Source organism: Amphiprion ocellaris, chromosome 19 (assembly GCF_022539595.1).
Source record: "Amphiprion ocellaris isolate individual 3 ecotype Okinawa chromosome 19, ASM2253959v1, whole genome shotgun sequence".
Classification (NCBI taxonomy): domain Eukaryota; kingdom Metazoa; phylum Chordata; class Actinopteri; family Pomacentridae; genus Amphiprion; species Amphiprion ocellaris.
Genome location: NC_072784.1, coordinates 701,263 through 773,351, shown reverse-complemented (window position 1 = coordinate 773,351; position 72,089 = coordinate 701,263). Strand labels below are relative to the sequence as shown.

General features: G+C 40.2%; 3 protein-coding genes across 5 annotated transcripts; all 3 read right to left on the bottom strand.

The window, feature by feature from the left end:
• Window positions 1-4,188: 4,188 nt before the first annotated feature.
• Window positions 4,189-14,179, bottom strand: LOC111562459 (apoptosis regulator BAX-like). 3 transcript variants are annotated; one of them, XM_023260981.3, is made up of 6 exons: window positions 13,899-14,179; window positions 13,568-13,598; window positions 9,124-9,288; window positions 8,860-8,998; window positions 8,272-8,376; window positions 4,189-7,586 (listed from the first exon to the last, which is right to left on the bottom strand). In XM_023260981.3, the coding sequence occupies exons 1-6, from the start codon at window positions 13,924-13,926 to the stop codon at window positions 7,449-7,451; spliced, it is 606 nt and encodes a 201-aa protein (XP_023116749.1). In that variant the 5' UTR covers window positions 13,927-14,179; the 3' UTR covers window positions 4,189-7,448. The 3 variants fall into 3 exon arrangements, with proteins under 3 accessions (XP_023116749.1, XP_035799738.1, XP_054861380.1); XM_035943845.2 differs by lacking the exon at window positions 13,899-14,179 and adding an exon at window positions 11,201-11,261 and having other exon boundaries at window positions 13,568-13,585; XM_055005405.1 differs by lacking the exons at window positions 13,568-13,598; window positions 13,899-14,179 and adding an exon at window positions 11,201-13,560.
• A 28,645-nt stretch (window positions 14,180-42,824) lies between these two features.
• LOC111562457 (primary amine oxidase, liver isozyme-like) lies at window positions 42,825-54,549 on the bottom strand. Its single transcript, XM_023260979.3, has 5 exons — window positions 52,940-54,549; window positions 51,132-51,250; window positions 50,217-50,383; window positions 49,126-49,258; window positions 42,825-49,028 (listed from the first exon to the last, which is right to left on the bottom strand). The coding sequence occupies exons 1-5, from the start codon at window positions 54,510-54,512 to the stop codon at window positions 48,759-48,761; spliced, it is 2,262 nt and encodes a 753-aa protein (XP_023116747.1). The 5' UTR covers window positions 54,513-54,549; the 3' UTR covers window positions 42,825-48,758.
• A 202-nt stretch (window positions 54,550-54,751) lies between these two features.
• aoc2 (amine oxidase copper containing 2) lies at window positions 54,752-62,208 on the bottom strand. The gene is made up of 5 exons (XM_035943846.2): window positions 60,568-62,208; window positions 59,276-59,394; window positions 57,791-57,957; window positions 56,277-56,409; window positions 54,752-56,179 (listed from the first exon to the last, which is right to left on the bottom strand). Exons 1-5 carry the CDS (start codon window positions 62,138-62,140, stop codon window positions 55,895-55,897), a joined length of 2,277 nt encoding a protein of 758 aa, XP_035799739.2. The 5' UTR covers window positions 62,141-62,208; the 3' UTR covers window positions 54,752-55,894.
• Window positions 62,209-72,089: the final 9,881 nt, after the last annotated feature.

Below are 72,089 nucleotides of genomic sequence, written 5' to 3'. Positions count from 1 at the left end.
CTGAAATCAAATTCATAATTAATTCAAATTTCCAAGAAATGAATAAAAATGTATGATCATGGAGTTAGCTTAAACGAATAAAATGATTAATGAATAATAATACAAGTAAAAAATCCTTAGAATTCATGGTTATAGTTTCTAAAGTTTATTTTTCAGTTTGAATTTACTAGAAATTAATCCAAAATATACTTTCATTATGTTAAGGGAAGAAGATTACTTGGTTCAACTAAAATTTACGTCCCATGTTTTACAGCGCCTCACATGAAAATACATGGCTAAAGGGGAAAAAGACTTCATAAAAAAGATAATTCCACACCAAGGGAGCTCCCTGTGGTGTGAACTGTCAGATATTCTAATAATAAAGGCAAACTACAAAGTGAAAGTTATTTCTTTCCAGAACACCCTGAGACTCGTACAGCTGAGTCTCCAGGTTTGAAAAGTGCAGCCAGATGTTTTCAAGAGCTGGAGGTTTCCAAGACGCCTGCCAGAGGCCACGTTACATCACCTGAGAGCAGCATGTAGAACAGGATGCCCTAACCAGTGTTTTTCTACTGCACAGCCATAATAAATGAGCAAAGACGCTGCTGAGGGATTAATAATGAATGAACAAGGACAGACAGATGCAGGCAGAAAGAGAGGAAGCCCTGGATTCACACACAACAAACCACAGACTGCACGCGTGACTGAAATCCTGTTAGCAGATACACAGGTATTAGTCAGATCCCTCCACTTTCTGCAAATCCTACAACACCTTGTGCTGCTGAATTCATCTAAAAGGGAACATTACAGTTTCGTAAACAGCATCGAAACATCATCTGTACAGTGAAGCATGGTTTGTGGCAGCATCATACTATGAGTTCACTTCTCTCTGGAAAACTGGTCACAACAGAGAAGAGAAACAATGCAGTCAAATACAGTATATATGTAGAATCTATTGACGTCACCTTTCAGCATCACAGTGACCCTAAACTGCCCAGATAGAGGTGGATCAGCCCCACTGATTATCCTCTAGTTACTGAGACTTTAACACCGTAGAAAACCTGTGGACAGACATGAAACTGGCAGAACTGGAGAGGGTCTGACAGGGAAAACGGGACAAATTAAACAGATCCAGATGTATAGAGGTTGTAAAGACTTACCCAAGAAAACTGGAATCTGGAATTGGTGCTGAATGGGCTTCAACAAGACCTGAATTAAAGGATCGAATTAGTTTTTTAAATGAGAAATTTCAGTTTGGATTTTTATTAAACCTGCAAAATGTTCCACTTCTACTACTTTCTACTTTAGATTTACTTTTGATTAAGAAAAATGCCAAACTTATTCTTTTAAATTTAATCTACATCACAATAAAGTCTGAATGCTTGCTGAAGAGCCTCATCTTTAAAATAAAAAGCACATTATTGTATTTTTTAGGATAGCAATTTGTTATAATTAAAGCCAGACCTTATCATCTTATTGTTAAGTGTACACAGGCCACAAAAAGCATTGGAATAACTGCTTACACATGCATTAGTTATATTTACAGCTACTGCAAAACACAGTTCAGAATATGTTGTGGAACCTTGGCTAAGATGAGTTTGACACCCTGATATAGATGGACAAAACCTTCACCTATAGGTTTGCTGAACAGAATTCACTCTTAAATCCTCGCTGATCCAAAATGAGCAAAAAAGTGATGGTTGAGTGGTTCCTGGACTGTCCTATGATGGTACCAATCTGTCAGTCAAAGCAGCCACCCTTTAACTGTGCACTATTTAAGCTTTAATACAGTTTAAACAGGTGACTTCAGCCACAGAGACAAAATCATTTTTATCCCCTTTCTATGATTCAGTTTACCGTCAGTGTCCTGTTACATCCTCAACAATGAACAACAACTCGTGAGAGCTCACCACCATCCATCAATCAATCCCTCATTTCCTCATCCCTTGCTCCTGTCTAATTAATAAAACTAGCCTTCTCTGCTAATTGTCTCCCGTTTATAGGACCACCAGAGACACGAGGGAGCGAGACAGAGCAGGAGAGAGAGACAGAGAGGACGATAAAGAGGAGCGAGGTAGCAGTTAAGGGGTATAATTATGTTAAGCCAAATCACACATGAACTTGATAGAGCTTATTCTTAGCCCTGGGAATGTAGGGAAGTGACAGGGAGGAGGAGGAGGAGGAGGACTGAGGTTTATTTCAGTTCAAAGAGTGTTTAACAGGACTGATCTAGTGCACTCAATATGGGAGAGTAGAACAGAGAGGATGAAGGGAACGATAGAAAGACTGTAAATCACTCTCCACATATTGTGCATTTACATCTGAACACGTCAGTGAGGATGAGGAAATCTAAGTTGTAACATGATCAGATTTTTATCTGGAGAATTGTAGTGTAAAAAAAGGACAGAAAATGAAGCTGGTACTCATCATTACCTGTCATCATTCATCTGCTCTGCTTCCTAATCACTCAGTAACAGATCAGATTGTCAGATTTGATCCCCAGAATCAGGCCAAACATTTCATTCATCCAGCATTTTGAAAAGTAAAACCCACGACCCTCTCATCATCCTGGACTGCTCTCTGTTCAGGGTTAGTTATCAAACCTCTGCTTGCTCTTTCCCGAGTTCCCTCAGGATGCTTTTAGCATTCAACAGGATATTAATTTGAGACATAAATTAAAATGAAAAGGCCAGTCTGTTAAAGCTAATCAGTTTACAATGCATTAGCTTCATTACACTCAGTGGCTAAAACAGCAACATGTTTTCAGAATTCAGTCCACCGCTGTAGTCTTAAAGCTTCCTCCTGGAGCCTCCAGACCAGTTTAACCAGCAGCCTCCAGACCAGTTTAACCATCAACCTCCAACCAGCCACCCAGTATCCCTGGGACGTCTAATGCCAGCATCCAACCTCTATAACCCTGGAAGAGAACAGGCCGTTAAAGCACAGGCTCTCACCCAAACGAGTCCAACAGGTTCTGACCAACCAGGCTCAGTTTGTTCTGCAACCAGCACCAGTCTGCTATAGAATAATATACAGTAATATAATAATAGCTCTGTGCTGCCATGAGGCTCTCAGCTGTTGCTCCTACACACCTGTTTGTCTTCTGGCTTCAAAACACACTTAAAAGCAACATTAATGCATCTCAATAAGGAAAGAACAGTTGGACGTGAGTAGGAACATTTACTCCAGGAACACGGTTATGGAAAGTAGTTATTAGAAGAAGATAGAGAAGCACCTTCATGGAGGTAGGAGACGGGGACAGGAAAGGAGTCCAGACGCTGGTGGTGATGGAGCAGAGTTATCAGATGGAACATGGAGACCGTCTGAGGACCCTGGACTACTGGGATGGAGCAGGAGGAGGAGGACGGCTTCAAAAGAGACATCTGAAAGGCAGAGAGACACACTGACAGCGAATCTAAAGAATATAGACTAGGGATTGTCTGGAATCTTGGTCGAAGACGACACTGCAGATTCCCAGGACAAAAGCTACAATCCAACAACATTCTAGAATGTTGGCCTATGACAATATTCTGGTATCCTACAGTATTCTAGATTATTCATGCATGGCAACATTTGAGAATCCAACAACATTATAAACTGTGGCCTAGGACAACTGTATACAATCCTACAGCCTTCTAGAATGTTGGCCTCTAGGACAACAATATAGAATCCTACATTCAAGAATATTGCAACATTGGAGAACCTTACATTTTAGATTCCAACAGCGTTCTAGAACCCAACAGCGTTCTAGAATCTTACATTCTAGAATCCAACGACATTCTAGAACCCAATGTTCTAGAATCTTACATTTAAGAATCCTGTAACATTCTAGAATCCAACAGCTTTCTAGAATCCATCCTTCTAGAACCTCAGCCCAGGGGAAGGCAGATAGATCGCTGGATGTGTGGTGACGCTGTAACTGAGAATGAAGCCGTCTTGACTGTGGAAATCAGAAGTGATGAAGAGAACAGAGGAGGAACCGCCCAGATTTACCATCCAGGAACAGTTAAGTAATTTCCTGTTGAACTTATGTATGAGCTTCATCTGAATATATGATTGGCTAAAACTGTGGCCTATTGACCGCAAAGGTACTGCAAAGTAGCAATATATTCTAAACTCCCACCATGGCTTTTAAAGGGATCCATACAGATTACAGAACAAAGTTTTAAATTCCATGGAAATATCTGGACAAAATAAATCACAAGTATATGCATAACAATGAAAAGAATGTTTATTCTTTTTATATTCAACAGCTTTAAGAAAAATTTAACAAAGATCAGAGGACCAAAGATCCATGTTTACATGCAATCAACTAAACAGTTTAAACTCCTTCATCTTGTTTGCTCCAATCAAATACAGTTTTACTACTATGTCCTGACAGTGAAAACTTAGCACAGAAAGCAACTTCTTCAATAAATATTCCCCAAAACACACAATTAACTAGCAGTGGCACATTGGTAACTCACATACTTTTCACAAGAGCAGTGCTGTTCCACAGAGAAGACCTGAGGTGGACATCTTCAGCTTCAGTCACATGCACTGCAGTGATCTCACCTCTGAAAGATCATGTAAACAATAAACTTGGTTCCTTTTAGTCGGGTCCAAAGACAGAGCTGACTCATGTTTCATTCATGTCTTTGACTCAATAGCGGCTTAATGCAGAAACTCAGAAGTACAGATTTAGTTGTTTGGACTTCATCGTCTGTGTAAAATGTCTTTGGCTCCATCCTGGTTACTGTTGGCTAAAAACTACAAGTAAAAGAAGCTGGTTTTTAAAGATCTTAGGAACTAAACACTGTCCTCCAGGAGTCCAGCTAAGCAACCTGCTGATGTTTATGAAGCTGATGGAGTTTATGCTGACAGATTTTATCATATTATGTTTATATTTTCCAACACTCCGGTGAACCTAGAAAACTTCAGACTTAAAAACCAGCCTGATATGTCTCATAAAAATATAATGGTCATAAATAAACCAATGATTTATTGCTTGTGCAAATAAGCTGTAATACCTATGACAGTAAAACAGTGCAACACATTTAGATAGCATAGTTTTAAAATTTCAAGGACATCATTATTCAAAAACTACCGTGGTTTTAAACAAAATAAAGGCAGCAAAGCAAATTACCGCGCAGCTTTAAAATCTGCAGGTTCTAGCCTCTAGTTTCATGGCAGTATGTGTTTGTAGGAGGGACAGTAAAACATGACATTTTACTGGCAGCAACGAGTTCAAAGATAGAAATCTATCCTTTGTTTATTACTTTTTCATATGAAAAATCTTTATTGACTGGAGAATTTCATTTGTAGAAAATGTTCAACTACGTACAGATATCAGAGTATAATTACGTACGTCTAATTTATGCTTGTGACTCTCTCACAGTAAATTATTCTGTTTTAAAATGTACAGTTTGGTGCATTTTCATTACAGTAGAGAAAACTAAATAAACGCTGAATTACTGCATGATTTCTTCTGATTTAATGCATGAATTAATGCAGGGTGTATCATGAATTTCTGCTGTTCTGAATGAAGTGATTTTATGTGATAAATCCACACATAACGGATCATCAGTTTAGGAATGTTAACTCAGAGTTCAGATAATCTGACATGTAGCCAAGCTGGATTTCAGCTACATAGAACCTGATTCTCAGACCACAGAGGAACAGTACCATTATTCACAGAAATAAGCAGTTTCTTTGAAATCAAACTGGCCGGCACATGCAAAATGTTACACAATAAAACATAAACACAGTTATATAAATGAACCGCAGTGGAAATCCAGCTAGCTTGGTTTCATATCAGTTCATGTAGACTATCAGTCAAAAGTCTGGACACACCTTCTCATTCAGTGCTTTTTATTTATCTGTATTATTTTCTACATTGTAGATTAATACTGAAGATTAACCTGTTTTTGTTTACAACATAATTCCAGATTTGTTCCTTTATAGTTCTGATGCCTTCAGTATTAATCAGCAATGTAGAAAATAAAAAAAAAACATTGAAACTTTTGACTGGTCGTGTATGTGACAACTGAATTAACATTACAAACTGATGAGCCACTAAGTGTGAAGTAATGGTGGCTGATCACTAATCTGATGCTAACTTCTGCCTACCTCACATCTGAGCACATGAACTTCATGTCCTGTAGCAATGAATGAATGATAAAAATGAGTGCTGCTAGTTGTCAGACTGACTAAATAAGCACCTCTTTCCTCCATGAACTAGCAGCTCTTCCAGCTTCTCTTTTAGTCTAAACAAGAAGTTCAACCCTCGTGTCGCCCTGCGGGTAAAATTGACTCGTTTTAAAGTTTGAAAATGTGAAAAAAAAAATATTTTCACAGTGAAACTTCTGATGTCCACATTTTCAACATTTCTGGGAAATTTTTGAACATTTTTTGGTGGAAAAAAAGAAATTCTAAAAATGTTTCTTAAGAACATTCACAAAAAATCAACCAAAATCCAGCGAATTTCGCTGGATTTTGGTTGATTTTTATGTGAATGTTCTTAAAGAAAATATTAGAAGTTTTACTGATATGTATGGAATCACTTCAGATATTTTTAGGTTTTTTTGGAAGATTTTTATTCATTTTTTGAAAATATTTACAAGAATTTTCTGGCCAAATTTGGGGGATTTTTTATTTTTTTTAAATAAAACTTTCAAGGGAAACTTTTCAGGAATTATAGGAATTTCTTCCTGAAGGTTTTGCAAATTTTCAGAAATTTGGGGAATTTTTTTGGATTTTTTTCAGACAAGGAAACAATATTTTTTGTGCCCGTAAATGAAGACAACAGGAGGGTTAAACAAACAAACACTTAGAGGTTCAGTATTTTTCATTCTAAAAACAAAGCTAATTCTACATCAGGTTTCAGAATGAATGCTGTCTTGCTGGTGGTACTGATCTATCGACGGTATCACATATGAGAAGACTTTTCAGTCCCTCTGGAGGTCTCCCTCAGCCACAGAGCAGAAGCACGATGACACCGGATCGACTGGTTCACGCCACGATTGAGAAACGAAAACCGATCAAATGAAGGAATCCCTGCGGTGATGCATTAAGCTGAGAGCTTTAGTGCTGCTATCTGCTCACTGCACTGAAACCAGAGGCCTTCATACAGCTCATAGGGACATTTCTGGAGGTTCTGTCTTGTGCTTCCTCCATCTGAGGGCAGCGCAGTATACAGACTGTATATTACAGTTAACATTTCTAGTTTGCATAGATGACATTATGGAAGGTAGTAAAATAGAGCATCTGAGTGGAAAACGTTCCTAAAACTCCCTGGATTCATGTAAACCATTAAAAGTCAACATGCTGCCTTTGGTAGGCACGCTGTCATCAACGATAGGATGAAAAACAAATGATTTCTAGTCAGCTACAAGTGATCCATGTCTGGAGTGTGAGTGTGTGTGTGTGTGTGTGTGTGTGTGTGTGTGTGTGTGTGTGTGTGTGTGTGTGTGTGTGTGTCAGCCTCAGGGTTATTTGGTAAACCTCCAGGTAATGAAGCTTCCTAAAGCCAAGCCGGAGATGAAGATGATGATCAGGCCATAGCTCTGAGAGCTGAAGGAGGAGACGTGCTGAACTGAAGCCACCGCCAGATCTGAGAAGCTGTTGATCTGTGGAGACACACATGAACACACATAAACACACAGTTCATTTTAACTCAACACTTCCAACAACTAAGAACCACAGGAGCTTCCATTACAAACAGGGAACTACTTCCACTGCATCTGAAGAACCACATAGATTAGAAACAATTTACCGTTACTAATGATACGTTCCGTGGTGTGTTTAGTAGATAAGTTAGGTTGTGTTTTTTTTCTCTCTTTTCCCTGTTCCCAGGTTACGCTCGGTGGGAGTGGCTAGGTGCACCTGTAGTTCCTTCCAATCAGCAGGGATGGTTGAAGGATGAGCCAACCTGATCATCGTGGCCAGTGGACCAGATCAGCTGCCAGAGTGTGGTGTTGCTGTTGGTGTCTCACGTTCTGCTTAAGGCCACATGTCTAATAAAGGACTGTGTGATAGTGTGACCAGCTTTGTACTTACGAAGCTTGCTTTGTGTTGAATTGTGTTGTGTTTTTTTTTGTAATCATTTTTGGTAAATAAGTTTTCTTTTGTGGTTGTTACACAGTCAGTTTTCCTGCCTCTTTATCGGTTTCTTCTTTATATTTGTTACTCTCCTCAACCCCTAATTCTCGGGACATAACACAAATAAATGATGAGTGTGAGTTCGTACCTCAGTGCAGATGGTAGAGAAAAGTGCCCTAAAGAAAGCAGAAACAAAAAGAAAGTCCAACGTACCCATCCTCCATGGTCCCGAATCCAGCCGAGCAGATTATTTCTGAAGAAGTCCACTGTCCACATCAGGACATCCCTCACTGACTGGGGGAGATGAGCCTCCACCATCTGATGGACCAATAGACACAGAGATGAAGTAGAAGTTCAGTAATAGTGCAGAAAGCAGCTGATGTCACTCATTAGAGACACGATTCCTCTCTCCACACCAGCACAGTAAAAAAATCTGAACAAAATGTAGAAAAAATTTTCAGAACAACAAAGGAGCTCATAGATTAAACTCCTCTGGAGGAAACAAGTGTGGTGAAAAGCAGTTAAATTACTGCTCATGCAACTAAATGAAAAAGTTAAGTGCACCGATTAACGACTATATAAAGTCACAATTTACTGCAGCTCATCTGACTAGTGAAACAAAAACAGGTGAGGAAGAGACTTACCATCTGGATTCACTTTGATGGAACTACTGAAGCTTCAGCCTCAGCTGAACTTTAACCATAGGTCCAAAAAAGACTACCAGAGTAATAATTATTAACTGTACACATTATTCTGTATCTGTTAAGCTTAATGACAATCAGAAAGAGAAAAACAACCCACCTTGAGAGCCAGTTTGCCGGCAACATAGAAGAGCACAGCAATGTTTTCCCAGGTGATCCCGTGTTCAAACACTTTGTCTGTAACTTTCTTGAATCTGTCCCACTTGGAGCCGGGGCCACAGGCCATCCCGTCTATCGCACTGCAGCGTGAAGGGAAGGTGAGAAGGCCTTGAAAAACCTGTCCTGAAAACACTTGAGAATACCCAAAAAGTCTGTCTAACTTCCAACATAAGATGTGAAATAAAGTGGCTGTTCTGAAACTCACTCTTGGAACTCCTTGTCGTCCTTGACTTTGTCTCCAACAATACGGATCATTATGCCCAGCTGGTTCACTACCTTCTCCTCCTGCTCGGTCTTCAGCTGCACAGCCAGCGGGGTGAGAGGAGGGACGTCCTCTGAGGGGACATCCTTCAGCTCTTCCTCGATAACCCTGGAAGAGAACAGTCACGTAAAGCACAGGCTCTCACCCAAATGAATCACTAAAGAGGCACAAATCTGCCGTGTGAAATTTACTCTGTGATCACTCAGGCGGCTCAATGTGGACGGATTTATACTAACATAGCTCACGAAAACACAACAACAACACAGATTTGGCTGGCTGTGTGGAGATAATCTATTCTGAACAACAAAATATGTTTATTTCCGTCTATTGTAGATGCATCATTTCAGTCTCTTGCCAGTGGACCTGCAGAAACCTGAGCATAACATGCAGCTACTAACAGCACCAACAACAATCCACGTTACTGTCTGAAAGGAATCTATCTCCATCATTATCAGTAAAATGACTGCACACTACTGAAACAGCATTTAACAGCATTTATTTACTCTGTTTGTGTGTTGTAATTGTGTTATGATCCACTCTCCCTTCTCTACATTAATGTGTGGTCACAATTAGTCAAATCCTGCAGATGAAGGAGGCCTGCTGTACCAGGAGGAGGAGAGGCTTCCAACAACCAGCAGTGTTTGAATCAATGAGCTGCAGATATTCCCCTGCATATATAAATACAAATCACTGTCACAACAGAGTCCATCACTGTAGTACATTTGCAGATTAATCAATAGCACTGCATTAAAATAACAGGACATAACTATGCTGATAAAAATGACTGAATCAATATTTATGGAGACAGGAACAGTCGATCACTTCTCATACCTTTATGGACAACAACACTAAGATGATGCTACTGACATGACTGAAGATCAACATGCATCTGCTCGGCAGTGGAGATGATGTCTTTTGCTATATTTTGGAGTCATTTTGTGTTAGACACACGGTCTTGTGCCCTAATTAGCTAAACATAACCAGAACTGTTTGGAAAAGGACGTTCGATGTTTGCTTACGGTCTACGGTCCAAACTGTTCATGTCAAAATCTATTTAAGTCTTTGTTTCAACTGGGATGTTTTCTAGCTGTTGCCATCAGCTTTAGGATGGTAGCAGGGAAGGTTTTAGAAGCTGTCAGACACTCTTCTACATTATTAAACATGTATGATCTGTTAACTCACATGGCACATTTTCTGACTTCTCTTCTTACATTGTTCAACCACATGGAGCTCACACTAAACATGACCACCAAACCCCCATACGGTTTGTCCAGTGACCATTTAAGATAATTATTTAATTATTATAACAGGAATAAAAGAAGAAATAAAAGAAGCCTTACTTTGTGCAGTAGCAGTGCTGGATTTAATGCTCTATTTACACTCATTATGAAAGTATTACACTAGTTTTAATGGGCTTTTTTCTCATCCTGTTTCCTATATTCAGCCTTTCCTATTGAAAAGTATGCAGCATCTGAGTTACTAAACTTCTACAGAAAGCATTAAAGCCAAACATCATGAGTTTAAATGTTTTCATTTTCATTTCTGCATTCCCTTTGTTTCTTCCTCTGTTCTAACATGCACTGAAAGCTGAACTGTCAATTGTAATACATCATTACACCCCAACTAAAAATGTTAGTGAAGATTAGTAAGTGTGAATGTGACAGATTTCCTTTCTCTATATCTCCCCACTCTGTCCACACACAACAAACATGGCAGCAGAAAACATTCAGCAGCACCTTCTGATTTCTAGCTGTTGCTTCCACTGGTTAAAATGCTGAATATTGGGACAGCAGGTCTAATCAGATGCCGCTAATTAACATTAATTCAGTGGATAAAAGGCAGAAGTTGTCTGTTTGCGTTCGTGTTCTGAGGTTATTTAGGTTTCTGTGTGAGCATCAAACCATAAGTATCCAGCAGGTATGTTATAGTACATCACTAATGATGACATCATTGTATATCTTGACATGACTAGACTTCATGATATTATCACATGTTGGCCAACTTACATAACTGAACTCACATGTTTGTGTCAGTTTCAACCCAACAGCTTCACTCATGACAGGTTTCATAACCTGAAAAAGCTGTAGGGACAAACAAGCAACTTCCTGTAAAAAGACAAAGATTAGCAGATGGATGGATGCACCGGTGACACTTTGATTTAGTGTCATTCCAAATAAGAAATTCAATTAGAACAAACCACACAAACCAGTCATTGGAAAATGTCCCAATAAATCTTCACAAGAGGATGGTAAGGTTCAGAATAAGATGCTCAGCGTGTCAGATCAGGTGATTACAGCACCACACATCTTTAGATGGATTATGTTCATTTTGTCGTTTCTTACTTTAGAATAGCATTACTTTTATTTCGACAACTCAATAAGGAAAGGATGGTTTTATCTTGCTGACGTGTTTCAACTGCATCTGCAGTCTTCTTCAGAGCGTCAGAGGACGTGTTGATGACGTGTGATGATGTCTCCTTTTTTTAAGGACCATAAAAATAAAGACATAATCAGCATTCCATATATCTGAGGGACAACAGAACCCATACATCCCATAATGAGAAAACACAACATCAACACAGCAGTAAAACCACATAGAAAACTCCAGCAGCTATTAGTCGATTCAAAAGACAAAAAATGCAACATCATATATGAAACTCCATGTAAATCATGCGATAAAACATACACTGGAAAAACTGCATCAACACGCCATCACACATCATCAACACGCCATCACACATCATCAACACGCCATCACACATCATCAACACGCCATCACACATCATCAACATGCCATCACACATCATCAACACGCCATCAACACGCCATCAGACTGAGGAAGAATGCAGATGCGGTCGAAACATGTCAGCAAGGTAAAACCATCTCTTCCGTACTCAGTTGTCGGTTAAAAAAGCAACATTATTCTTTACCACATCTTGGATGTGACATGCCAGACTAGGTTCCTAACTAATCACAGCTGGACCTTTTTGAAGCCTGCATGCCAGAGACCAACCTCCGGAAACAAGAATGAAAACAGACAGTACTGTTCACACCAGCGTGTAAAAAAGCTAGCATCATGCAAACCTGGCATCAGCGAAATGTTTATCCGTGCACCATGAATACCCTAAGGCTGGGTATTTCCACTGCCTCTTCCTGCAGTGTGTCCAGTAACAGCACAGCATCAGGTGGAGTTTACTCTGCATGCTAACTTATTTGACAACAACCATGTCACGGACTTCAAACCTGCTTTGAATCTGTGGGGACAAATCTACCACAAGCTACATGTTAGTAACCATTTAGACCTGGTATTACCATGCATAAACATTAACAGATGATGATTCTAGTACGTCCTGCCACTGTCTATGACGCCCAGAAACTATGAACCTTCCAGACGACACCACACCCAGTCCTGTCAAAAGAACACAAAGCTCACAGACGTTTATCATGTATCTTATATGAGTCATAGATTCAACACAAGGTTTATGAGGGGTATGGTTTACCATAAGAGGGTAGCAGCAGTTACTGTAAAATGAAACTGAAACTAGTTTTAAAGAAGGAATTTAACATCATGTAGGAGAATTACAAAATGTATAATAACTCACTTAAAATCCTCAAACACAGGAGTTACATTCAGGAACACAGGAGTCGGTGTGTTTTATGATACACTGGGCTGAGAGACCAGCCTTCTAGGTCTGAGGAACAGCTGGTAGTTATTTTAAATGCTGCTTAACATGACCTTTATTTTCTTAGTCATACACTCTAAAATGAAAGAACACAGTGTTAAAGCACATTAAAACCAAAAGTATAAGTGAACTTTGAGTCCAAAATGCTCTATTATGGACATCATACAGAAAAAAGCAAAGCATCACATTTATGAATATGAAGACAGCACTTTGAGATTAAAAAACTATTTCAATGAATACAATCTCGAAGCTGTTGCTGCTTTATTTGATATTCTATCAACTAATTAACCAGTTTAGATTCAGATATCAGCACAGGATCCTTCTATCTTTTTATAATGTTCAAATTAGGGAGAAGTTTTTCTAATATTGGTGAACACTTGTTGATTAACAGACGAGTAACAACTTAATGAATCAACAATTTTTGGAGTTTTTGTTTGAGTAATTAATTAAAAAACAATGAAATACGTGATTTAACATAAAATCGGCTGCATTTGTCTGCTGTAAGTTTATCCTTTTTTAAAATTAAATTAACTGATGAAGGAAGAAATATTCAAGAAATTAACCAACAATAAAAATCTGTTTGTTTCAGCTTTTAGTACAATAAAAACTAACTTTAATTTAAATTAAAACAGTAATAAACACTTGGTTTGGGGCTGGCAGACTTTACTGTGAGGAAAAACAGCTGGAAAGTAAAAAGGGACTCACTGTTTGATCAGGGCTGTTCCTATTCTCTCGTCTGTGGAAGAACAAAAACAACCAGTCAGACACAACAACAACAAAAACATCCTAAATCAGGGGTGTCCGTGGACCAAAAGCGGTCCTCTGGAGGAGTCCAATCCGGCCCTCAAAGTGTAAAATGTGGAACCTGGACTAAGATGATTTTTTACTGTACTGGTCTAAAAGCATCGTAACGACAAACCAAACGGGTGTTTCCCGGTAAACAGCCGCAAGGGACGTAAAATTACAACAACGAAAACACTCAAAATGTCAAGTTAGGTTTGTTTAATCAACTTTAAATATATTTTATGGAGCTTACCGGACATTCCGTTCCCCTCAGACGCCATCGGTTGGAGAAATAAAACGACTTTAGTGAGTTAGGAGGAACTTTTCTGCTGCAGATAAACTCTGGATTCCTTCTTCTATGTCACATAAAAACTGCGTTTGAAACAAAAAACGAATTTAACTCATATCAGTCGGTGTTTCTTCGTGATAAAAGCCCACAAACTGTGAGAAACTCATCGCAGGAGGAGATATTAGTGGGAAGAGGTATTTAAGTCCAGAGGGAGAAAAAAGTAGACGGAGCACTGAGGGCGGGGACAGAATCTGTACATCACTGAAATGCATCCGTGTGGAAACAGGATCCACGTTTCAAAAATAGACTGTTCCACTCATCTATTTGACCCAGAACGACTTGAAAATGATCCTTCATTACGGAAAATTAGTCCAGAATGACATGAAGTTTGTCCTAAGTGACTTGAAAATTATCCCAAAGATACAAAAATGATCCAAAATTACGAGAAAAGATCCAAGCTGACAAAACCTGTTGGAATTGACAAGAAAACTGTCCAAAATGACTCAAAAATTGTTCAGAAGGACTTTAAAGTAATCCATATTCACGGAAAATTAGTCCAGAATTACATGAAATTTGTCCTAAATGATTTGAAAGTTATCCAAAAGACACACAAATGATCCAAAATGATAAGAAAAGATCCAAGCTGACATAAAACTGTCCAAAATGACTCGTAAATTGTCCAAAATACTCAAAAATTGTTCAAAATGACCTGAAAATGAGCCATGATTACGGAAAATTAGTCCAGAATGACATGAAATTTCTTCTAAATTGCTTGGAAATTATCCCAAAGACACAAAAATGATTCAAAATGACTCAAAAATTGTCCTGGTCAATCTATAATCGAGGGACTTTTGAAGTCCATGGGATATGTCTGCATACATGTCTGCAAAAAGTTTTTTATGTTTATTGTGATCATGCCTTTACAAATTCCATAATTGTTTACTTTGGAAACAGTCACTTATTAATAAAAAATGACTGGATATCACCAAAATGTCAACTAAATAATCATCTGTCTACAGGAAATACAGACGTTATAGGAAATTAAGTAATTTAGTAATGTTTTTTTGCATTCTGTCAAGTGCAAAGGTGTTTAGTGGAGAGCTGGGTGACATGAGTTGTTTTCGGTTGGTTGAAAACCAGACGTGCTGCTACATTCTGAATCATCTGCAGAGGTTTGACCTGCATGAAGGGAGGCCTCCAGTAAGGAGCTGCAGTAATCGATGGTGATATGAGAGACCTGGACCAGGAATTGAGCTTCATGTTCAGTTAGGAAGGGCCTGATCTTCCTGATGTTGTACTGGGAGAATCGATACGATCGAGCAACAGAGGACACATGAGTTTTAGTAAACACATTCTTGGAGGATTTGAGACTTTGAGGGAATCCTCGTCAATGTGGTGAGTGCAAGGGTTAACGAAGGGCAGTAATCAAATCAAATTAATCATTATGCTGCAAGGTAAAAATAAAATGAATCTTGGCACCAGATGAAGGAGGAAAAAACAAAGACAGCTCATTTTGTTTACACTGAAAAAGGTGCAAAAATGTAATTGCTTTATTCTAAAACATCTCACTGCAAAAAGTGAGCTGCTTCAACTAACAGTGCTAACATCAGGATGCAGACATCGTAGAAACAGACCAGAGAGGAGACAACAAGGGAAACAAATATGAGCAGAAGGCCAAATAATCTGACTTGGACACTGAAATGTGACAGAAACTGACAACATAAACTTTTGGAAACTTAGTAAATATTGTTTTGAGACGATGAAGGCTGCAGGCAAAGGAAGAGGTTCATTAGTCATACTAATGTCCAAAACAGCTCTGAATTCAGCTGTGGAGTCTGTCTGGCAACTAATCACAGTGAGTGTTTCCTCTGATGTCCTCCAGTCTGGAATAACTTCAGTACAAATCGATACAACACAAGACATAAAATCAGAAGACCAGCGCAGGGGTGTGGTCCATTATCTAGCTGACAGCATTCATCTAAACCTCCTGGCGGTGGTCGAATGTGAATCATCAGCGGGGGAAGACTTTTTAAAACGGCTCGTGTGGCTCAAAGTATAGCTGCAGTTTGGATTCACTCAGACGATCTATGATGGATTCACAGCTACCACCAGCAGCTGTATTACTGCCAAGTCCAGTCGATCTCCAGAGAAAAGTTGTCATATGGGGTTTGGGCTCCAAATGGAACAAAAAGTGTCCTCTATCTGTGAGATATGATGTTGAAAACCGTCTCTCCTGCCGATGATGACAGAGCTGGAATCTTTAACCAATGCAGGACAGTGGGATTAATTAGCATAACTCTGATAAAACTGAAGAAAACTGTGGTTGTGATTTCATCATTACAGGACTTGATTCTGATTGGCTACCCTCTCCAGTGCTTCAGGTAGATGGAGAGAAGGGTGTGTCTGTGCACTGAGAGGACCTCCTGCTTCCTCCAGGACTCCATTGTTTGTGTTCCTCCTGAGCTGATGCCAAACGAAGCAGCAGCATTTATCTCCATGATGGAAGACGGCCACGGCCTGAGTACTCGCTTTATTAGTTATATTAGTGATGTTATAAAACCTTTTATCTGTTTAACCCTCCTGTCACATTTCTGAAAATTTGCAAAACCTTCAGAAAGAAAATTAAAATAATTCCTTAAGTTTCCCTTAAAAATTTTATTTAAAAAAAATCCCCTAAATCTGGCAAGAAAATTCTTGTAAATGTTTTTTAAAAATGAGTAAAAATCTTCCCCAAAAAATCCTAAAAATATCTAAAGTGATTCCATATATATCAGTAAAATTTCTGATATTTTCTTTAAGAACATTCACAAAAAAAATCAACCAAAATCCAGCAAATTTTGCTTAATGTGTGATTGTGTGTTTAGCTTTAATGTTACTGTATAAAACAAATTTATATCTGCCTCCAGAGTTGTCCTTGTGTTTCGCCTCTTTCCAACTTTTCAGACTGCCCTGTTTCAAATCTATAGACCACAAAAGCCATTACAGATTATTCCATTTTTATTTTAACTGATAATTACACAATTTGCCCAAATGCAAGTCTTAGCAGCCAAGTTATGATGTTGTAATCAGCACTATTCGGGTGAATTAAACCTTTAAAATCTTTGTGTGGAATACTCGGTGTGGTTCTGAAAGTTCAGCCTCCAACGCAACTAACTGGAGACACAATAAAGGTGGAATATTTAGAATTCAAAAGGTTTATTCTAAACCTGTTAAACTCAAAGCATATTTTGAGTAAAATCATTGATGTGCATTTAAATCGGAGACTGTGCACTTTAGTGATCATCTATTGTGGTAGCTGTCTTTAAAAAATACTGTAAATGTGCGGTGTTGAGCGGGTTCGTTTTTTGAGATAGAAGACAAACTACTTCCCTCCAATTAAGCTGTTTATTTTATAATATCAGTGTCTCAAAAGAATGCTGTCCAAGGGCCTTCTCTGTTTGAACAACCTCCCAGAAAAGGATAAAGTCTGATATGAACAGAACATTTTATTCAGTATGGCGAAATGTCATTGGTTATAAAACACAAACATCTAATTCAAATATTGAAATGTGATTGGCTAAAGGTGGGGCTAAACCATGGTTTAGACTGAGCTCTCCCCATTGGTTGGTGCACAGATATGTCCATATCTCTGGTACACTATTCATCCAATCACCAGGAGCTGCACCCTGTAAAAAGAGCCCTCCTGCAAACTTCTTCCCGCTGTCTACTCGTCAGTCTTATACCTCTGTTAACTGAGATGTGATGCAGCTGCTGGTGGTGTCTCATAGGGAGGATTATTATGGTTTCCACCCTTAAACAACCTTGAATTTAGCAGTTTCAGTACAATTAGTTGTAAGGAAATAGGAATGTGCTGTGCATCAAAGCCAGAACTCTATCTTTGTTAGTGTGTGTGCAAGTGTAGCAGAAGCTGTAGCTTTCCAGCCTGACTTGTCTGCATCCATTCAGAGCCTGGGGTTAATGCTCTCTCTCTATTTAGGTCAGCACAACTCATGCATTAATTACACAACAAATGGTTATTAATATCAATATTGTAATACTCATATGTGATACCAATTTCAGTGTTCAGTCAGTAGTACCTTAAAAAATAGATCGTAACAGCGGCCCTGGCAGAAGCGTGCAGCCCTCTGGGTCTGCAGACTCATACTGCTGGAAATGGTGCTTTCTGTTGCAGTTCCTGTATTTGCCACTGGGGAGCAGCACTGTCACACTCCACAGCAGGTAACTATGAGATGGTTTTAATTAACATATCTCAGCGCTGTCGAGGAAGGAAAATGCCCCGAAGGTTACAAGCTGTCAGTCTGTGTCCTTTCTGCCAATACAAACAGCAGATCCTAGTAGCTGTTTCTAGGAATCACAGTGAGTTATATAACTAAAGTAATGACTGGTGCTGATAGGAGACAACATTTAAATGCTCGGCACAAGATAGAAAGTTTAAACAGTTTTTTCTTAGTTGCAGTAAACAGAATTAATCAGGTGTCTGTCCCAATTAGCCTGCTAATCATGCATGATTATAAGAGGAAACACAGTGAGAGAAGCTGAGAGATTTAAACTCTGTGGGACAGTTTAATTTCAAGTTGTGTAGTTTCTCACTTTTCATCCGTTTTTACCAAACTGGTTATTCACTGGAAAATGTAGCTTGATGGATGTTGTGCAGGTTGAGTTTTTCTCTCATTAACCACACTGAAGCCTGCAGTTTGTGAGCAATGAGCTGATGTCAAAGACTATCTAAAAATGTATTTATTACACAAGTGTTTATGTTCAAACCAACTTATTTGAACGTTTCTAGATCTACTCCTATTGCACATACAATCACTGGGTTGTTTTTTTTCAAAGAGCTTTGTCATTTTCATGAAAGATCGCAGATAGATGTCAAATTCATCTGAGCGCCTCTCTGTCCATTACAGAGAAAATTCATGTTGTAGAGCAAAATTGCGATTCTGAATTATAATTTCAACTCAGGTATGTCTTCTTTTCTTTTTGGGGAAAAGCAGTACAGTTTAAAAATCTGAGACCACATCAAAAATCTGCCTAGAAATAGTCAGAAAGTTGAGAGCTTAAAAAGACTTAAAAGCTCAAAACGTTTAACATAAAATGAAGAAGAAATATTGTAGATTCTGCTCTATTTCAAGGTCAGCAATCACACCAAAACAGATTAGTGGCACTGACTCTGTTAACTCCTTTGTAGAAAATGTCAGATTTACTTGAGTTGGATCTTTTCAATGAAGCAGCGTTCAGCATTTTTAAGATCAATACATCAAGCTTTCACTTTTACTGAGAGATAGAAAATCAGCTTTATTATTCCAGATACAGAATCTTCTAAATAAACACCACCAGACTCCCATCCACAAAAGTCCTCTAAAACAAACACTGTTTAGTTGTGGTCTCAGAGGACAAGCAGCATTTCTCAGGAGGGGAAACAAGGTCAAACAACTTTGAGGAGGGCTCAGACATAGCAGCATTTCACAGTGATGATAGAAAATAGAAGGGAGCCATGGTGGAGCAGTGGTTTGCACTGCTGCCTCATAGCATAGTGTTCAAACCTGCTGGACTTTTCTGCGAAAAGAGAACTAGCAAGAGTTGAACTTTCCTCTCCAGCCTTTTAGAGATTTTTAAGATAAAGTACTTGAAGTAACCAAAACCTGCTCTGTTCTGCACAAACCTCGAGTAACTCGGCTGTAACAGAGTTGTAAAACTAAAATTCAGGGACTTTTTGGTGACTTGGGCTGAAATGCAGGAAGCGTTTAACCCTTTTAAAACCACAGAGATCACCGGTGACACCGTGGCGCAGAAAAGAGAACTAGCAAGAGTTGAACTTTCCTCTCCAGCCTTCTGTGACTTTTTCAGGACATATAATCACAGCTAGTGGATGGATGATGGGAAAAGGTCTTAATTACAGATGAGTCTCAGTTAGAAGGGTGTCTGTAAGGAAACACCACTAGGCCAAACCAGGAATCATCAAGGTATTCAATCCTGGGCATGTTTTGCTACTCTGGAGTTAGACATCTGCTGCAATCTGACTTCACCCTGAACAGTGAGGAATAGTAGACCATTCTCCAGAAACATGCTACAACCTCTTGTTTGCATCTGTAAGGAGAAAGACTGACAGATTGATGCTGCAGCAGGAAAATGAGCTGAAACACACCTTAAAGCTTTGAGCTGATCAGGACTGACTAATGATGGTTATGGGTAACGTGAATTATGAGGAGTCAAAGTTGCATAGTCCCTGCAGTTCAAGCATTTAAATGATCTGACCTGACAATTTGACATTTTACATAGATTTAAACTGATATTATATATCTGTAATGAAACATTTTGCATTTAATGAGAAACTAAACTAATAACTGTCTCATACTGAAATCCCACTGTATGTAGATGAAACTAGCTGCATCTTGACTTCAGCTGGATTAAAACAGTGACAGTGACTTCAGAGAGCAGAAGGAGACTGGAAATAAAATGTAACAGCAGAGTAAACTGGCTTGTTTGAGACTTCACTGAAACACTTCAGCTCTGACAGAGAGCAGATATGAGGCTGTATATACAGTACAGTATTTAAAATAACAAGACTGTGTTATTATAACGGTTGTTATGAACTACTGAATGACTTAGATATGTTTGAGTTTTGGAGAAAGCCATAAAAACTGTGGAATGAAGTCCTGAAGATGTTTAAGTCAAAGCTAAGCTCAGATATGACCCTAGTTGTCCCTGCACTGTTCTGCTTTTATTTGACTCTACATGCACTGATTCTGCAGATGATTGAGAAGATCAAACCTCTGAACCCCAAAACACACCAGCGGGTTTATACAGCATGCTATCTTTGTTTTAAAAAAAAAACAAAAAAAGCCAAAATGACACTATTTATTGTCAGAGTCCCTGCCTGTCTATCTCTCTGTTTCCACTTTCTTCCTCTGTATCTGCCGGTTGGTTTCAATCTGTCTATTTCTCTCTGTTTCTATCATTTACTTCTAATTAACATAATGACTTTTTGAGACCTCTGTTTAATTTAATGAGTCCCATCAAATTATTGAGTGTGCCAACTCAAGGTTTTAGGGCAGTTCAGTGAAAAGGACATTTCAATGTCAACATGTTAACTGGATCTCTCTGAAACCGATCATTACCTTGACAGTGTGATACCAATATTAATCCGCCATAAAAATAGTGCTTGATGAAATTTTGTCTTGATGTGATAAGGGACTAATAATTTTAAAAACTTGAGCAGGTGCTCCACCTGGTTGCAGCTTCCTTTTAACAGAAGAAGAGCTACAATGGCTGGGAAAAGGGTGAAAAGAGAAATGGCGGATGACAACCGTTTGTTAGCGAGGTCGTGATCAGGTCAGTGCGCTAGGAACAGGTGGGAAGCAGAGAGGAAGATAAGATAAGGTAAGCGGTTGTAAAGGGACATATTATGATTTTGTCCTTGAGTTGTAATGAAAATAAAACACGCAACAAAATAACACACACACACACACACACACACACACACACACACACACACATATAGTTTGAGAAAACTGTCTTCCTACTACCTTTCAAAGTCACTTTAAATCACTCAAATTTGCTTTAAATCACCGTGCCTTGAAATGTGTAAATACTACATATTGAATTTAAATCACATTTAGTATTCTATAGATTTTAAAATTAGAAACGTTTTTTTATACTGTAGTATTGTACAGTAAGATTTTCAGAGTATATACTAACCTTTAACGTTAATGTTACTAACCTGCCTGTTTGTTATTTTATGTTGTTGTATGTAAGTGGCTGAACACTTGAATTTTCCTCGGGATTAATAAAGTATCTATCTATCTATCTATCTATCTATCTATCTATCTATATATATATATATATATATATATATATATATATATATATATATATATATATATATATATATATATATATATATATATATATATATATATATATATATATATATATATATATATAAAATATAAATTTTTTTAAAAAAATTTTTGTTTCTTATTTTTTGGTCCACTAGAAGAAGACTGGGCCTGAAGAGAGTAATAGCCAACGAGGGTCAGATGCGTGCCAAAGTTCACACCTCACTTCCAGGCTCCTAAATCCAACCTGTTGGCTTGTACACTGAATCTGGCTACTGGTGTATAGCCTGCTGGACAGATACAGCAACATGACAATATTTAATGTAAAATGCTATTTTAACACTTCGTCTTAGTCAAACACTGCGTCTGCTGTAATTATAATAATGCAGTAGGTCATATTACACTACTGACAGATATATCTGTTTGTATATCGTTCTCTCCTCTCTCTCTGTCCCACTCTCCATCCCATCCTTTCTCCCGCTCTCATTACCACCTGTCTGTCTCTCGCTCTCCCTCACCACCTGTCTGTTATTTGCTCTCTACCTCGGTACCTCCCCTAGTCCTGGCCACCGATAATTAGGTCGTATTGGAAGCAGCTGCCGGAACGCCTCACCTGTTCCTCATCACTGCTCCTAATAAAGCCCAGCTCGTCCCTGGATCGCTGTCAGCTCCACCAGTTGTGAGTAGGTCTCTGGCTTTTTGGTCACTTGTTTTCAGCTGCAAACTACTGATGTTCTCCTCTACCATAGTTTACTGCTAGGCTTCTGGATTCAGGCTGCCCAGACGAGCTGCTGTCTCTGGCTCCTACCTGGACCTCAGACCATGCTTCTAGATCCTGCTTGAAGATCCTGCCTGCTGGACCTCTGCCCACACATCGGCTTCACCTCAGCGGCCATCCTCAGTGTCTGACCCAGATGTTGACTCCCTGTGGATCAGCATAGACTTGGGGGGAAAAGCACACGACTTGAGGGGCGCAAAGGTGACATATTCTGCATATTATTTCACACTAATCGTTGTTTAAAGACAACCTGTAGGTGTTATTTTCTGAAATATCATCTTTTAACCTGACTAAATTCTTAATGATTCTTAATGTTGTTCAAGCTTGGTTGAGGACTAAATAATGTCTCAGGACTAAAACTTCTCACCTGTTTAAATACTGGTGTGACTCTTCCATGCTGATGTATATTTAAATTGTTCTCCACAGGTGTTTCAGAGTAAGGCTTCTCACCTGTGTGAAGTCCCATGTGATGCAACAACTAGCCACACTGAGCAAAATTTGTCCAACCGTTTTCAGAAGAATACGGCTTCTCACCTGTGAGTTTTCGTGTGGCCCAGTAAATTACATGTTTGACTGTAACGTTTACCACATACGTCACAGAAATCTGGCCTCTCACCTGTGTAGCATTCTCATATAGCCTAATAAATTACCTTTGACCAAGACTTTTACCACATGATTCACAGGAATACAGCTTCTCACCTGTGAGTTCTCATGTAGCCTGATAAATTACATGTTTGAAACTTTTACGACATGCTTCACAAGAAAACTTCCTCTCACCTGTGTAGAGTTCTCATGTTGCCCAATAAATGACACCTTTCTGTTTTTGTAAATGATTTTTGTAAATAAACTTTTAAAAAAAAAAAAAATCCGTTTCCGCCTGTACTAACCTGGGTTCTAACCTGAGCTGTGACCTGAGCTGTGACCTTTATAAACTACAAACTGTAAAGAGAAGAAATCTTGAGATTGACTTTCTGAGGGTCCCTCAACTACTCCTCTGTGTGTGTGTGGGGGGGGGGGGGGGGGAACAAATTAAAACTTAAAATCAAGATCCTTATCAAAATTCCATTCTGTTACATTTAGAGATTTTTAAGATAAAGTACTTGGAGTAACCAAAACCTGCTCTGTTCTGCACAAACCTCGAGTAACTCGGCTGTAACAGCGTTGTAAAACTAAAATTCAGGGACTTTTTGGTGACTTGGGCTGAAATGCAGGAAGCGTTTAACCCTTTTAAAACCACAGGGATCACCGGTGACACCGTGGCGCATGTGTGTTTCAAATTACTGTAACTCCTCGCTACTTCGTGCAATTTTAATCCTTCAAACTGCCCCTGAAAGCTGTGAAACGGGCCTTTCTGGTCTATTGCATGCATTACGGTAATGACTGAGTGCGGTGTGGGGAGAGGGAGGAAATGAGTATTATAGTGCTAAAAGGGTTAAAGAGAGGGGACATTCAAAATGTAGTGTAACATCAGTTGTATGTAGAGTCCCCTTTAAGTATTAAGATAAGATAAAGTTCTTTATTTCTCCCCACTCCAGGGGAAATTTACATTGTTACAGCAGCTTTATTTACAATATATACAAGGGTGAGTGATGAGGGTAAAGTGGCTTAACAGAAAAAATAAAGTTTAAAAGTAGGGGTTAAAAGTATTGGTGGCACTTGGAAAAATGTTGCTTGATTCCTTTCTAGATTTTATTTCATAAGTAAAGAATTCTAGGTGTTTCTGATTTATGGACTAAATCAAGTCCCCCCCCCCCCCCCCCCCCCCCCCCCATTTGATTGGCCAACCCGTGTGCCCCCACCAAATTTTTCGTTGGAAATGTACATGACTGAAACTCCGATTTCCGACGCTCCTGAACGCAACTTCGTTGTCCGACTGCAACTGAATGCACCAATGACGTTAGTTTGACTTTTCATTGTATTAGGTTTGGATTTGAAGACGCTTTGAAGACGTTTCCTGATGCCGGAGGAGGAGACGAGCAGCTTTGGACCTTTGCGGTAAGAAGACTATGGCCGTTTCTCAGCACGTAACTGTCCGGACTTGCGTTCTGACGTACTCGTGAAACGTCATCATGGAGACTGCATCGGACCAGACGAATGAGCATAGATATGAATGAGTAGATAGGCCACGCCCATAGATATGAATGAGTAGATAGGCCACGCCCCCTTCAGCTGCGTGCTACAGCGAGGCTAAGCTAGCGGGGACAGAGTCTCAGTGCATTCCGTTGATGTAAACGGCGTGAAAACGGAAACAAGAAGTATGCCGTCTCACTGTGCTGCATACAGTTACACACTACGTCGTACAATTGAGACAAGGAAACTTGGAATGACTTTTCATAGGTAAGAATAGTTTTTGGCTCTTTTTTCATTATGAAATCTTGTTGAGAGCTTCCAGTCTATGAGAGCTAACTAGTTAGCCACTAGCAAAACGCTAAGGCGAGCTAGCAGCTTGACAACCAAATACCAGACGATTAATAGTAGCTGTAGTATAGTTGTACAAGCAGTAGTAGTAATACTAAAAGTACAAGCAGCAGTAGTAGTATAAACAGCTGTTAGAGTCGTAGAAGTAGTATCAGCATTTGTAATAGTATTCCAAGTTGTAGTAGCAGTGCCAGTATCAGCAGCAGGAGTTAGTGTAATGCGACTTACTATTACTACCACCAATACTACCAATAGTAGTTATAAAGCCTAACTCATGTATGTCCAGATTACCATCTATGTTCTTCCTCCAGACCCATTTTATGATTGGGATTACAGGCAATTCTTTAGGACTGCTCTCAGATACTTGAAATGTTAGTAAACAACGTTATACTTATCACATTAAATAACTTTGGTCTCCAGTATATTGGCTAATTCAGTTCCTTGGACCCACAGCGTACTTTAGGGCAGTCGGGTCGGACTTGATGTTTGAAATACTGACCCACAGCTCAGATTTAACTGTCTGTAGTTCCGTTTTGATGGATGTTAAACTTTCACTCAAAGCCGCCAGGAGCTGAGTCTTTAAAATAACCGCCATCTCGTTACAGAGTGAAAGTAGCAGTTCCTCCTGAAGGTCAGAGATTGCAGCATCTGAGGGCCTCTTCAAAAGAAGACGTAGTTGATGAAGGTGTTCTGGAGCAGGACCAGAAAGACCACGACCAAGCAGCCTTGAGATCTTAGGCAGCGTCTCCCTCAGGTGGGTGTCAACGGTGTTCATGGTCAGGTCTGTGGTAATCCCGTCAAAAAACAAAACAGAAAAAAATCTAGATTATAACTCAACATGTAACCAAAGCACTCTGTGTATAACGCATAGTATAGGATGTAGTTCAGAAAATGTCAAAGTATAGTATACTTTTCAAGAATAACGTAGTATGGCCTGTAGTTCATAATATAGCATGTCGGCAAAAAACCCCCATAGATTATTATGTGGTTCAAAAAGCGCAAAATGATAGGATGTTGCCTAAAATTGTCATGTATGATATGTGGTTCAAAAAATGTCATAGTGCAGTATATTGTCAAAATAGTATGTTATTCAAGAAAACATCAGAGTATAATATGTCGTCTAAAAAATGCCATAGAATAATAATTTCATTGCACAAGTAAAAGTAAAGTAATTTTTAAAACTGTTCAAATTCTTATAATATGTTGCTAAAAAACAAAAAAAAAACTAAAACCAAAAAAAAGTCATAGAAATATGTCAATTAAAAAAGCCTATAGTATAGCGTGTCGTCCAACAAACGTCATCGTATAGCATGTGGCTGTAAGAACGTCACAGTATAGCCTTTAGTCCACAAAACGTTGTTTTGTCCCGGCTGTCTGAAGTAGGTGAGGAGCAACAGAAAAACAGTCCAAACGCTGGTTTCCAGAGGGTTAGACGATAATTTATTTGAAAGAGTAAGTTTACAACAACACAACATGTGAGGGGGTTAAAAGCAAATGGGTGTTAGTAAAATAAAAAATAAATAAACAGAACTAAAAGTGAACTTCACGTTGACATTGATGGGCATTCCAACCAGGAACCAAGTAGAAGATAATCAATAGGAAAAAAACTCTTCCTGTTCACCTCTTAAAACCCAAAAACACACCGCAGTAGCACCCTAAACTAAAACTACCAATGGGTTCCCTGTTTTCCTTTGTGAACAATTCAAAGGTCCCTCTCTATCTCCCCAAACATCCACCAACCACTGGAACACATCTCCAAAGTTCTGCCGGGCCAGCTCAGCTTCCCCTCAGAAGAAGTGCTGCCACCTGCCAGATGAAGGAGCCTTTTGAGAGGCAGCTGGCATCGTGATTGGACTGTACTTTGGTCTGTTCCAATCCAGCTTCAGCTCCAGAGACGGCAGGCGGGACGAGTCAATGGAGGCCGGATGGACGAAGGCATGCAGCTGAGTACAATCCAGAAAACAACAGAGGAGGAGTGCAGCAGCCCAGAGCCAGAACAACCAGAGTAGCATCGTATGTCTCTTAGAAAACATCATAGTATAGCCTTTGGTATGAAAAAACACCATCATATACATCGTATATTGTACAAATAACAAGTCTAAGGAAAGAGACATACATTGTAGAATTGTAGTAATTGTGGGCTGACTGATTTACTGATTATCAGTATTTTATTTTTTTTACTGATTTACGGTAATAAATACATTTAAAAATGGTGCTACTTTGGCTCTGAACCTTTATCTACCTGTGGTCGCTCTGTCTTCTGGAGTGATTTGATTGGTTATACGTCACGAATAAAACTCCTTTAACTTAACATCTGTAAGCAAAACAAAAACGTATCAACAAAGTTTTCTGTTAGAGTTTGTGTTCTTCTAAGTATAACTCCAAGATTTTAAATACTTTCATTTACTGCAAATGAATATCTACTCCAAATGTCTCTCTAATAATCATTATCAGCCTTAAAAACCCACAAAACACCCCTCTATACTCGACCACACTTAGTACAGTCCGGTTCCCCCTTCTATAAATCTGCTTGGAATCTTCCACTTCCTGTTTGTCAAAATGGCCTTCTACCTGGACAGGTTTTGTTGGAGCTCATGCAACAAACATTTTGGGTAACTGCACTTTAATATGGATGGATGACACTGAATTAGAGTCTGTTTTAATGAGACTGAGTTCAGATGTGTAGCTCTGTCATTAAATAGGAAATTATTTCCCAGAATTCACAGAGAAAAGTCTGAAATGTTTGCTAGGTGAGCATCCCACATGTTCTTTGGCTCAGCTAAAGCTAACTCTCTCCAACTTGTGAATCTCTTGAGTTGCTTGTTGTTAAAAGATCTTGCTAGAGGTGCTGAAGCTCAGAAATTCTGAGATGTTTGTTCAAAATAAGCTCATTCTCAAGTCTGATCTGAACTGTCCTCTTTTGTTTGAACTTTCCTTAAACTTAGGAGTTAATGACAGAGCAGCACATTCAGACTCAGTCTCATTTATGTAGAGATTAAACTTCAGTGTCATTCATTGATGTTAAAGTGCAGTGTTTTTCAAATGTTTGTTGCACGTGCTCCCGACCAAACCAGTCCAGGTGGAAGACGATGTGAAGAGAAAGCTCTAGAGGATGAATATCACACATTTACGTTGGAAATAAATGTCCTTTAATTAGACATTGTCATGCAAAAGTTGGATTTCCCTTTAATGATGTTCAAATCTTTGTTGAGTGTTTTGTTGATGTTGGTTTCTAAATGTTTTCTGACACTCAGCCCCAAAGATTAAAACATTCTACGGCTCACAAGCTGCAACAATTCACACATTGTCAACTATGTTTCTGACTAAACTAAGATAAAAAGTGAAAACCTGTCTGATTTCTGCATCATGAATGTAAATCTTTTTGGTTTTTATGACAGTAAACTGAATATATTTGGGTTTGACATTTTATAAATCAAAACAAATTAATTAGTGGAGAAAATAATCAACAGATTAATAGACAAAGAAAATGTGTTTTCCAACATATATGGCTGAATTACTCCATTACAAGATACATACAATTTTAATTCAATTTTATTTATATAATGCCAAATACAGGTCAAATTGTCTCAAGATGCTTTATTTTTATATTTTTTGTCATATTTAAAATATGACAAAGTAAGAAACTTAAACCTCTTGACTAATCCAATTTATTATTTGGTTTTTAAGAGACTAATCGACAATTAAAATAAGTTTCTCCACTAAAACTAATAAACATGAGGTCAAATAGAAGGAACGGTTTTAAATACTGCAGTCCCACGACGACAAGAATGAAGTTTGTCAACAAAAACTAAATCTGGTGTTGGATTCCAGTAAAGTCCTAATAAATGATTATAAAGTGTGATACTAAAGGTTTGTGGTGCTAAAAATCTCAAAGATATCAAGTTGAACATGTGGATGAAGGTTGATAAAAGTTGACCTTCCTTCATTTCTCTGGAGCGACTCCATGGATTTTATGGATGGTGGTTAAAGACCTGCTCTTCTAGTGGTCTTCCTTCTAGTCGCTGTAAAAAGTCAGTCCATCCTGGCCGACTTCGACACCTCTTCATGACAGCTTGTTCTGCCTCCGACCTCGTGGAAACTCCAGAAACTCGGGAAAACCCGTGGAGACTCGAAGAACTCATGGAGACTCGAAGAACTCGTCAGGCGGGGGAAGGTGTGGTGGGCGGTGGGGGGAGGTGGGGGAGTAGAGGGGGGAGGCCGCCACCCACCTCCCCACCTACTCTCCGCCCTGACTCCACCCAGACTCCGCCTTGGCTCCACCCATGTGGTCACTTCACCAACTACGATGTCAAAGGGACGACGAATTTATTTCTTTTTATCTGATCTGTAGCTCAGTGAGTTAAGGATTTGCCTATGGAGCTGCAGGTCGCTGGTTCAAGACCAGACCCTTCTTAAAGTTTTCTCAAAATCCTGACAAAGACAAAGAAAGAAAATTGCCGGTGGTGGGTCTTGAACCTGCGACCTTCCACTTGGTAGTCTGTCTTCTTATCCCCTGAGCTATTTGCTCAGATACTAATTCTTCTTTTTTTTGCGCATTTATCCTCTATATTTTGTCGTTTTCGAGGTTTTTTTTAACTCGAGTCTCGACTCGACCGTTTTTCTCAGGAGGCTGGACTTCAGCCTTTGTGCTGGAGGGTGGAACCCTCAGTTCCAAGACTTTCCAAAGCCTGCACACCTCCCAAGTCCTCAGGACCTGAGCTTTCACACAGTCTGAGGGCTGAAATTTTCTAAGTCCCACAGTAGTTCTCTGTTAGATTGAACCTTTAGACAGTCCAAGGACTGAAATCCTCTAAGTTCCTGAGTAGTTCTCTGTTAGTTTGAACCTTCAGACAGTCTCAGGGCTGAAGTTTTAAAAGTTTCTCAGTACTTCTCTGTTAGTTTGAACCTTTAGACAGTCTGAGGGCTGAAATTTTCTAAGTCCCACAGTAGTTCTCTGTTAGTTTGAACCTTCAGACAGTCTCAGGGCTGAAGTTTTAAAAGTTTCTCAGTACTTCTCCGTTAGTTTGAACTTTCTGGTTAACAGAAGCCTTAAAACTTGTGATCATGAGTCTTGATTTCACATTTAGATCATCCATCTGAGTTCTTCTCAGACCTTCACCTGTGGGTTTTTTAGAAATCCTCAACAAACTTTGATTCTCTTCATTGAACAGTAAAGTTTGTGGAGATCAGAAGGTAACATTAGTTTGATTGATGCCTTCAACTACTAGTAGACTTTATCTGGAAAGCAGTTTTCTGAAATGAGTTCTTAGTAAATCTGTCCACAATCAAACCAAGAACATAGAAAGAGGAAATGTTTGAACAAACAACTTGATGTTTTCATTTCAGACTAGAAAATGCTTTAAGACTTTTATCTGTTTTTGCTCTTTTTGATCGTTTTATTGTCTCTTCTGTTTAATTTGATCTTCTAAAGTCTAACTGGTGTCTTTTCAAATGTTTTGTCTTTAGTTTGATTCTTCTTAAATGTTTAGTTTTGCTCTTTTCTCACCTTTTATTCTTTTCTAATGTCGGATTTGATTTTGAAATGTTTTGTCTTTTTAATGTTTAATTGTTGTCTTTTCAAATGTTTTATCGGCTTGTTTGAAAAATTTCCTTTTCTTTCCCAATGTTTAATTTAAATCTTTGTTAAATGTTTTACCACTTTTTAATGTTTTTCTTTTTAAATGCTTCATTGTATTTTCTGTTTAATTCCTATTTAAAGTTTTATTGTCTTTAAGATTTAATTTTCTAATTAAACATTTAATTTTTTAATTGAATGTTTTGTCTTTTTAAAGGTTTAATAATCTAATTAAATATTTTGTATTTTTTTAAATGTTTAATATTCTTCTTGTTTAAATGTATTTTTTTAAATCTTTAATTATCTAAAATGTTTAATCATTAATGTTTAAAAAATTTGGTTAATTTCATAATTACATGTTTTGTATCCTCCATTTAATTATTTAATTAAATATTTTGTCTGTTTATTATAATTTAGTTGTATTTAATGTTTAATTTTCTTTTTAAAAATTTTATTGTATTTAATGCTTTTTTCCTTGATTTAATTGCTTTTTTTAAATGTAGTTTATTTCTTTAATCTTTTTTTCTGTCAAGATTTTAACCCCAACCTTAAAAATGAAATAAACCTTTAAATCACAATGAAAATACTTCTGTTGTCACAATCATGAGTTAGTCAGTTATTCAGTTTATCAATTCAACTTTATTTGTTTAGCACCTTTCACACAGATGACAAAACTAAACAAGCAAAGAGAAAAAACTATGCTAAAACTATGATTAAAACTCAAAAACATTTAAAAAAAAAAAAAAAAAAGATTTAACATGGTATTAAAAAGCCTTGTGTCCAGGGGATGGAGGGAGTTTATTTAAGTCTTCTTGGGCTCACATGGGAAGTCATTTAAAATATAAACTTGATATTCAGTCTTAGGAAACTGGAAACTGCAGAGCGACAGAAGAACCAACAATATCTCCTGTTTTCTCCTTTAATGAGTCGACTCTTCTTGTGCTTTCAGACCAAAGAACTACAGACTCTAAACAACCTGCTCAAACTCTTGGTACAGGACCTCACCACACGGGTCAAGAAGGTTTCCGTCTCATTTCTACTCTGAAGATCACCTTCTCCTGCTCAAACTGCTGACAAATGTTTCTGCTGCTCTAAAGTCTGGTCTCCAGAACTTCCTAAAAACTCTCAAAGGCTCTTCTGCTGCAGGTTGCTTTGTAGAACTGTTCCAGAAAACCTCACTAAACCACATGGAGGGGCCTCAAGATAGTTATCCAAATGAAACTGTACAAAAACCAAACTAACACAATCCAAACGCTAAAGTCTCCTGCAGCCTACCAGAGAACCTCTGAGAACAGAGAATCAGGACAGGAACTCTTACCTTCTGAACAACCAACGCTGGTTCTCAAACAAGAATACAGAATGTGTCTGACCAAAAACCTCTAAAGACTCACTACAGCCAAGATAAAGACACAACTCAGCTGCACCAAATCCACTAATCACTGCACACATTAGAACCATGTGCTAACTGTGGCTAAAGAACCTCATTTACCAAGACAACTATCCAGTACAAAGCCCTAAAACACACCAAGAAACACATTAAAGACGATTTTACTGCTGGAAGCTGCAAGCCAACGCCTAAAGAACACACTAAAGCAACGGAAACAAACCCGGTTCACTGGTGAAGAGAAACAGAGGAAATGTTTGTCTGTAGCTAAATAAAGCAGGAAGACACTGAGCTGCTCAGGTGTTCCTGATAACACCAAGCAGCCACCTGGACAGCCAATAGGAACACAGCTTCCTGGAAGTCCAGAGGGCTGGGTTAGTGAAGGAAATTTAGTTTAAAGTTGAAGCAGAAAGTTTTTTTTTTTGAAGTTATTTTTTTTGGCCTTTTTGTCAGCTTTATTAGATAGGCATAGTGAGAGAGAGACAGGAAACGGGAGAAGAGTCGGGGGAAGACATGCAGGAAAGGGCCGCGAGCGGGAATTGAACCCGGGCCAGCTGCGTCGGGGACTAGCTCCTGTACATGGGTCGCCCGCTCAACGCGTTGAGCTATACGGGCGCCCAAGTTAAAGCAGAAAGTTAACAAAGAAAGTTGAAAACCACCTTCTGATACCTGAAATCTCAGAGTTTTCACACAAAGAACACCTGAACATGTCAAACTGGTTCCATAGTAGAACCATCATTGTAAAAACGTCATAGTATGGTGTGTTGCTCAAAAAACATTAGGACCCGGCTGTCTAGGGTCGCCAAGGAGCAACACAAAAACAGGACAAACGCTGGTTTCCAGGGGGTTAGGAGGATATTTATTTGAAAGTGGAAGTTTACAACAACACAACATGTGAGCAGAAAAATCACAAAGTCTGTCTTTAGTTCAGCTGAAAATATTAGTTTTTGTCTTTTTTATTGACCAGACTTTTCAGGAAGTAGATGAAGAATAATTAAGGCTCTCATGTAGAAGTCCAACTTATTTTGGATCCTTGTGGAGAGTTTAATCTTAGAGTTTGTAAAGCTGTTGAGTTTTTAGAGTCACATCGATTGTTTTGACATTTAATAACCGAGTCCTGAAATAAAATTACAGTTGTGGATTTCTGTCATTTAGTCTGGACTAAACAAATAACAGCAGCATAAATCTCAAACATCATTATGAGGAGTCTGGATTTAGGTTTCTCACTTGATAATGATCAAAACATAAAATTTAGGTTGGTTTAAAGGAATATTCCACCTTAAATCTTTGAATGTTGACCTAAAAGGTTGGTTTCAGGAAGTATTCCACCATAAGGTCCTCACACATCCACCTTAAAGGAACATTCCACCAGAAATCCTTGGACATGCACCTAAAATGTTGCTTTAACCGAGTATTCCATCCAAAATCCTCAGAGACCTCAGGGGCTGGTTAAAAGGAATATTCCACCTAAAACCTCAAATATAGACCCCAAAGGGTGGTTTAGAGAAAATCCTTCAATGTAGACCAAAAAAGTTAGTATGGAGGAATATTCCACCTGAAATGTAGACCTGAGAAGTTGGTTTGGAAGAATATACCATCCTAAACATCCTTAAATGTAGACTAAAAGACGGTTTGGAAGAAAATTCCACCTAAAATCCTCCAATGTAGACCAAAAAATCTTGGTGTAAAGGAGTATTCCACCTTAAATGTAGACCTAAAGGATGGTTTGGAGTAATATTCTACTCTAAAATCTTCCAATGTAGACCTAAAAGGTTGATCTGATGGTATATTCTACCCAACATCCTGGAACATTTACCTAAAAGGTTGGTTTAATAGTATATTCCCAGAAGAACCCTTGAACATTGGGCTTATTGGTATATTCCACCCAAAATACTTGTACATATACCAAGAAGTCAGTGTAAAGGAAATGTAGACCTAAAAGGATTGTTTAAAGGAATATTTAAACCATTATTTTCATTATTTAATAATCTGTTATCAGTCAGAATCCTGGTAAACTTATTTTCATCACTTTTTTAGTGGAAGTCACAAATAAAGGAGCTCTTGGTTTTTCCCAGCGTTACTGAGTCCAAAGCTGCTGTTTCAACACAGAACGTTCACATGCATCCACAAACCTCTCAGCACGCAAACACCCACAGACAGGAGGCCGGCTGGGCCGAGGCTCGGCGGCGTCCTCAGACCCACGAGTCCGGGAGTCTCTGAACTTGTTGGTCCGGTTTGAAGGCCTCCATGTGGTCCAGTAGAAGTCCACGTAGTCTGTGTTGGCTTTGAACCGCAGCGACTGGCCACCATCAGCTGGACCGGCTCGTCCTCGTAGGACTCCTCCTGTAGCCTTGAGGGGACCACAGGAACATTCAGTCGCTGTTGGAGTTCTTCCTGTCAGGCTCGTGGTAGAACGGCTCTGAAGAATCTTGTACTTGCCTTATCTGGAACAATCTAACAGCCTAAACTGTTAACAGCGGTATAAAGAAGCAAACACACAGGCAGAGATTAGGACTCAAACTAGATTTATTTTAGAAAACAAATCAGCTTGGAGGCATTTGTTCACACGTGGCTGAATAGGAGGCCGTCCAATCAGATTCGAGGTCTTCACTCTGTAGGTTGTTTGTTTGGTGAGACTCTTGGACCTCCATCAGCTGACGGGGATGTTTGATGGTCTTCCTCTCTAGTGCCAGATGATTCATCCATGAATTCAGCAGCTACAGACTGAAATGAAGCTCATGCTGCCGTTATTGAATTCCTGTTCCAGATCAAATGTTCAGAGCTCACCTTGAATGCAGCCGTCTGCTGTCTGATAGTTTTTCTCATTGTAGTCTTCAATAAAGTCTTTTTCCTCATGTCAGGATGTGGTGAGACTCTTTCTCAGTCTCTGCAGACGTCCCTCATTGTGCATCTCCAGAGAAGAAACAGAAAAGCTGCTCACTGCTTCAGCATCACAAACGCTCTCCAGCATTGAGAGTGTTTTAGGAATTCATTCATTGTGTTGTGAACTTTGAAGGAGCAGAAACTTTACAGCTGCCAAAGATATGAGCTCCAATTCTGGATGTTTTAAGAAATGAAGTTCATCAAATGAACACTTGATTTTTGTTGATAACTCTCATTAAATTACTGAAGAAATCTAACATAAAAACCTGTAAACTCTCAGGCAGCTTTTGTTAAAGTTTGTCTATAATTCTATCATCATGTTCTGGAACCAGGACTCTGCAGAAGTTCCTTCAATCAGATACTTGTGTGTTTCTATTTAAGGCCTCAGGTTTGAATGTACAGCAGAGGATTAGAAAGGAGTGATTTTAATGTTTAAATCAGTCCAGTAAATGTTTGGAGTAAAAATGATTAAAATTTTGATTTAGATAGATTTGTTTAATAAATAATATTGTAGAGTCTCACTTAAATATCTCCAAATGAGTTCAGTGTATTTACATTTTATAGAATATTTGATTTCTTAATCTCAATACTGTAGAGTCTGACCCTAAATATTATAATGATGATGTAAATTTAAATAATAAATAATATTGTAGTGCAGAGTCATAAACTTTAATCAGCTAAACTTACATAATAAATATCACTGCACAATCTTAACCTGAACATTCATATTATTGAGGTAAATTTACATAAATCCTGATATTCTAGAGTCTTAACTGGAATATTTCTAACATGAATCTTTTTGTATTGTGCTGATAAACAACAATAACGCGACTTTCAGATAATATTTATTCACTGTGTAGTGGGTAGTACTCATTGTGATTTAGACTGATTAGCATACAGAACCCTGTGATGTTTATGGTTTACAGCTGAGAACTGGTTGCTAAAAGTACAGAATATTATTTCTTGTTTTATGTGTGATAATTGGCAGTAAACATTCTAAGAAGTGGAAATTGTCAGGGTTGTAATCGTTCTGTTCTTGCACAGTATTTGTCACTTATTTGCCCTCAGGATGCTGTCGTTGAGCTACCAGTTTTACAGAACAGGCAGATGTTGCAGCTAATGATGCTGTAATTCACATAAACAAGGAAACAAGTCCATCATAATTTCAATGTTAACAGTCCAAAATGAAAAGGTCATATACAGCTTTCCTATTGGGTTAAAGAGCCAAAAAAAGCATGAAAAATACTTTCTAAAAGCGAGAGGTTGGTAGCAGCTTTCATTTTTTCTTACAACTTTTTGGTGCCCCCCCCCCAAAAAAAAAAATCTGTTGTACCCCCCACTAAAATTAATTTGGATCCGCCACTGTCTGACATGAAAGCTGGGATCGTTCTCCAGCTACTGTCCTCAACAAGCAGCAGGTGGCGCTGTGAGCTCCTCCCTGTCCCAAAGTACAGGCTTTCAGTGACCCCACAGCGTCCCACTGTCTGATTAGAGGAGACCCACATCACTCCGTGTCCAGACATGAATCAAAGTCTCTGCAGATCCCGTCCTGCTGACAGAGTGGGATGGAAATGAAAATGTTTCTTCACTGTCACAAAAATAAATCACTGCATTTAGCCTCTAGTTCAGAAACATATTTTCTGACTTTTTGTCTCTCCTACGTTGATTAGTTACATGCAAACGGGGGAATTATGCAAATTAGGCGATGACGTTATTTAGCGACTTCTAGAGACTTTTAGGACAGCCAATAGCTACTTTCCTTACTGAGGAGTTGGCAACACTGTTTCCTGCTCAGTCTCTCTGACAGACTCTCAGGTGTTGTTGTGCATGTTTATGAGTGTTGATGAGTGCGGTAACCAAGAAACGGGGGAGTGTGCAAACTAACATGCTTGGCTTTATTGTGGAGAACTGGGAGAGAATCAGGACGGGTTCATCCAGGCAGCAAAGCAAACCCAAATAAGGGACTACAGTTTAGAAAACGAGTCCAAAAACCTGCAACCCGCAACTGATGAGATGTGAAGCGACTTTACAGAAACACAAGCCCAAAGTCGCTTATGATAAGCGGACTTGGCACCTATGATCTTAAGCTGTAGAGCTGCAATATTTTTTGCCTCGTGACACATGAAGATGCTGCCTCTTCTTCAGGAAGAATCTCCGTCCTGCCAGGAGGCAACAGGAGGCAGGAGAGTCGAACAACAATGTGTGGAACTGGAACACTGAAAGACATCATGATGGTACTCAGGCCCTTTAAACACATCCCCACAGTGCTGTCTCTGACCCCCAGTTTAGCTCTGCTTGACTTTTACTACATCCATATAAATCTCATTAAAATGACAAGTTTTCGTGCAACAATGTCCTTCCACAGCAGACTTGTCAGCTTGTTAAGTAACTACCTCCTTCGTATTAAAATGTCCAAAGCAGGAACCCTTCTATTGCTGGGAATGTGAAGAAGAAACTATTTACAGTCATTTCAGGGAATAAATTCACACTTCTTCATGTTGTACACACTTTGCAAAGCGAGTGTTTTTGTAGATTTCAGTTTAGATGATAAAACTGACCCCTATCAAGCCACACTTAATGACACATTCTGAAAAAGTGAGACATTTTTGTTAGAATTTTACACAAATTTATGAAAACCTGAAATCTCCCATTTCTGAAAACATTCGGACCCTTAATTCAGTATTTCATAGAAGCTCTTGTAGCAGCACTTGCAGTCTTCTTGGTTTAATCTCTACAAACTTTGCACACCTGAAAATTAGAAAGTTTAGCCCATTTTTCCAGACGGATTCTTTCAAACTCTGTCAGATCTGATGAGAAGTGTCTATGAACGGTCCTCGTACGGTCTCACAGCACACGTGTTGCGTTAAAGTCTGGATTTTGACAAAGACAGTCAGGCCTTGTCCTGAAGTCACTCAAGCATTGTTCATGTTCCAGTGTAGAGATGGTATTATCCAGGTGAAGAGCTGTGCATGATGTTCAACAAACACAGGGTTTGAAGTTCTGCCAAAAGTCTTAGCTGAGTTTCATCCAGACAAGTTTTTCCCCTCACACTCCCAGAGTCCTTAAAAGCCATCTGGCAAACGAATATATGGTCGGTTCATTCCTCAAGAAAGCCATGTTTTGATCTGGTTTGTAATCATTGTGACAGCGTGGCTACAAAACTCTGTTTTCCTTGTACAATCTACAACACCCAGACACGATGAGATAAAACTCTGCTGGTCTGGATGGAGGCCCAAAGCAGAGAGAAACAGCGGCGCTGAGCTTTTACAGCGACACCGGGGTGGCCGTTAGAGTTTAGACAGGAACAACCTCAATAAATGTGTTTTTTGGACAAGATCATCAGTCTTCACAAGATTTATTGCGACGGATAAAGAAGATTGACTCATGTTTTCATAAAGTCTTGTATTTGGAAAAATTGTGCAACTTAACAGTTGTATGGAAAATGACAACCTTTAATTACAGTTGTTTTATTTTAAAGTATTTGCTTTGAACAAGCTAAAAGATTTTAGGTTTTCATTTACGGCCTGTCATTTATAACCTGCCTTCATTCAACATTCATTTGTCAGAGGAACACAGTGAGATGTTCAAACAGTGAATCGACCTGGCTTTGTTTGCTTTGTGCAGTTTCTTCTTTTTCCTCGTTTTTATCACTTTAAACAGAACTCATTTATGAGTTAGTTAAAATGTGTAGCTTTGTAGTTGTGTACATTCTTCTTGGTATGAGTTCACAACAGTCCTGCTGCCCAGTGTGAGTGATAAGTTAACCTTACAAGGCTGTTGCATTCTGGTCAGCAGAGACAGCCCTCCTAAGCAGCAAACACAGCAGATAGCCTTTAAACACTGATATGATTATAGTGCACGCTTCCACAATGATACTGTTAAACCTGACACCACAGGTCAAGCATTAAACAAATTGAACAACAGGGAATGTAGGTGATTAATGTCAATATTTATTGCTGACAATACAAAGATCATAAAATCCCAATCCCATGTATCTGAACGGGGTCTAATCTTATACCACTGAGACCAGTCGCACATGAGCCTGATGAACCAAAGGTGAAAACCACTGCACTCCAAAACGCCACTGCATATCAAACAGCACTGCATTCAGTTCACTCATGCCTACAAAAATCACACTGAAGTCTCAAAGCTACCGGGATCAAGGCCAAGTGGACTAACTAAAACGAACAAAACCTAAAAACAAAAACCAAAAAGTACAGCAGGAGACAGTGCAACCACGATGGACCGTGACTGCAAAGCACAAGCAATAAAACACAATTTACTGATAAAATGAATGATTAAACATGCCCAAAGCAGAATAAAACACCCTTTAATAAACATTCTTTAAAAGAGCAGACCTGCTACGCCAGCATCTCGCATTCAGCAGGAAATCCCTCGCCCCATAAAACACTGTGTGGTTCAAAACAACTATTAAAAAGGCACACCTTTAGTTCTGTAGATAAACTGCTCCTGAAAGATAAATTAACAGGCATCCTACCACAAATCACAGACACAAACACAATTTAGAGTCATGTGAGGTTTCAGCAGTTCTAAAACTAAACTGGTATCTGCTACAGATTGTGTGTTTGTGTTCCTCTATAGCAGTGCACAAAGAAACCCTGTCTGCAGAACATAAGAACAAACTCCACCTAACACATTTAAATATAATTCTGCTCCAATTAAAACCTCCTGTTCTACTCCTGCTTGTTGGTTTCTGGATCATTATTATTTCCACAGCTTTTATTTAGACCCAGCTTAGTCGTCTTTTTCGTTTCTTTCTGGAGATGTAGTTCAAAAACAAATCTTGTCATAAAATTTGATTATTTTACTAATGCTGTTCAGATGTTGTCATTGCATAACAGAGAGCAGCTCCAGACAAAATCAGGCAACAGCTTCAAACCCACTGGAATCTGAATACATACATTTTTTGTGAGATGAACAGAAATAACTTTGTCTTCGTAGACATTAATGTTAATCACACTGATTACTGAACAGCTCAGACTACACATGAACCAGGTCAGGTCTTAAGTTACTTGCACCAATTAATCTTGACTGTTAATAAACCAAACATCCAAAACCAGCATGAACTTGGCAGGAAGATCATTTTCCTGGGAAGGTTTCCCAAACCTTAACATTGTGGGAATGGGGGAAACACTCGCTGTGCCTGTGGCATGTTGGAGAGTATCTGTATGACATTCTGTTGTCAAAGGGAACACGTGTGGACATTAAAGTGCACCTTAAAGCAGCAGGTCATTTCTGGCAGGTGGCCAGATGTCTGCAAGGCTTCAGACCTGCACAACAGTAGCAGCGCCTTTTAGCAGCCTGTTTATTAAACTCTGGATAGCGTGAAGCATGTAAACCCCCTATCACTTTCTTTCTTTATTCACATTTACATGAAGTCATTTCTTTGAGGTGATATTCTGTAATTCTTACCATTTTGCCACTTGTTAACTTTGACCCCTTTCTTCTGGAGAATAATCATGTTACATAAAAAAAAAAAAAAAAAAAAAAAGTTTTTTTTTGGGCGGGGGGGGGACCTTTTTTTTTTTTTTTACCTTGTGGCCTTATATATAATGTTACAATCCAGATTTCTAGGGGGAGCAAGAAAGATAACAAAAACCAGGTGTTCATGGTATGAAACTCAATTTATTGTTTAGCGACATAATTAACAAAATAAAAGGTGATGATGCTACAAAGATGTTAACAAATCCATCCATCCATTATTTATATACCACTTAATCCTCATCAGGGTAATGGGGGGCTGGAGTCTATCCCAGCTAACTGAGGGTGAAGGTTCACCTGGACAGGTAACATTCTATCACAGGTTCACGTGGATAGGTAACAGTCTATCACAGGTTCACCTGGACAGGTAACAGTCTATCACAGGTTCACTTGGACAGGTAACAGTCTATCACAGGTTCACCTGGACAGGTAACAGTCTATCACAGGTTCACTTGGACAGCTAACAGTCTATCACAGGTTCACCTGGACAGGTAACAGTCTATCACAGGGCTACACGTAGAGACAATCACACTCACATTCACACCTACAGACAATTCCGAGGTTGTTACCAAATCAAAGAACCAAATAAAACCAAACAAGGGCTAACAGAGTTAGAAAACTTGCTAAGACAAAATAACAATGAAAATACTAAACTCCTTAACCAACCTTAAAGACACAATAGCAACAAACAGAAGTAACTAACAGACAAGTGCAAATGGAAAAACTAAGCCAACGAGTGTCTCAGAGTGAGTTTGTTCAGGCCCGCTTCAGTTGTTGCCGACTACGCAGAAGATGATCAGCTAGGTTTTATAGGGCTGATCTTCTAGCCAGGACGTTTAAAGCAACTGGGGTTGTCCTCGTACTTGTCAAGTGCTTCTCTCACCTGCAGTACATCTTAATCAGAGGAGAGGCATGGCCAATACGTCTGCGATTTGGGCTAGCATTAAGTTGGAATGTCAACTTTACGCCTAACATATACATAGGGCCCCACTCCATGTCTGATGGTTGGCCAGTGACTGTTGAGTCCTGGGTAAACCAGCTACCCATTTTCAATGCGGCAGGTTGTGCTGGGTTACATCGTACCAGTAGCAGGTAACACCACCTGACCTGACATTGTGTCTCAGAGTGAGTAATCATTTCTTAAAGTGTACAGTAAAAGAAAACGCAGGAGGGAAATACACTATAGGTCAGAAGAGAACACTGGTGATGGTCTGCCTAACTGGACCTCACCAAAACAGAAAAGTATTCCACAGTATCATCATCCACACAGGAGACATTGTCAGTGTTGACAGTTTAGCACCCCCTGCTGCTCAGGATAAATCATACAAGTTGACATTTAGTTACTGAGGTTAGAAGATATTTCACAAAACACACCATAATTGTTTTTAGTACTTTCCCTTCTGATAATAATAATAAATTTCATTTATAAAGCGCTTTTCCAAAAACTCAAAGACGCTCAAATAAGCTTCCCTTCGTCTGACCATTGTGCTCTGTTTCCTTCCTCACTATTTTCAGAGCCAAAAATGACAGGCTGTCAAGTTGGAGCTGAAGACCAGTAGAGCTGAAGATCATCTTAGAGCAGCATAAGTGGTGAAGGCCTTGTTTGCCGCCTGTGCTTTCCATTGTTCTCCAGATCCTTTTCAGCAGGTCCAACATGGTTTCATGGAGTCCTTATATCTCTCCTTTGGTAACCTTGGATGTGATGGTCTTGACCTGTCGAAGCTGTAGATCCTGATGGCCAATGCAGTTCTTGAAATTCTTGCCTTGAAGCTCTCCAGGCCTGTTCTGTCCAGGATCTCCAGGTTTGTCTTTCTTTCCTGTTACTTGGTGCATGTAGAAATGCTCAAATACCTCAATGTGCCTCCTCCACAGGGTTTAGGTCTTCTGGCAGGACAGAACGTTGAAGACCATTACGGCCTGATGTATCTTCACCTTGCTGGTCATCTGGACACTTCTGTGGCTCAGGAAGTGTGAGTGTAGCCAGCAAACTGACTGGCTGACCATGCTGATGTTGTCACAGAATCAGCAGAGGTGATGCTTTGCAGGTATTAAAATGGTTGACTGCATTGAATATCAATAATGGAGATGCTGAAGGCGAAAACAAGCCCTTGGTCTTGCTTAGAGTCAACAGAGCAAACAACCAAAAGGAGCTGTCAGTGACATTACTGCAGTCCATTCCAATCTTCTTCATACATTTCACTTTTAAAGTCAGGGCTGGTGGAATTCAGGAGAAGGATAAATGTTCTGAGATCTACTTGAAGCATTTGACTCCAGATGGGATGTAAATTACAGGAAGAGCAGCAAGGAGGTAATTTTGACTGTAATTATTACTAAGTAGGCAGTGGAAATGGCTCACATACAGTTTGGATTAAAATCACGGACCAGGACAAGTTATATTCCTAGTCTTCATTTCTTCACATGTTCCATTTTAATGTAATCTTCAGTGCTTGAAACTTATGCATTTCACCAGACCACAATTTATGTTGGTTATTATAATGGGTTATTGACTCACTGGTGAATTCAAAAACAAGGTTTTTATTTCATCCCAAAAAAAGACAAACAAAAGATCAGAACTAAGACTATGAGCAACAAAAAATACAGCAAATTAATTGCACTGGTCAAATAAACTCACAACAGGCCGTTGTTTCATAGGAACTCGACTCTGACTTGGATTTGTCTCCTCAGCTTTGAGTGAACTTGAGTGAATATGAACACGATCTTTTACAAAAGATTCCTCATCCCAAGCCAAGCTGTGAAATCACCTGTAGTTTTGTAGTTTCAGGTGTAGGTATATTTAATTGTAAGAAATGAAGCAGCTTCATGTGGGGCTATCCTTCACAGACTGAAGCTAAGTTGTGTGTTTGTTGTTGCTCTTGTTTAGCTCCCTTTGCACATGGTTGGCTTCTAAATGCTCTGTTTCCTATCTGGCAGGAAGCTGTCGAGTAAAGGAAGTCTTAGCACCGCTGTGTGCTCATACTGTTTGTTTTCCTACTAAATGCTATCAGCAGCTTGGAAAAGTGTCTGCAGCCAATCACACACACAAATAAATTTTGTCACAGGTTGCAGAAACTCAAATTCTTCCAGGAACACATGGCAAAATGTCATCCCCACACCCAGGAGAGACTGTAACCTCACTGAAACTGTTGCTGGAAACAAAAGGAATTGTTTTCTAATTAGTAAATTGGCGCTCCTGCAGAATTCTTGGCTGAATGCAATCTGTCTCCCCCTGTATGCTTTGGCTTGTTACGTCTCTGCAGCTTGGTCTGAAAAAAATAAGTGTTTTGTTAAAAGTAGCCAAATGAAAGCTTGATTTTGGGCCTTTAAGGTGATGATATCTCACATCTGCGGCTGAAACAATGATTAGGTTTTGCATTTGGTTTCCAGTCCCCTGTGCTTTTACATAATGATTCAGATTGCCAAAAAGCCTGTTCATCGATTGTCATGAACCATCTGCAGCTCTGTGTTCCTGAAGAATTGTTCTGCGACTCATCTTGAGAACTCGCCATGTGAATGTGGATTTTACGAAACAACCCTCCTGGCTCGGCTCAGGCCTCGTTGACGAGTTCCAGATGTTCTGAAGCTGCAACAGGAATGTCTCCTCTAGACTTGGCTGTGTAAATCTGTTTTTGCTGATGCTGGTGTGGGGGTCATTTTACTGCCATTTTACAGTCTACCGCTTTTAAGTGAGCTTAAGCGCTGCTCTGTGCAAAACATGCACGCCATCCTCAGGGTGTTCAGGTCACTGAAGGCACCTTTAAAGAGGAGTTTGGGTAATTGTTGGCATTTTATGGAAAGGTTTTGTTTTTTGTCTGTGAATCTGAAGTTTACAGGAGTTTAAAAAGCTCTACTTTAGTAAAATTATCCAGTAGTTTTTGGGCAGCTGTTTTCAAGATCATGTAAGATTTACAGTAGCGATACTACTGAGCCTGTCAGGTGCCAAACAGCCAAAAACTGCTCAAAAGCTGCTCAAATCAAAGTTTTTCAAGGGACCCAATGCACTAAGGGTCCATGCATCCTAATCAGTCAATATTTCCCTTTATTAATTTTACACAAGCCAATATACTGTAAGCATACACTATACTATACCACCCTTAGTGTACCTTCTTGAGGAGGACATATTCACTCAATTTGGCAAATAGTGTGTTGGATTAGAATCACTCACTCTACATTTAACCAATAATCTTGAAATAGAGTTTCCACTTGCAGTTCCACCTAAGCCATACGATGGCACTGAGTTTCACTGCTCAGAAGATGATACTTTTTCACAATCACCTGTATAGACATGGTGGTTTTGGCTGTTGGGTGTCAGAGAGAGTAGAGAGGGCGCTCATCAGAGAAAATCCAGTTCTCCAGTCTTTTGGAGTCAGAGTTATGGACTTCTTTACAAAAGTCAGTCTCTTCTCCTTCTGCAGTTTGGTGAGTCGTGGGGTACGTTGCCTCTTGTAAGCTTTCAGTCTCAATGTTTCTGTTAAATAACAATGCACAGAGCTCTTAGAAACATCTTCTCCAAGATTTTTCAGCCTCTGACTGAGTCACCAGCATGACTGGTGTCTTTTACCCTCGGCCTTTCTCATCAGATCCTTGGCTCAGTCTTTGAAGGATCCTCCTTGGTTGACCCTTTGCCACCACTTCTGAACCCAGCGGACACCTGTCAAGGGCTTCAGCGTCCTGCTGAGTTTTTCCTGCATTTCGATGAGCAATGGCCTGAGCATGAATCTCAGACTCTGAGACTCTTCCCACCCTTTCTCTTGGCCTTGGTAACAAAATTTGGTTTTGATGTAATGCATTTTGGTCAAGTAAGAAATTTATCTCCTGGGACCTGACTATTAAAGGGGCTAAGCTGATGCTTTAAGCCACTGAGAGCATCCAACCGGGAATCATAAAAACTTAATTGACGGGCTTAATAACTACCAATGAATGAAAGTCCAACTTGTTTTAACTTGCCTTGCACACAGTGTCTTTATTGGTTTCCCAGAAATCTCCAAACGGCACAAATTCACATCCACAAGTTGCCATTCAGCGTTCGGCGTACAGCGTTTAGTGGTCAAAAACTGGCTGATCTCCTTCCGGCTGGAAACCCTACCTAGACACAAAGGTTCCTACCTTATATAGGTAAAATCGACAATTAACCAATAAGGAGTGAAACCAGCTGACACCAAAATAATTAAAGAGCATTTTCAAATCTGCTCCTCCACTTACAGTTTGACCAGACAAACAACCAAACAGGACCTGATTGACCAGGTGGAACCCATTTTGGTAACAATCAAACATGTTGTCCAGTGGGGAGAACCAACTTTTGGAACATGGTGTAAACTTTCAGACATGTTCTAACAAGACTGATTTAGTTGGACCACTTTCAGCAGTTCAAACAGATTTATGGCGAGTATCTGGGAACTTTCCAGATACTGAGTGTGGAGGAGAGAAAAGGCATGTAAAAGTCCTTTAGTATTTTGAATAAAGCAGCAGTCTGCTTATAAATACATTTCAGTTGTAATTAAAGCATCAGTGTATTGTTTTTTCCCAAATGAAAGATGACGCTTCTTGTCTTTTTCCTTTTCCCTAAAATCTATAGCCAGGATTGACTGAAAAGTCATTTAAGGTTTGAGTCTCATAAAAACAGTTCTCTTTTCTATTGGTGGGATTCAGTTCACTCACACAACTGCGGAACCTTACACGCATGTTTGCAAAATGTGTTTTGTTATAGTGATAATAAGAAGCTGAAGTTGCTCTAAAAGCTGCTGAGTCTGACTTCCTGTAACCAGGAGGTCAGGAGGTGATCATGCTCTGAGCAGGACGGAGCAGGAAAGGAGAGCAGTCACGACAAAGTTCCCAACTGTTGGATAACTTGTATAAAAATGTGCAAAGAAATTCTACCATTTTGTAAACAATGTAATATCACTGATAGCCCAGAATAGAGCTGAAGAATCGCTGTGCTCACCAACAGTCTCAGGGTTAGAGAAACGCAATGGCATCCTGAAAAAACAAACTAAGGAAAACCACGGATGAGACAGGAGAGAACTGGATATACTGCCTGCTCTTAGTGGTCCTCAACATGCCAAAAACACCATCATGGAGTAGAAACGAGGAGTAGAACGTAGCATAAAACAGAAAGTCTTTTGTCTGGTAACCACCATCCGTTAAAATGTCTTGGTTCCTTCAGTACTGCAGTACATTGAGCAGGTCGTAGGTGATGGCGTATCTGATCACCTCTGCAGTGCAGCAGGCGTCTCCTTCATACTTCTCCGTCTCCGGCTGGACCAGGTAATTTCTAGAAGGATTCATCTTGACGCTCTACTGAGGCAGGAATCCGTCCGCTCGCTGCTCACAAACGCTGTGCAGGATGCAGCAGGCAGCCACCACTCTGGGCATCATGGAGACGTCGATGTCGCTCTTCTTCAGCAGACACCTCCAGCATCACTAACACCTTAGGGTTCGAGCACAGACGGTGCGAAGACCCTATTGAAACCCATGGGTTTCTTCTTCTTCTTCACTCTTTTCCTGTCTTTTGAAACTCCAATTTGACGGCCTAAACATACCCCAAAATGCTCTGCAAAAGTCTGAGGGTGTGAAAATGGCGGCCTCTGGATTTTGACAATTCGTCATGACCCAGGAAATGCTGTGTATCTGTCCTCTACATGCTCCAATCTGCCCCAAACTTGACATGTATGATCAGACTTCTGCCCTGATGACATCCATAGACCAATATACACTCTCGGTCACAGCGCCACCTGGTGGATGGAAAGGTAATGCTCTAGACTAGCCTGTACATGCTCCAATCTGCCTGAAATTTGTGTGATCAGAGTCCAACCCTCATCCTATCCATTGGCTGACATACGCTCTCAGTCGCAGCGCCACCTGGTGGACATGCTTGGATTCGCCGACCAGCAAGGATGCGAGGACCCGTCCAACGCTGCTTGCAGCTTTAATTATTATTACTATTACTATGTTTATCGATACATAAGCTGCTGTAACGATGTGAATTTTCCCCTGGCGTGGGGAGAAATTCAGGATTATCTTATCATCTACTCATGACCTGCGGATGTTGTTGCATCCCTGCTTTTGAGGAATGATAGAAAGACTTCTAGACGCTGCCCTGACTAAGACTTTGCACCAAGAGACCCAGAGTGATGATAATGAAGATACACTGCGAATCATGTGACTGAGTGAATTCTGAAATGACTCTTAATAAAAATCTTTTGAACTGTTAAATGACGATTTTTCAGAAAACAGAAGTGTGGGTCAAGTGAACAGCAAATTACACATACATTTGTCCTTGATTTTCCCTCGGGATTAATACAGAATCTATCTATCTTTTTTATCCAGAGCTAATTTTGATTTAAAACATTTGCTTTTCCAAATTACTGAGATGATTGACTAATATTTTGACTAAGTTCCTACACCCATGGGAATTTACTTGTGTGACTATATTGTTTTAAAAAGAGCTTATCAGTATAAACAGGAGGGAAGTGTGAGAAAAATGTGGAAGGAGGAGCTGAATTTGCTGAAAAAGCTGCTGAGTCTGACTTCCTGTTATCAGGCAGTCAGGAGGTGATCACACTCTGAGCAGGACGGAGCAGAAGTAGAGAGCAGTCATGGCAAAGTTTCCAACTGTAACTTGTATAAAAATATGTTCTTTAGAATCTAATATGCAGACAACCCTGTACCTCTGTGAGAGGCTTGTCTCGTCGCTGCAAGAATTAAAGAAACTCTGCTTTGATTTCAGTGACTGTGTGTCTTTTAAAAAATTCTCCTTACATGCACCCGTATCCATTCTCTGAGTCTGTTTCTAAGAAGGATGTAGATGGGAGTGGTTTACCCTACCCCTGCAGGCCTGGTTTCAGTTCTGCTATTGGGATAACCGTACGAAGAGAGAAAATAGCAACAGAAACATTTCTCACAATGTTGCACTGCAGAAAAATTATAGAAAAAGAATCAAACATCAGTGGGATGTTCAGTAGTCTCGGCCTGGAACCACATCAACAACTTTGGACTGAATGTTCATGTTTGTCAGTGCACTCATTTCCAAACAGCTGAGTGTACAGTGTCTGGTTGTACTGGTTCCATCACAGCGCTTCATCAACAAGAAAACCAGAGACAAAGTAAACATCTGAATACATTCTGACTTCATGCTAAAGAAAAAGCTATTGGTGGCATCAAAGCAAATCACTTTCAGGCTGCATAAACTTGATTGTTTCATTTCAAACCATTGTGGTGGTGTACAGAGCCAGAATACTGAAGATTCTATCAATGTCCAGATATTTACAGACCTGACTGTAAAGCAAATTGTCTCCTAGTGCAGATTTCAACTCATGTGCCATCCCAACCTGCCTCTAGAACACAGTGACACAAGCATCTTCATAGATTGGTAAATAAGCCTAAGCACACCTCTGAGTTCTTCACGGCTCCACAAGCTGTTTCCAGCAGTGGAGAATAAATCAGAGGCGGTCTTCTAGACTCTCTCGAAGCCATGGAAGGTGAAGGGCTCCAGGACGGGGCTGCAGGTCTCTTGAGCAAGGCAGGCCATCCTGTTGTTGTCGCAGCTGTTCTCAGCACCCGGGCTGAAGAACACGCTGTCAGCAGAGTGGATGGAGGGGTCCTCATTGAAGTAGTTGTGGGGCCGCAGCAGGACCCCGCCCCCGTTGCCAACGGTTACCGTGTTGGGGATGTCCTCGGCGTGAGGGATGTGGAGGAAACCGGCGGTCACCCAGGCAACCAGGTCCTGCACACACATCATGCACTTTCTTTTTAGCTATCCACTTTAAAATGGACACACTGGATGATTGTTTATTCTCTACTATTCTAACAGTCACATTTACCTCGTTTTCAATGTTTTCGTTGTCTTCAACGTACTTGCTGAAGTCCACAGCTGGAGTCCACATGCCGTTCTGATTGTACAGACTGCTGCTGGTCCGCTCTAAGTCCTTCTGCTTGGTGATGGCAACCTTATACCTGGAGACAGACACAAGAGGAGATTTCAGCTTTAGACCTCAGGCTGTGTTGTGGCTCCAAATTAATTTATGGACCATGACATGAACTTTAGTTCTTTAAATCCTGGAAGATGTGAGTTTGCATCGCTGCAGATCAGATTTGTAGCAGCAAATCCCTCCAGCGGCCTCAGACCTCCGTCAGTAGATACTCACAGCTAACCTGGACCCACCTACAAGCCTGCAGTTTCAGAGATGCTCAGACTCTGAACATCTGTGGCTCAGGACTTTATACCTGCCCCCCCCTTTATTTGAAATGGAGACTCATCAGACCAGGCAACGCTTGTACAATCTTCTATTGTCCAGTGTTGGTTAGTCTGTGTGAATTGTAGCCTCAGTTTCCTGTTCTTAGCTGACAGGAACCCGGTGTGGTCTTCTGCTGCAGTAGAACATCTTATTAAGGTTGTTGCGGTTCAGAGATGGTATTCTGCATTCATGGTTGGAACCAGTGGTTCTTTGAGTTCCTGTTGTCTTTCTATCATCTCCAACCAGTCTGTCCATTCTCCTCTGACCTTCACATCAACAAGTTGCTCTCTGGATATCTTCTTGTTTTCTGACCATTCTCTGTAAACCCTAGAGATAGTTGTGTGTGAAAATCCCAATAGATCAGCAGTTTCTGCCATGAACAACCATGCCACGTAAAGTCACTTAAATCCCTTTTCTTCCTCATTCTGATGCTCATACTGAACTTCAGTGAGTTCTGTTGACCACGTCTACATGAATAAGTGCATTGAGTTGCAGCCATGTGATTGGCTGATTAGCTATTTGTGTTGATAAGCAATTAAACAGAACAGGTGTGTCTAATAAGGTGGCTGGTGAGTGTGTTTCTTAGTCCTGAGAGTATCTGTAGACAATTTCTTGTCACACAACCTGTCTTTAAGGTAAAAGACATGCTTGCAGTCATGAAGATGTGTGAGTCCTACCTGGCCCAGGACATGGACCTCTCCTCAGGCTCACTCTCTGGGAGGTGATCTCCTGCGAAGCTGTAAACCTGCAGCCTGTAGGAGCGATTGTGTCCCCAGCGGTTGTTTGTGTTGCTGGCGATGTGGAGGTAGCGAGGCGTCTTGGTGCCGTGACGCAGGGCGGCTTCCTGTGGAGGTGTCACAGCAGATATTAGTGGCTCCCAGTGATCTGAGTCAGGATTCTTCCTCCTCACAGCTCAGCTCTGTAACTCTTAGGGGTCAGTTCTGGTGCGTATGGAAATAAATACTCACTAATAACTTTAGTTATTTATATAGCACCTTCACAGAACAGTTCCACAATGCCTTATAAAGACATAAGCTCTGTCTCTGTGGAGGATCTCCAGCTGCATTCAGGCTTTGAAGGGAGCAGCACGATACAAACTGGCATTAGACATTTAAAATCTACTCTAAAAGGTACAGGTAGCAGTGTAGGGATGCTAAAATCAGCTTTATAGGGATTCTTTAGTGAACGGTTCTGCTGCAGCATTCAGAACCAGAAGAAGTTTGGATCTTTAGTTTAACTAACAGAGAAACAGAGATTTACAGTAATCTAACCAGGAGATAATGAAAGCGTGGGTGACAGTTTCAAGTTCTTTGCATCAGATAATAAATGGGTTTTGGCAAGTTGTACATTTTGAATGACAGCCTCTCGAGTTGTTTGATATTCTGCAATACTGGTACAGATGAACTGGTTTTTAATTCACTACATATTTGGTAAACTAATGTCCTTGTGACTGCCTCATGCGTAGTTCCTGCACTAAACTGTTTAAAGTAATGCTACAAGACCCAGTGGGGCCCTAACATAGAACATGTCATGCTTTCTCTACACTCATTGTTTATATAACTAAATACAAGCATGTGAAGACCAAGTCAGACCTTTTCTGTTTTGACCTGCTTCTCCACCAGCTGAGGCACCATAGCGAAGCGATCAGGCATCCATGGCAACGACACATTAACGTACTCCATGTCTTTGGTCAGGAACATGTTCTTCACACCTGCACAGGGAATGACGCAGTCAGATAGAGATGAGAATTTGCATCAACTGCAACTCTGTGGATGTAATTTTACACATTGTTTTGGTTTCACAGCTTTAACATTCCTGCATCGGTTTTAAATCAAACCACAATGAAAATACCACCAAGCTCTGTGACTGAATGGTTAATGCCTCTTTCTTTATAATATCAGGACACAGAAGGCATCATTTTCCCTTTTCTACACACATTTGGAGTCTATGTTATCACATCAGTCACTGACAGCAAGCCAACAATCATCTGGCTTTCACTCCTTAGCAACCAGAAGCCTGACCTGTTGCATATCAGCAGGGCTGGCAGTAAATCAATTCAATAAAAACAACTAAAAGAATGATGCATTTAGAAGTGGTGCATGGAAATATTCTGGATTCTACCCAACATAAACATGTTACCTTCCTGACTGTAGAGATGTACAGTGTGCTGGTTGAGTTCAAATTAGTTTGAAAACATTATTATGTGTCACTTCAAAGCTGTTGGAGTTTGACTTTTTGTAAAAGTGACATACTGGGAAATCACACAATCAGCTGTTTGGTTGACAATCTGAGAAAAAAAGTTGAATCAACCACATTCTCCAAAGATTGTTAGGATTTTTATCTCACAAGGGCACTACACTGAAACTGATATTACATATGAGTTTTATACTACTGATAATAATAACCATTTGATGTGCAATGAATCCATGAGTTATGCTTGACCTTTAAAAAGAAAGATGGATAAGCTCTAACTCCAAGCTCTGATGGACACAGACAGGTCAGGCGGGAAAGTTTTAGCAGCCGACAAAAAATGCTTCTCCTTCTACACATGCACACACACACTAACAAAGATAGAGCTTTGGAGTTGATACACAGCACATTCCTGCTTTCTTATAATGTAACAATTAATCTTACTGAAACTGCTAGCCCGAGGTTGTTTGAGGGAGAAACCATAATAATCCTCCCTGAGGAACACTTGCATCCCCCCTACAAGATACCACTAATGGCTGCATCACATCTCAGCTAACAATGGAATAATACAAACTGGTAGAAAGCGGGAAAAAGTTTGCAGGAGGGCTCTTTTTACAGGGTGCAGCTCCTGGTGATTGGATAAATCATGTGCCAAGAGATATGGACGTATCTGTGCACCAACTAATAGGAGAACTAAGTCTAAACCACGGTTTATCCCCACCTTTAGCCAATCACATGTCAATATTTGAATTAGATGTTTATGCCTATGACCTGTCACACAATACTAGACTGGATAAAATGTTGTGTTCACTTTTGATTTTATCCTTTTCTGGGATTCTGTTCCAAACAGAAAAGGCCCTTGTACAAGATTCTTTTGAGACACTGAGATTTACAAAATAAACAGCTTAACTGGAGAGAAGCAGTTTGGAAGCGAAAATCTAAATTTACACCTTTATATACAGATAACATAAATGGTGATGCAAATGGAATTAAATAGATAAAAAATAAATGAAGGGGGCAGGAGTGATCTCCTGAAGTGAACATTTTTAACATTCTACCTACAGTCCTGCCCTGGTCATGACATCCAATGACCATAGATGCATCACATCCTTTTCTTCACCTTGGTTATTTTTTTTTTTTTAACTTTTTTTTAAAAAATTTATCTCAATTTTGCACAGATACACAATTCTAAATGGATCCTGCCACTCACCAGCCACATCCAGGTCCACCTTGAAGTTCATGAAGTGAGTGTGGATGTTTCCCAGGACATTCTCTGCTACCTGGTGTCCGTGTTTCATGCTACCATCCACCAGGTAGGAAGAGGCGATGTAGCCTGTGGCGTGCACTTTGGCCTCCACTGATCCGGTCTGGTAGAAGATGAAATCCCAAATATAGTCATAATTCAGAATAGCTGTGGCCGTCCTGAACACCAACGCGCTGTTCGCCATCCCTCCGTAGCTGTGCTGGATAACGTCCGCGAAGTGTCTCCTCAGGGGCTGACCCATGTTGTGCTCAAAGATACAGATTGAATTCCTGAACCTGACGGGGGCTGGGGCATCATTGTAGCGGTACGTGTCCACGTATGTGGCCTCGTAGGGGCAATCCACGCCACGAGTAAGTTCGTGCGCGACGCTCCCAATCCCGAAGCTGGAGTCCAGAAACTTGGTGAGAATCATCCCCGGTGTCACTGAACCGTACACGGACATGGCCTCCTGCACGCTCAGCTCGTAGACGATCCTCTCCCCCCTGAAGCGCACATCAAACACCCTCATGCCCGTGACGGAGCTCAGCCCGAAGGCGAAGCTCCAGTCCAGGTAGAGGACGTGGTTGTTCTGGATGCTCCAGCGCTTCCCCTCTGCGTAAAACTGCTGCGGGCCGATCTGCAGAGGCTTGTTCCTGGGTCTCAGAGAGCCATAATCAGGTGTCTCCTTGTAAACTATTTTCTTTACAGTCCCCTTATCATATGCGTCCTTCAGTTCTTCTACAGTGTTGAAGTATTTGCCGTTATACATCAGTTTTTCCACTCTCCACTGGGACGCGTTGAGACCCTTGTGGTTCAGCAGCACCTCGAAGCCCACCGGGTGGGTGTACATGCCATGCAAATCCCTGAAGAAAGAGATCCAACCTTTTCTGTCTCCGGCTTCGAATCCCCGGGGCATCTGCTCGTAGGCGTGCAGTATTTCTTCTTGATCCACATCGAAGCTCTCTTTCATGATTTTCTTCAGTTTGGAGAAAACCTCGGCCTCCAGAAACCTATCCACCACGTCATATTCCGCGACGGTGATCAAACGCGAACTGATGGGCAGATCCATGTTGTACCTCTCTTTGGTGACATCTCTGTAGTATGTCGGGTTGGGAAGAGGCCCCACTACATACTCGTTGATGTAACCTTTGGCACCGTGGAGGACCACCACCGTCGCTTCTCTCACTGGTTTGGCACCTTTCGCGTCCAGGAAAGCCAAAACGTCAGCTTTCTTTGGCAGAGACCGGTCTATTAACAGTAAGTAGTTTTCAGATGGCTTGATGAGCTGCTTGGTGGAGATGTCCAGGTCTTTCTGCTTGAGCATGTACTGCTGGACCTGCGAGTACTCTTCCAGGGTGAGGTCAGCGAACACGAGGCTGCGCTCGTCGTGTTTGCCCCGCAGCGGGTGAACACGCTGAGCGGAACATTTGGGCGACCTGCTGGAGTGGAGGCCGATCAGGACGATGTTCAGAATGATGGAGATGAGGACGAAAAGGATGAGCGCCCATTTCACTAAAGAGTTCATCTTCCGCTCTACCATTACGCACAGGCTTGGAGAAAGGAGAGGAGAAGAATGAGCTCTGGGTAGGAGGGACTGGCCAGATCATTTCTGGAAAGGAGAGACGCGCCTCTCAAAGGCGCCAATTTTCCCACCCATCTCGGCATGGATCCTATAAACTCCTGCCCCTCCCACACCCTTGGAATGAGCACTTCAGGAGCTGCAGTTTCATTCAGCCTCAGTTTAACTTGTCAGCCAACAAGACTGTTTTACGCACGATGTCTGGGTGTTTTACGCACAACGTTTATTGATTTAATAATCAGCTTCATTACATATTTTACAGAGAAAAGACAAAAGAGATCATATAAACATTCCTTCTCAGGGGGTTAAAGCTGATCTGGGCATAAGTTGCATGTATATAAATGTTAGAATAGTCCACCATGGACCTGCAGTGTACTGATGAAAGTCTCAGAAACATGGCTTTAGACTTCAGGGTTTCATTACTCTCATCCTGTCACTGCCTTTCTTAAACAAAGTGAAAGCTTTAAACATTTTGCTCGGTGTCTGAGGCAGAGAACCATATGTTCGAGTTCACTGAAGGAAACACTCACACAATGGCTGAACCTTACATGCACCCGTATCCATCCTCTGAGTCTGGTCCCAAGAAGGATGTAGATGGGAGTGGTTTATCCTCACCCTGCTGGCCTGGTTTCAATCCTCCTCTTTGGAAAACTGTATGAAACCCCCACACATCTGTATAAACTCAGACTTCTATTCTGCAGCAATGCTTTTAGTGATATCAAAATCCCTCGAAGCAATCCATTACATAAAATATTTCTTCTTTAATTTGGGGAGAAAATAGCAACAAAAACATTTCTCACAATGTTGCACTGCAGAAAAATTATAGAAAAAGAATCAAACATCAGTGGGATGTTCAGTAGTCTCGGCCTGGAACCACATCAACAACTTTGGACTGAATGTTCATGTTTGTCAGTGCACTCATTTCCAAACAGCTGAGTGTACAGTGTCTGGTTGTACTGGTTCCATCACAGCGCTTCATCAGCAAGAAAACCAGAGACAAAGTAAACATCTGAATACATTCTGACTTCATGCTAAAGAAAAAGCTATTGGTGGCATCAAAGCAAATCACTTTCAGGCTGCATAAACTTGATTGTCTCATTTCAAACCATTGTGGTGGTGTACAGAGCCAGAATACTGAAGATTCTATCAATGTCCAGATATTTACAGACCTGACTGTAAAGCAAATTGTCTCCTAGTGCAGATTTCAACTCATGTGCCATCCCAACCTGCCTCTAGAACACAGTGACACAAGCATCTTCATAGATTGGTAAATAAGCCTAAGCACACCTCTGAGTTCTTCACGGCTCCACAAGCTGTTTCCAGCAGTGGAGAATAAATCAGACTCAGTCTTCAAACTTCATGACTCCCTCGAAGCCGTGGAAGGTGAAGGGCTCCAGGACGGGGCTGCAGGTCTCTTGAGCAAGGCAGGCCATCCTGTTGTTGTCGCAGCTGTTCTCAGCACCCGGGCTGAAGAACACGCTGTCAGCAGAGTGGATGGAGGGGTCCTCATTGAAGTAGTTGTGGGGCCGCAGCAGGACCCCGCCCCCGTTGCCAACGGTTACCGTGTTGGGGATGTCCTCGGCGTGAGGGATGTGGAGGAAACCGGCGGTCACCCAGGCAACCAGGTCCTGCACACACATCATGCACTTTCTTTTTAGCTATCCACTTTAAAATGGACACACTGGATGATTGTTTATTCTCTACTACTCTAACAGTCACATTTACCTCGTTTTCAATGTTTTCGTTGTCTTCAACGTACTTGCTGAAGTCCACAGCTGGAGTCCACATGCCGTTCTGATTGTACAGACTGCTGCTGGTCCGCTCTAAGTCCTTCTGCTTGGTGATGGCAACTTTATACCTGGAGACAGACACAAGAGGAGATTTCAGCTTTAGACCTCAGGCTGTGTTGTGGCTCCAAAGGAATTTCAGCCCCTGAAACAGAAAAGAACATTGCTATTGACGAGTCTGCAAAATCCCAGATGTTTCTAAAATATACACTTCCCTCCTCCTCTGGTTCATATAAAGTCTAATGTTAAATGCAGGTTTGTGATTATACGTGAATCCTAGTCTCCTACATTATGTCTGATGTGCTACACACCTGTCCATCACCCCGTCCACCACAACCTCACGCCATGTTGCTACATAAAGGAAACCCACTGAGGCCTGAACTCTACAGATCCTCGAAACGTATCCTTCAGTATCTGGACCAAGACATGAACTTTAATTCTTTAAATCCTGGAAGATGTGAGTTTGCATCGCTGCAGATCAGATTTGTAGCAGCAAATCCCTCCAGCGGCCTCAGACCTCCGTCAGTAGATACTCACAGCTAACCTGGACCCACCTACAAGCCTGCAGTTTCAGAGATGCTCAGACTCAACATCTGTGGCTCAGGACTTTACACCTGCCTTTAAAAAAAAAAAATCACATCCAGCATGCTTACTAGGAGAACTAACTGTGAATTTATCCTCTAACACATCCCAGACTCTGACATGTGATGTTGTCCTGAGGTCATCAGCATTGGTGAGATGTCATATTTATATAACATGCAGCCCAATGAGAACATAAATAGAAAGCTGACTGGAGAAAAGTCCTCCACACAGAGAGACAAACATACAGTGTTTCTGCAGGACTTCCCGTCCCCAGGAGGCCTCGTCCTCTGATTGTTGCTCACCAGCCATGCTGCACAAGTACTCACTAGGATTTTCACTAAAATATTTTATAATAAACTTAACCTGAAGTTTAAGTTTAGCCTGTTGCAGATCATATCTCTTAGTTCTGAGAGTATCTGTAGAGCACTTACTGTCAACTCAACTTATCATGAATTCTAAAGACATTGTGAAGGTCTCACTATCTGGCAATGCTCACTATCAACCAGTTAAACAGTTCCAGAAACTCCACGTAGACATTTTAGATTTCATGAAGTTTACTGGCAAACACTAACTGATGTACCATGACACAACATGTCGCCAAATTACACTTATGGGCAAACACACTTACAGACATGGCTTTAGTTCAGATCATAAGGAGATCAGGAGTTGCAGACTGCTGAACATGCTGCTGGCAGTGCAGCTCAATTATATTTCTAGACACATGATGTGTGGCTCACAAAGCAGAAGAAGTTGCTTGCACAGAATTCACCACCAGATGGCACTGGTACTGACACAACACACTGTAAACATAGGAAACTCTGTAGGGGTAGAACAGACATGCTTGCAGTCATGAAGATGTGTGAGTCCTACCTGGCCCAGGACATGGACCTCTCCTCAGGCTCACTCTCTGGGAGGTGATCTCCTGCGAAGCTGTAAACCTGCAGCCTGTAGGAGCGATTGTGTCCCCAGCGGTTGTTTGTGTTGCTGGCGATGTGGAGGTAGCGAGGCGTCTTGGTGCCGTGACGCAGGGCGGCTTCCTGTGGAGGTGTCACAGCAGATATTAGTGGCTCCCAGTGATCTGAGTCAGGATTCTTCCTCCTCACAGCTCAGCTCTGTAGCTCATCCACGCCTTTGTCTCCTCCAGGCTGGACTATTGCAACACTTCTCATCAGGATCCCCAGCAAGAGCCTACAAAAGCACCAGTATATTCAAAACAGCTGCCAGGATCCTGATGAGAAGCAACACCAACACCCATCCTCCCTTCACTCCTCTGCCTCCCCATATCCTCCAGAATTCACTACAAATCTCTCATCTCACTCATCAGTGCATTCATGGCAACACCCTGGAATACCTTAAAGAACTCATCTGTCACCGATCATCCAAAAGAAACCTCCACTAATAACTGTCACCTCCTCCTCCTGCCCAGAACCAAACTCCAGACCATGGGGACAGAACCTTCAGAACTCCCTCCCTGACCACCTGAGAGCTCCACAGACAGTGGATGTTTTTTAAAAAACACCTAAAGACTTTTCTTCTTAACAAAGCTTTTAATTAAACATTCCCTTGAAGTTGATATTTTTATCATTTTATCTGATTGTTTTGTTTTTTGTTTTTATCTTTTTATATCTTCAGTGAAGCACTTTGAGATTTTGCCTAAATGAAAAGTGCATTACAAATTAAATGTATTATTATTAGGGGTCAGTTCTGGTGCGTATGGAAATAAATACTCACTAATAACTTTAGTTATTTATATAGCACCTTCACAGAACAGTTCCACAATGCCTTATAAAGACATAAGCTCTGTCTCTGTGGAGGATCTCCAGCTGCATTCAGGCTTTGAAGGGAGCAGCACGATACAAACTGGCATTAGACATTTAAAATCTACTCTAAAAGGTACAGGTAGCAGTGTAGGGATGCTAAAATCAGCTTTATAGGGATTCTTTAGTGAACGGTTCTGCTGCAGCATTCAGAACCAGCAGAAGTTTGGATCTTTAGTTTAACTAACAGAGAAACAGAGATTTACAGTAATCTAACCAGGAGATAATGAAAGCGTGGGTGACAGTTTCAAGTTCTTTGCATCAGATAATAAATGGGTTTTGGCAAGTTGTACATTTTGAATGACAGCCTCTCGAGTTGTTTGATTTTCTGCAATACTGGTACAGATGAACTGGTTTTTAATTCACTACATATTTGGTAAACTAATGTCCTTGTGACTGCCTCATGCGTAGTTCCTGCACTAAACTGTTTAAAGTAATGCTACAAGACCCAGTGGGGCCCTAACATAGAACATGTCATGCTTTCTCTACACTCATTGTTTATATAACTAAATACAAGCATGTGAAGACCAAGTCAGACCTTTTCTGTTTTGACCTGCTTCTCCACCAGCTGAGGCACCATAGCGAAGCGATCAGGCATCCATGGCAACGACACATTAACGTACTCCATGTCTTTGGTCAGGAACATGTTCTTCACACCTGCACAGGGAATGACGCAACAATGTAAGTGATGTTTTCTCTGTTTTATCTGGATTTTGGTACTTGACAGGAGTTTTTTTTTTTTAACTTTTCAATTATAAATACATTGAACATGCAGTTACCAGTATTTTTATGTCAACAGTGATTGTGTTTAGTGATGAACCCACAGAGATTTTGCATTAAATGCACATTGTTTTGGTTTTACATGGTTTTGCATTTCTGTATCAGTTTTATATCAAACCACAATAAAAATACCACCAAGCTCTGTGACTGAATATTTAATGCCTCTTCCGTCTAAAAGCCAGGACATAGAAGGCATTATTTGCCCTTTTTTACAACTTTTTAGAGTCTTTGTTATCACATCAGATACTGACAGCAGGCCAGGAGGATAGTGATTCTTTACTCCCCACGCTAAGTGCATTGTTGTGTGCCCTGCTCCATCCAAGTTCCTAATAAGTACATACAGGCAGTGACAAATTAAAGGGAAAACTTGAACCATTCACCCCTACAGTGAGAGGCTTGGGGGCATTTTGCTGTGATGGTTTGGGTTCACTTGTCCCCTTAGAGGAGATAGTCACTGTAAATTAATGCAACTTCCATCTGAGTGATCATACATATCCACTGATGAAACATCTCTCTCCTGATGGGAGTCTCTTCTAAGATGACAGCGTCCCCATCCATAGGGCAGGCAGGTCACTGAATGGTTGGATGAGTATAAAAAGATGTGAATCACATAATGTAGTCTTTACAGTCACCAGATCTCAACCCAAATGAGCACCTGGAGGAGATTTTGTCTTAGACAGACTAACACCGTCACTGAAACACCAGATAGAGTAATATCTGTTGGATTTGTTTTTGTATCACTACAGTCGGGTTCTACAGACTTAGAGAGTCTTTGCCGAGGTGCATTGAAGCTGTTCTGGTGGTTTTGGTTTCCTGGAATCTTACTGAGGTTCTTAAGGTTGTTTTGTGCTTCAATTTGTCTGTATATAAACATAAGGAATCGAGAATATACGTAGATTTTATCAGTTATAATGAATAAACATGATTTCTTTATTTCAAAATTGTGGATTCCTCTCCTGTTTCTTTGATATTTTTACTTTTAGTTGGCTGTAAAATCATTTGCAGTGGGATTGTTTTTTCTATCACTACAGCAGTGATCCTGCCACTCACCAGCCACATCCAGGTCCACCTTGAAGTTAATGAAGTGAGTGTGGATGTTTCCCAGGACATTCTCTGCTACCTGGTGTCCGTGTTTCATGCTACCATCCACCAGGTAGGAAGAGGAGATGTAGCCTGTGGCGTGCACTTTGGCCTCCACTGCTCCGGTCTGGTAGAAGATGAAATCCCACATGTAGTCATAGTTCCCAATAGCTGTGATGGTCCTGAACACCAACGCGCTGTTCGCCATCCCTCCGTAGCTGTTGTGAAAAAAGTCCGCGAAGTGTCTCCTCAGGGGCTGACCCATGTTGTGCTCAAAGATACAGATTGAATTCCTGAACCTCATGGGGATTGGAACATCGATGTAGCGGTACGTTTCCACATATGTGGCCTCGTAGGGGCAATCCACGCCACGAGTAAGTTCGTGCGCGAAGCGTCCTATCCCGATGCTGGAGTCCAGAAACTTGGTGAGAATCATCCCCGGTGTCACTGAACCGTACACGGACATGGCCTCCTGCACGCTCAGCTCGTAGACGATCCTCTCCCCCTTGAAGCGCACATCAAACACCCTCATGCCCGTGACGGAGCTCAGCCCGAAGGCGAAGCTCCAGTCCAGGTAGAGGACGTGGTTGTTCTGGATGCTCCAGCGCTTCCCCTCTGCGTAAAACTGCTGCGGGCCGATCTGCAGAGGCTTGTTCCTGGGTCTCAGAGAGCCATAATCAGGTGTCTCCTTGTAAACTATTTTCTTTACAGTCCCCTTATCATATGCGTCCTTCAGTTCTTCTACAGTGTTGAAGTATTTGCCGTTATACATCAGTTTTTCCACTCTCCACTGGGACGCGTTTAGGCTCTTCTGGTTCAGCAGCACCTCGAAGCCCACCGGGTGGATGTACATTCCATCCATATTCCTAAAGAAAGAGATCCAAGTCTTTCTGTCCCCGGCTCGGACTCCTCGGGGCATCTGCTCGAAGGCGTTAAGTGTCTTTTTCTCATCCGTATCGAAGCTCTCTTTCATGATTTTCTTCAGTTTGGAGAAAACCTCGGCCTCAATAAACTGAAACATCAGCGCGTATTCCCCAATGGTGACCAGTCGCGAACTGATGGGCAGATCCATGTTGTACCTCTGTTTGGTGACATCTCTGTAGTATGTCGGGTTGGGAAGAGGCCCCACTACATACTCCTTGATGTAACCTTTGGCACCGTGGAGGACCACCACCGTCGCTTCTCTCACTGGTTTGGCACCTTTCGCGTCCAGGAAAGCCAAAACGTCAGCTTTCTTTGGCAGAGACCGGTCTATTAACAGTAAGTAGTTTTCAGATGGCTTGGTGAGCTGCTTGGTGGAGATGTCCAGGTCTTTCTGCTTGAGCATGTACTGCTGGACCTGCGAGTACTCTTCCAGGGTGAGGTCAGCGAACACGAGGCTGCGCTCGTCGTGTTTGCCCCGCAGCGGGTGAACACGCTGAGCGGAACATTTGGGCGACCTGCTGGAGTGGAGGCCGATCAGGACGATGTTCAGAATGATGGAGATGAGGAAGAAAAGTATGAGCGCCCATTTCACTAAAGAGTTCATCTTCCGCTCTACCATTACGCACAGGCTTGGAGAAAGGAGAGGAGAAGAATGAAAGCTCTGCGAAGCGAACGGCCAGACAATTTTCGGAAGGGAAAGACGCCCACCTCAAAGTCTTCCTTTCTCCCACCCATCTCAGCATGAATCCTATAAACTCCTGCCCCTCCCACACCCTTGGAATGAGCACTTCAGGAGCTGCAGTTTCATTCAGCCTCAGTTTAACTTGTCAGCCAACAAGACTGTTTTACGCACGATGTCTGGGTATTTTACTCACGATGTCTGGGTGTTTTACGCACGACATTTATTGATTTAATAATCATCTTCATTACATGCTGGACAGAGAAAAGACAAAAGAGATCATATAAACATTCCTTCTCAGGGGGTTAAAGCTGAACTGGGCATAAATTGCATGTATTTAAATGTTAGAATTGTCCACCATGGACCTGCAGTGTCCCGATGAAAGTCTCAGAAACATGGCTTTAAACTTCAGGGTTTCATTGCTCTCATCCTGTCACTGCCTTTCTTAAACAAAGTGAAAGCTTTGTGCATGTTTATAGATCCAGTATCCATTTGTTCAAGACCAAAGTTATAGATTCCTCTCCTATTTCTTAGATTTTTTTTAACTTTTGGTTGGCTATAAAGGCATTTGCAGTCAATATATTTGTTACAAAAGCATATAAATAAAGACTTCGATCCTTTATGACATAGATTTTGGCTTGAAAGTGTCAAATATTTGAATATTTAATTTTTTAAAGCCAAATATGCATGTCTCTATGCATATACCTTGGTATCTTTCAAAGGTTTTACTCAGGTAAAAGCCACATATCCAAATGACCTGACCTCTGTGTGTTTCGTGGTATTTATGGTCCACATTAAAGGCTGTCTTCAGTGTGACTGCTTTTCTTTCAGTATATGGCATAGTCAGAAAGCCTGGAAGAACTTTTACAAAGCTTTAATTTTGCAGTGATTTAAATCATTTACCTTCTTTGGAAACACTCAGAGGTTTGTTGATCATAGCAGGGTTTTGACTCCCAAAAAATCCCAAACATTGTTTTTTCAGCTTAATGCTTTTTAGTGTCACTCCCTTGAAAGAGAGTTGCTGATGCATGATTCAAAACTGATAACAAGGCTTTAAAAGAAAAGAAAAAACAATATGTGAAAAAAATGATACATTAGAAGGGGTTGTAGGACTCAGAAATCAGAAGTCATTTTAAATGGATATAACTGGTTAGCTTTTATCCATCCACTGCTGCTGAGAAGCACCTCCACATGATGATGCTGCCACCACCGTGCTCCTCCATCTGGATGGTATTACCCAGATGATACCTGCTGTTTAGCAGCAGCGCTTGAAGTTATGCTGAAGTTTTTTGCTTCATTACATCAGATAATCTTTTCCCTCACACTCTTAGAGTATTTTTCTGCTGAACAACCATCTGTCTGAAGAGTCCTGCTAGTGCCAACCTTTTTCATTTCAGTTTGAGGCCACAGCACCCTTTGGTTTAATATCCTTGTGTTGGTCTGTGGCAGTTTCCTTGTATCGCATGTTTTGGTTTTTATCCTGATATGCAGCATAAATGAAGGTAACTATGGAATGTACACAGGTGTGGGGGAAGCAATGTTTCTGTATGTGGAGGAGTCATATAGTTCTTCTGTTCCCAATCATAAGTCATGTCCGTCAAGTTCCAAATAAAACCGTTTCATTCTTCTCAACTCCAATAACTTGAACTTTCTCTTCGAGGGTGTGATGTTTTTCTTTCTACTGGTTCCATGTTGGTAGAAACAATACTGCAAACTGGAACTTTTAAAAAGAGATTGTTGACCATAAATAGTTGATTGGGAGTGTCACATTCAGCCTTATGAAAAACAAGTGTGGACACTGTACACATGTACATGTGATTAACAGCAGTTTTCCTGTGCATTTTCACTGTTCTTGGCTGGAAGTAGAACTCTTTCTGTGCATGCTTTGGTCAGCCACAGGATATAATCAGGGTCTGACACTGGGTTTACTGATGTTACAAGGGATGATAAAGTGGATCTGTGATATTGAGGCCTGAATGTATCTTCCTCACTTGGAGATACACATAATCAGTCAGTTGAATATTATATATAGCTGCATGTTTTTGTGTATTTCTTCCTTCCTCCTCTGAATCGGCCCTTTTCTATCAGTGAAGCTGGACATGCAGGACCAACAACAGATGTGACCCTTGTTGTTGTTCCATCCAGGTCCCGTCAGGTCACACAGCAAAGAATGGTGCTCCTAATTGGCCTGCTTTCCAACCACCGTGCTTCCTGCCAGTCCGGTGGGAAATGCTTTTTTTTCCAGAGCAGGCTCACGGCCAGCATTCTTTAAGCATTCTACTGCGTTTGATAGCTGCAGAAAGCTCAAACTTCCCTCCAACATATAGATATAAGATGACACCCAGGTTTAGATGGATTAAAATGGATTAAAGTGTGCATGATTGGAGACGGCGTTGCAGTACAATGTTTTCATGTGCAACAAGAAAGTGTTTACTGGGATTATGCACATTCAGCCACACATTTCTTTATTGTGTAGCATTTTTGCACTATAATGGGCACTGTGCAGTAACATAACTGATATAATATGATACCATGAGCCTTTATTAATCCCACAGTGTGGAAATTTGCATTATTACAGCAGCAAAAGGCACTGTGCAAACATTTAGGAAATATCAGCAGAAATATTGAAATGAACCAGAAAAAAGTAGTAGTTTTTCCACATGTGGTTTATTCTGATTCCTCAGGATGTGGAGAAAACAATATTTCACATATCAAGGGCAGATTCATGCATGAGTAGAAATACTGATGAGAGAAATACTGCACAGATTTTGGGTAATCATAGTCATATTAATGTGCAATAACCAATTCATGCTGAGCATTTTACTGGCATCAGACACCTTAAAGCAGATGTTGCACCTCATTGCACTATCACACTTTTACACTTTTTTAAAAAATGTGCTCTCCATGTGTTCTCCATGTGTTCTACATGTGTTCTCCAATAGGACTGACAGCTGTTTTTACTCAGTTTCGACTAGTTGCAAGTAAATAAAAGTCAAATATTGCTTGAGATTTTGAAATCTCACTCTGGACTGGTGATAAGGATAAAGAAACTAATAGAAGATGCAGCCTTTGTTGTCACAAAAACATTACATTTTAAGCCTAACCCTTTAGTATTGTTTTGTTATATATGTACATTTGATTTTATTATTTAATGTTGATATTTTATTTCTTATTGCTAGTAGTTATGCACCATCCAGCGGAAGCTATTTATATTTTTGTCATGCCGTCTATGATGACAATAAATCCATTCTATTCTATTCTATTCTATTCTATTCTATTCTATTCTATTCTATTCTATTCTATTCTATTCTATTCTATTCTATTCTATTCTATTCTATTCTATTCTATTCTATTCTATTCTATTCTATTCTATTCTATTCTATTCTATTCTATTCTATTCTATTCTATTCTATTCTATTCTATTCTATTCTATTCTATTCTATTCTATTCTATTCTATTCTATTCTATTCTATTCTATTCTATTCTATTCTATTCTATTCTACTTTAATAAATCACTGGGTAATTTTCTCTTCACACATCCCAGCTGGGGTTAGAACACAGGCTAGCCTGGTAAGGAGCACCTGGAGAGGAGGGAGAGGTTAAGGGTCCGTTTGAGCTGGGCATTGCTGGGGCTTGAACCTCCGACCTTCTGATCAGCAAACCAGAGCCTTAAAAGTTGATCCATGACTGTTCATGCATGACACAGACTGATTGTATTTCTAAACTCTTATCCAAACAGTCTAATGTGGTTCATTTTTTGACCTGTTTATTACAAGCCCCATATAAAACACACAAGTGATGCACGGTTGTTCAGAAGCTTTCTTCTAGTTGACCTGATTAGTTTCAGTCTCTGTTTCTGTTCATGGCATTTTATTACACAGTCGCTGCTTTTGTCCCTGCCAGGCCGTCGACAGGTTTGGATCTGTTGTGAAGCTAATCCTCCCCGGAGCAGCTTAACTGTGCAGAAAGGTCACCATCCTAGTTAAAAGTAAGCCAGCTTTGTGAAACCAGAAAACCAGATTTAAACCTGAAGACGGGCCCCAGCATGAGGAAAAATGCACCTTTTCATGTCACCATCCGGTCCCTCTGGCTTTTTGTTTAAATTAAACGGTGTCCGGTGTCTTCCTTTTGTAAATGTTCTTGGTGTTTCCTGCCAGTAGCATTCAATGCCATTTTTTCAGTCAAAACTGATAAAACAGTGTTATGTGTCCTGCTTTTGTGCAGGTCTTTGCTGTTTCCTGCTCCTTTGTTGTCTCAGTATCACCGTCCAGCCCTCCTAACGCCGGGATACATGACATGCTTTGTGTCTGTCTTTGTTGTTCCCTGTTTTCTTGATTTTACACATCAGAAGTTAGTTTTTTTGACTGAACATGCCCTCTCATGCACAACGTGCCTTCATTCAATCAGTTATCACAGAAACCAGTATTTCCTGCAGCATTTAGCCCATCTGCTTCTTTTGGAATCTTTTTTCTCTAATTTTTGATCTGAATGAGAACATTATGGGATTGTATCAGAGTTTCTTTCCCACCAGAATCCTCCTGGTTGTGTAACTCCTCTTGGCAGGACTCCGCCTCTCTCACAGCAAATGACCTGAGAACAAGCCTCTCTGCTGGACTGTAGTAAATATTTAAATGACATATATAATTCTTTTCCATATATTCTGTCACATTTATGATCTTGTTCATTTTAAACACGGCCAAAGTTTCAAATAATGAGGCATGTATATATGTGAATAGGCATCACACTGCTCTGACTTCGAGGGTTTTTTCTAGTTTAGTGGGATTTCTTTATACGGTCATGCGCTACAGGCTCAGCTCTGCAGCTCTGGGTGGGCCTCTGGAAGCTTAAAGATCTCCACATGCACCAAACCCACAGGAAGTGTGTTTGTATTTACAAAGAAATGAACCAGATACACATGAAAGGTATTTTAAAATAAATTCTGGTGCTACTACCAGGCACATTTATATTTCAGAATGATTTTGTTACACATAATAAATTTTTGGTTCACATGTTTAAGTTCTTCTCTGCATAATTAATGAGGGTCAGAACCAGCAGCAACCATCAACCTCAGCTTATAACAGAACACCAGCAGCAGTTTAAACTTCTGAACCATAAAACCTACTGAAGGCTTTAAAAAGACATGCTAACTTTAGAGAAATCTTCCAAATATCATCATTTATCAGAAGGCCATATTTCAGTGGCATGCAATTCTGACAAAAACAAAACAGAAAAAGTAATCTGAGGTTGAGATTGTGATATTTCATTAAAATTACCTGCCTCATTTTAAAAAAAAAGTCATCCAGACTAAACATTTTGTTCTAACGAGATTCTTTAAAAAAAAAAAAAAAAAAAGTTTACATTTTCTGAAAGGCTTACTAACTGAGCTGCAATCAACAGTCATGTAAAACAAAGAGAGAGAATTTTGGATTGAAGTACAGGCTGTGTAAGCACTAAATATCTACAGAATGTTGTTTTGTTTTTTTTCCCACAGTTGGCAGCACCTGAGGTTTTCATATTTAATTTTTTTGCACAACCTTTAATCAAATAAATTCAACTTTCATGTCTTGTTTTGTCTTATGCCATGATAACCTTGTTATGCTGCACAAATAACACTTTCTGAGTTCTCTCTCCTTCTAACTATAGCTGAACTGTTTCCATAGAGGTACAGGACTTTATATTGAGGTGAAACAGGAACCCACAGTGAGTATAGATGTGACAGAAGTGTAGAGCATTAAGATAGTCTTTGGATTTGGGTTTTGACTGTACAGAACTTAAGCAGTAGCAGCTGAACGTTCTTCATGTTGAATGAAGAAATCACTATTCAAACTGAGAAATGAACTACCTCTTTATGTCCATAGAATCACGCTTTGATTGAGCTCCAGTTCAGGAACTGCTCTGCTGCTGTTTCAGAGTTGACAGGAAAGGCTTCAGTATTTAGATGGTTGGTGTCTGTTTTTGAACATGATAAACCCGTTTGTGCCTCGACTTTTATCAGTACAGAAGATCTCAGTGCTGCTGTCATGAACCTGCGTTCTGTTCTTTTAGTCTGATGGTTACGGATGTGATATTCTAGTAAAACAATGACTTTGTTTGCAGGACGCCACCTTCATAATGACTGCTGAGTGTAGCCTGTTTATGAGCTGTAGTCATATTTCACACTGGTTCCATGATCTGCAAAAAAATTGATGATGATTGGTGATTGTCACTTGGAGCAGAGCTGACACAGAACTCTCCTGGTAGCTATGAACAATGCAAGAGAGACAAACTTTACTCTGAAATGGAAGTTACTAAGAACTATCAATAATATATTCAACGGTTTACACAACAGACCATTCAAGTGAAGTTGTTTTCCAAGTTTATGCAACTAACTACGCAGTTACAAATCTAAATCATCCATTCTAGGAAGAGGGTTTACATAACAGCTAAGATTTATTTTCCTTTTTTAACATTTGATGGTGTTAGGAAAATATGTAGTATGTTGGACGTAACTAAAACTTATACAGTAGAAGCTTCATTCATAGCAAAAAATTAAAGAGAAGCGTTATATTTGTCAGTGTAAAGATCACCCTGAGGCCTGTTCTCCTACACATCTGCTATCACTTAAGGTTTAAAAATGACTGTTTAGATTGATCCTGTGGTGGACGTACATTCCAGACTAACAGCTCCAGACAGTTAACTGCTGAGGAATCCAACTACTCACTGCATGGTTTAGTTTAGCTTGAGCTGTTGGACTTCCCTCCAAAATACTTAAAGTCCCACCAGTCTCATTGTTTGAGCCGGCTGCTGAGGCTCCCAGGTGGGGTTTTCTGCACATCTGTGAACTAAATGGTTTCCCCAAAGCTCCTGGGATTTCTGATGAATATCACAACTTACGTAAGACCTCAGGGCCGAGGGATTTCTTTCTGCTTTTACTCGGCTGAATTCTTCACATTTTGGAAAGCGTGCAGCCTGTAATCCAGCGTTAATGTCTGGAAGTTTGGATCTGACAGACTTCAGCCCCAATATTAGACTGTTAATCAACACTCTAACAGCTGGATTATGTTAAAGCTGATGCTAACACAATATTTCTCGCTACTGCAGTCAGAAAAATTCTACGAGAGATCAGTTCAGATTAATAAGATCAATATTTTATGAGAACAGAGTGAGCATTATGGCTCATCCTCACAGCTACAAAGGCTAATGAAGAGCAAAACACATTCAAATCTATAACAGACAAGATCACAACTAAGAGATCCGTGTCTACACAACATTTGGTGAGTTGTGTTTTTCCATCACCTTTAACCCTTAAATGCTCAGTCATTCCAGAAAGAACCCAGACCGCTTCACTTTCTGCTCCATCTGAATGGAAAATATTTCATTTTCTCATCAAGCTACACCCAATAGCTCATAAAGAGAAAGTGAAAGCATGTGTTTCTTAAAAATCAAACCCTGGAAAGTGCAATTTTCAGTCTTCTATTCAGGTAAAAGCTCTGCAGACGGCGGTCACAGCCACCCAATCCAAATGTTATCAGCCCATTAAATGTCTATATACCCTGTAGATCATTCCCAAACATACCGGCCAGTCCTGACCTCCTTTAACCTCTTTATCCTATAATCTATTCTGATCACTGATAAACAGAAAGTCAACCCAATAATGTCAGTGACCTCTCGCAGTTGTGCTTCTAAATCTTTGGTGGAGTCATCCTGCTGGACCATTAACCCAAACCATGATCCTTTTCTAAAGCTAACCAAGTAAATGTGGTACCTAAACCCAACTAATTACCAACTGGAACACAATAAACACCAAGTAATAAACAGTCAGTGAGCAAAATCCCACAGCAGACAATGAAAACAATGAAACTGTAACTGTGATGTGAGATGGGAGTCGAATTCAAAGTCTGCTGACTTACACGACCAACAACAGCTCCAACCTCAAAATGTGGACTCCTGGTCCTTGTTTTAAGTTCTGTGTTTAATGTGGGGATAATAGATCTCCATTTCTTGGGTTTTAAAAGCTCTTCTTAGCCTACTAGAAGATGGAAGAAGACCCTACTGGTCTACATGTAAGAAAACAATCCACAGTGATTATGGTTATTTAATAAGCTGAACATCTAAATCAGGTGTGTTCGCTTCCATCACTGGACTTCTGCAGTTTATTTACAGCACATGTCGACTGATGTACTGTGCAGGAAAAGCTTTTGACTGAGCCCAGATTTTAAGCATTCTCATGTCAAAATGACAAATGCAACCTTTACTGTTAACTGACAAATGTTCAGTTATGTGAGGAGGTCTCAGGGGCAGCATGAAAGTAATTATGGAATCAGCATCAGTCAAGTCAAGTTGAGTCAAGTCAGTCTAAACAGGTCTGTAAATCCACAGTAGATGGTATTTTCCCTCCGTACATATACTCAATCTGGACATTCTAATCTATCAAATATTTCATGTTTAGGAGCAGTGGATGTTCAAGGCAATAGTGTAACACACAGTAACTTGCGCTGCAAAAAGGTAAACATAACATAATCCTAATGTCTTATTTCAGGGTGATTAAATCTTATTTGTTCTCACAAAGATAAATGATGTTGTCAAGCATGAAATGCACTCAGTTAATCCGTTGGTTTCAAGATAACTTAGAGCACCTTAAAGAGCTGCTTTGGAAGAGTTAATTTTAATGTTGTTTGTGCCTAATTTTTACAAAATATAATTAAAACTGAAGCTGAACGTTTTAACAGTTTGTATCTTATTCTGAAGTATCTTGCATAGACTGTCATGTTTTAAGATTTTCTGTTTTGTTTTAAGACTGAAGAACTTTCTTCTCTGTCTCTTGGTGGCCAGTTTGAAGTCTTCTTTGTTTGATCCACTGGGAGATAAATTAAAGTGAAAACACAGTTTGTGAAAACTTGTATGCATGTTGTTAAAGGAGTGGAAGTAAGAAATAAAAAAGCATGCAGCCCTATGCCCTAAAAGTTGTCAAACTAATGTCCAAATGGGTTAAGAAGCCCTGAGTCTGCTGTCACTCTGCTGCTCTCTGGGAAAAAAAAGAATCATTTTAAGGAAAATTTGAGATTTTTTTTGAGAAAAATTTTCTAATCCTAAAAGAAAAGTGATAATATTTTGAGAAGCACCACAATAATTAGGGGAAAATGTTAAAATTATTCTGAAGACTCTCAAAAAAGCATAATATTTGGAGAAAATGTAATAGTTTAGGAAAAATGTCAAAAAATAATAATAAAAGTTAAAATAATAGTTCAAGTGAAAGTTTAAGAAACATCACACTCGTTCAATAAAAGTTGAATATATTTTGAAAGAATGGTGCGTTTGTCTAATCCGGTTAGAATATAAAACCAGATAAGGAAGGAACTCTGCAGAGATGATGTGAAACTTTACAGGATGCACTTAGAGCTCATGGCTCATTTTAACCAGCTGGTCTGAGACAGAATCCAGCTGCTGGTTGTGGATAAACCTCCAGTCTGTGGTTGCACAAACTGGAATACTTTACCTCCAGCTGTCAGAGGAAGCTGCACCTCTGTCTGCTTACAGAGACAGGATAAGACACAGCTGATTAATAATCAAACTGGTGAACATTGATAAAAATCAGGCACTTTAAAAACGGACACTTTAACTATCAGCACTTTATGAGAGGCTCTGCCTAGAAAGCACTTTAGGGTCGGTTTAATGCAATCAGGATTCATTTATCATCATTGTCTTTGTTTTACTAGACTGTTTTTATCCATCTGTATGTTTTTCTAAAAACCAAATCAACACTGACTGCATTTAACTTAATGTTTATGTTAAATCTAACGTTTAAACAGAACATTTGCACCTCTGGTTCTCATTCCCAGCTGGTTCAGTATGAAGAAACCAGTGACCACTAAATGAACTCTGATCTTTCTCCTGTAATGGAAAAAGAGAT

Bases quoted from the DNA above. Each gene is read 5' to 3' on its own strand.
- LOC111562459 (XM_023260981.3), bottom strand. From the start codon at position 13,926: ATGGCGTCTGAGGGGAACGGAATGTCCG. The intron at 13,599-13,898 runs GTAAGCTCCATA...GTTCTTCCACAG, and splicing joins TGAGGGGAACGGAATGTCCG to ACGAGAGAATAGGAACAGCC. The intron at 7,587-8,271 runs GTACGTTGGACT...GTGTCTCCACAG, and splicing joins TTCGGGACCATGGAGGATGG to ATCAACAGCTTCTCAGATCT.
- LOC111562457 (XM_023260979.3), bottom strand. From the start codon at position 54,512: ATGGTAGAGCGGAAGATGAACTCTTTAGTGAAATGGGCGCTCATCCTT. The intron at 51,251-52,939 runs GTGAGTGGCAGG...TTCCCTGTGCAG, and splicing joins GGTGGACCTGGATGTGGCTG to GTGTGAAGAACATGTTCCTG. The intron at 49,029-49,125 runs GTAAATGTGACT...ATGTGTGTGCAG, and splicing joins ACGAAAACATTGAAAACGAG to GACCTGGTTGCCTGGGTGAC.
- aoc2 (XM_035943846.2), bottom strand. From the start codon at position 62,140: ATGGTAGAGCGGAAGATGAACTCTTTAGTGAAATGGGCGCTCATACTT. The intron at 57,958-59,275 runs GTCTGACTTGGT...ACACCTCCACAG, and splicing joins AGCAGGTCAAAACAGAAAAG to GAAGCCGCCCTGCGTCACGG. The intron at 56,410-57,790 runs GTAGGACTCACA...GTCTGTCTCCAG, and splicing joins AGGTCCATGTCCTGGGCCAG to GTATAAAGTTGCCATCACCA.